Here is a 70232-nt window from a genome sequence, read left to right on the forward strand (position 1 = left end):
GCTTGTTCTCCTTTGATTTTGGTCCCTTCACAGCGACCAGTAAAGAAAGGCTGAAATGGAGCCTTTCCTCAGCGTTTCCCTCAGGGTTAATTGCGGGCTGAAGCTCTGTGCTGGCGCTGGCCCCAGCACCAACATCCCTGCAGCCGCCAGGCCTTTGCTGTCCCCCCGTGTCCGTCGCTGTCCCCGAGTCCCGCCTGGCTCTGGCAGCAGCAGCAGCCGCAGCGCAGCGGGCGCCGGCCCAGCCCAGCCGGGGCTCCCGGGCAGGAGCAGCAGCAGTGCCGGCCCCTTCCCGCCTGCTCCTGCCTCGGCTTCCAAGGGCTTTTTCCAGCTGAATCCTGGAGTAGAGCAACCAGCACCCACACACAGCCCTGACTCCTCAGGGCCCGCCTGTGCTGCCCTGAGCCAGCCCTCAGAGGAGGAAAGGATCGGGTTCCAGCGCTGTTTTCAGCGCTGTTTTACTCACTCTGAGCTGACAACAGGAGACTGCTGCTGCTGCCTTTGCCTTGAGAATTGGAGATCATGGCTGCTCTTGTCCCTCTTCTGCTTGCCACTTGACTTTGAGCTGTAAAACTGCAATTGCCTTTTTTGATCAGTATTTCCCAGAGTGCTTTTGAGATGGGGGACTCAGGCTTTTTGTCACAGGCATCATGATTAGCAGATCTTGAAATGCTCACAAGTACCTGAGCACTAAGTCAAGAAGAATTAAAGCCACACAGGCCACATTTGCAGTGCTCAAACACAGCCCTGTTGCTGCTGCTGCTGGAATAGAATCAACTGACCGAGGCCATCACAGAAATTGCCTCGGGAGTGTCAAATCAAATGAAAAAATCCACCAGGAGAAAACAAAACCAGAACTTCTTAACTCACTTCATTGTTTCTTCTGAGCAGCAGCAGAAAATGGAGATGTCCAGAGGTATTTCCAGCTGCTGCTGGTCCCAGCTGGAGCCCAGCCTGCTGCCCAGTCCCAGCGGGAACCTGAGCCCAGCCCGGGGAGCTCCCGCAGTGTCGGGAGCTCAGCGCACGCGGGGCCAGGCCCAGAGCCCCGGGCACGGCCGCCCATTGTGGGGCAGCCCATTGCGCAGACAGAATGTCCTGTGGCCCAAACCTCCTGCTCCTGCCACACAGCGCCCAGCCTTCTCTCCCTCCTCCTCCTCTCCCAGCATGGCACAAATTCCAGCTCGGAGGAGGCTTCCCCAGAGAGGGCTCAGGCTCCTGGTTCAGCCTCAGTGTCCCTGCAGAGGAACACGGCATCTTTCAGGCGCTTCCACAAGCTCAGGGTTCTCATTTCATGGGGAATTTGGGATGAAAATGGCTTTGTTAGGAAGGACAACAGCGAAGGGAATGGATTGGAAATCCTTAGGGAAAATGACCATTCTTACAGGCAAAGTTCACCAAGTAATTCCCTGCATTTCTCCTTATCAGATTCTTTCAGTCATCTTCTGAGAGGTCCAGCTTGTTCTGGTGCTTTCCATGAACTGATTGTACTTTGATTTATAGCAATGTATGAGATGTAGAAGCATCTGAACTGAACCCAGAAACAAACTCTGTCTGTCAGCCCATTTTCATCTTCTAGATCACTTTCAAGATGTCCATGGGGATGTTGGAATGATTATCACACAGCTCTCCATTTCTGGCTGCAGGCTCTGGAGATTCTTTCTCTGCATTCAGTCAAGCTTGCATTCTCTAACAATTCCTGGTAGCCCGTCATGTTTTCTTAGGGCAGAACAGTAACAATGCAAACATTACCAATGACACAACTGGCCAGCCCACAAGGGAAAGAAAGAAGAAGCTGTAAAGTTTTTAAATATTTGTCCTGCTTTGCTGCAAGAGTTGTGCTGCACGCACGGCGGGGAAAGCCAAGAGAAGCTGCAGTTGGTGGCACATCTTGTGACAGAAGCTGCTCCTCATTCTCCAGGAAAGGTTCTTGGAAAGAGCAAACAGGACTGTGGAGAAGATTCTGGGAAAAGTGAAACATCTTTTTAGAAATGAAATAAGAATGGAAAGAAACAATCTAAGATGCTTTATTTATTTTTATGCTCCCCTTTTCCTTCTTGCACTACTTCTCTTTCCCATTAATTCCAAATGGATCTTACCTCTAAGATCCATGACTTGGCAAGTTTTAGACACTCTAAAATACCATGACCTACACACTGTTTTCCTTCCCCTGTATTTTTTGGAAAGCAGTGCTGGAGAGATTAGTGCAGTGCTTGGGTCAGGTACAAATTCTGCATTCAGGGAATGTGCTCTGATAGTGTTTGACCCTCAGCAGGGACAATGCACAGCAGTGACCGAGGGGATTCCTGTGCCGCTGTGCAGGAGTCCAGACTCTGAGTCTTGGCTGAACACGGCAAAGTTCCCGTGTTTGGACAGGCTCAGGGGCTGCCCCTGGGATCGTGGGGCTTGGCGCGGGGGCAAACAGGCAATGGATGAACAGACATGGGTCCAAATGGCCACAGTGCTTCAGTTGCAGCAGCAGCTGTGGCAGGAGCGGCAGCACCAGTGAAATCAGTGAAAGAAGCGACTCTATCGACTCCCTCTTGCTTGTCCTCTCCCTCTCCTGCTGTCCCAGACCCTCTCCCGGTCTCCCTTTCCCGGTGTCCCCTCTCTCTCCCAGTCTCTCTCTCTCCCCGTGCCGGGCCGGGCTATACCCCCAGCTTGCCCCCAGCCCCGGGAGGGGCTGTCCCATCCCCCGCCCTGCCGAGTTGCTGTCCGAGGTTTTTTCTCTACTCCCCCGGGCGGGGGAGGAGGCTGCACCGGCCGAGCTGTGGCACAGCAACTGACAGCCGGGGGGCACTGCCCAGATGCGCCGGGGGCGTCCGGGCAGCGCCTCAGCAGGAGGCAGCAGTGATCAGCAAGAAGGCGAAGTAGAAAAGAGGGACCCGAGTCAGGGCAAAGTCCAGAGTGCTTTAATGTCTCCAGGGAACGCCAGCCGAGTCGGGACCACGAGGCAGGGGTACAGCCGATTATAAAGGGACGGAACATAGAACATTTCAACCAATGAGAGAGAACTTGGGACGGAACAAACTCGTGACAAACATGCCGGCTCGCCAATAGGGAATGCGACAGGGAGGGACCCTTGTTCCCGATCCAGTCACCCACCGAGGAGGGGAGAACTTTCTGGAAATAGGGAAGGGGACAGTGGCTGATGGACAGGAACTCAGGGAGGGATTGACAGAGGGTAACCAGGGGAACAGGGGTGGAGACAAAAAACTGATACTCTCAAAAGGAGGGGTTGCCAGGGGAGGTGGGGGGGGGGAACCCTAGGACCGAACCATTATAACTTTAGGGGGAAACGGAAGAAACCAAATGAACCCTGCACCACAACACCGCCCCATGTGTCCCGCCACAGTCTCGCCTCTGCCTGACTCTGGCCGTATAGGCGGTGGTGCTACTGCGTGGGCATCAGTGCCTGGAGTTGGGGCGGCATCACTGCCCTTTGCCTCCGCCTGGCCTGAGCCCAGTTCCAACCCCAACCCCGACCCCGGCCCCAGCCCCAGCCCTGGCTCCTCCTGGGGCCCACGGAGGACACAGGCAGCGCAGCCGCTCCCGTCTCCTCCACTGCGGCTTTCCCAGCCCGAGCTCCGCCGCTCGGCAGTGCGGCCGCCGGCCCCAAGGCTCCCGTGTCCTGTTCCACAGGGCAAACGCCTGGGGATGGCTGGCTTGGGGCAGGTAAGGGGAGCTCGGGGCCGTTGCTGGCTCCAGGCCAAGCGCTGACAGCTGCGTCCTGCCCGCAGGGAAGGCGCAGCAGGGCCTGAAGGAGCAGTACCGGCTGGGCTCACTGCTGGGGCGCGGTGTCTTTGGCAGCATCTTTGTGGCCATGTCGCTCTCGGACAGCGCCCCAGTGAACGGTGGGGCCAGCGGCGGGCGGAGGAGGAGGAGGAGGTGGATAGGGCTCAGCAGGCGATCTCAGCCCGCTGCTGCCCTTGGCTTGCAGGTGGCCACCAAAAGGGTGCCACGGAACTGCATCCGGCACTGGGGCCAGCCGGTGAGTGAGCGGGGCCAGCGGCAGAAGCCGGGCCGTGCTGGGTGGGGATGAGCCGAGGCCCGGCAGGGTGGAAGCCGCCAGGACGCCTCGAGGGGGAGCGGGCGTGGGACCAGCTCAGGGCACAGAGCATCCTGGGCTGGGTGAGGGGCTCCCCAGCCCTGGCACAGCATCGGCCCCCACTGATGACATCATGCTCCTCCCACAGCCCGATGGCACCAGCGCACCCCTGGAGATCTTGCTGCTGGACAAGGTGTCCACTAGCTTCCCTGGCATCGTCCAGCTGCTGGAGTGGCTTGAGCTCCCCAAAGACATCTTGATGGTGCTGGAGTGGCCAGAGCGGTCTCAGGACCTGCAGCATTTCATTCGGGCACGGGGGTTCCTGTCCGAGGAGGTGGCGCGGCAGCTGTTCTGCCAGGTGCTGGAGGCCATGCGGCACTGCACCAGCTGCGGGGTCCTGCCCAGGGACATCAAACCAGGGAACATCCTGGTGGACCTGGCCACCGGGCAGGCCAAATTGATTGACTTTGGCTGTGGCACCTACCTGCAAGACACAGCCTACACTCACTTTGCAGGTGAGCCCACGCAGGGGTGTGCTTCTAGTCACAGCATCTCAGGGCCCAACATCTCACAGCCCAAAATGGGTGTGGCAGCAGGAATTCTGCCTTTTGCTGTCCTTCATGGCACTGAGATTTTAGCCAAGTTGCATTTGAGCAGGGCTGGGTGGGGAGCCAGCTTCCAGCCCTGCTGGCAGCCTTTGCCCACCACTCTGCCCAGGACTGGGGCTGGGACTGGGGCAGCCAGCCTGACAAAAACACCTGTGCGTGGGGGTAGCAGAGAGAGGGGACCAGAACCAGTGCCCCAGCCAGTTTGGTGTGCAGGTGAGAACTGCTGTGGTCTGCTCCACTCACCTGGTTTGCTTTGGGTTCATAATGTTTTTTGGGGCAATGCAGGCAGGGACGATGAAGACATGGCTTTTCCCCAGCACTGAGTAGGTTTTTCCTTGTCATGGTTGGGCCTTGCCAGGGCTTCCGCTGCCCTCTTCTGACACCAGTGACTTCTTTTCCAACCCTAAGTCTGTACACCAGTCCCAGGTGCTGGTCAGAGAGCAGTGGGTCACCCCGTGTGCCACTGGTGCAGCCCCCACACGCCCAGGGATGCTGGGGCCAGGCTCTGGGAGCAGCAGCATTCCCCTGCTGAACTCCATCTGTATTCCATCGGAACATGGTCCTACAGCCCCCCAGAATGGACCCAGTTGGGCTGGTACTATGGCGAGCCAGCTACCATCTGGTCCCTGGGCATTGTGCTGCACCAGATGGTCTGTGGGGAGCACCCATTCAGGAGGGGCCAGAACATCAGCTGGGACCATCAGCTCTCGCTGCCACAACGGCTCTCTCCAGGTGGATCCTCATCTCTGGGCACGGGGGGAATACCAGTGCTGGGAGAGAGCAGCGGGCTGGTGAGCATCCCGCTCTGGCCGCTGCTGAGGAGGTGGCACGTGTCCTGCTCTCCTCCAAAACAGGGAATTGATGGGAAAGTTTAGGCTCAGCTCTGAGCACATCCAGCATGGCCTGGACATGTGAATAGTGGGGCAAAGCCAACAGGAGCCTTCTCCAGCTGATGGGCAGTTTCTGGTTTCTCTGCCCAAAGTGCCAAGATCTGATCAGGCGGTGTTTATCCATGCTGGACTTAGAAAAGCCCTGTGATCCTTGGGTGCAGGATATTCATCTGCCATAGAAGAAGGGAGAGAGCCACAGGCCCACTTTGATCCTGGGCCTGGGTAAGTTAGAGCTCCACACATGCCTTGGCAATGAGAAGCAAAGGAACCCAGACTTTTTTTTCCTGCCTGTGTCACTGTACAGACTTTTTTGTCCTGCCTGTGTCACTGCCCAGGGGTCATTAAATGGGAACACACAGCCCTTGTGCTAGAGCTGAGCTGCTCTGCCCAGCACTGGTGGCTGCCATCCAAGCAGGTTTTGCTTGTCCTGGTTCCCTGACAGCTGGGGCCCTGGGCAGAGCCCTGACAGCCTGGTCTCACCCCAGGGAAGGAGAAGGAGCCCCTGGAGAAGCTGTACTGGGTGGGAATGCTGCTGCTGCTGGAGACAGCGAGGATGACATCAAGGATGACAACTCCTTCCTCCACCTGGCCACTGGCCAGCTGAAGATGATGGACTTCAATTGTGGCACCTTCTTCAAAGCCAGGCTCCACAGCAAATTTGCAGCTGAGTCCACACCCAGGGAAATGCTCCCAGATTTGGGCATTGCCCAGCCTGGCTGGGAACCAAAGGTTCCCCCTTGGCAGGGGTGGATGCAGCTGATCCTTCAGTCGGCTGCCCAGCTGCTTTTGGCAAGGCTGGGGGATGGGCTGGGTACGAAATGGGAGTGGGCTCCTGGCCCTGCCAACAGCCCCCAGCACCCATCGTGGCCTGGGCTGGGGCTGGGGCTGGGGCAGCCAGCCCGACACAAACAAACCTCCATGGTGGGAGCAGAGGTGGGACTCCAGAACCTGTGCTGGGGCTGCTTTGCTGTGCAGTCAAGGAAGGGCTTGGGCTGCTCCACTGCCTTTGTTTACTTTGGGATCACGGTTATTGAGGGGGGCAGTGCAGGAGAGAAGAGAGAAAGTGTGGGCTTCCCTCACCCATGGCTGGGTTTTTCCCTAGCATGTAGGGGTTGGGCCTTCCTCAAGGCCCTGACAGAGATACAATTTTTTACCTTTTTTCTTGTTTTCCCCTTTTGTCTGTAATCTCTTTTCAATAATTTATTGTTTGTTTTTCTAGATGAAGCGTTCTAGGTGGGGTCCAATCTGGATCGGGAAGTGCTTGGGAGCAGCTGTGGCGTGGAAGGGCCGTGCCCTTGGAGAAGGCTGAGGACATTGTTTGGGACCAGCTTTTCTTCCAGCCATGGATGGCGTGAGGTGGGTCCCTGTCTGCTTGGCAGGGTGGGATCAGAGCTTTTGGGAGATGGCAGCGAGCACAGGAGCATCCCACTCTGGGCAGGTGCTGAGGGCTGGATGTGCCATGGCTGGCTGCAGGCTGGGCATGTGTCCTGCCCTCCTGCTTTGCTCCCCGAGGCAGCAGTGATGGGCATCTCTGGGCACAGCTCTGGACACAGCTCTGGGCACAGCCAGCATGGCCTGGGCACTGCAGGCATTGGGACAAGGGGACAGGAGCCCTCAGCTGACGGGCAGCTTCTGGTTTCTCTCCTTGCAGCCAGGCTCTGCGGGTGCTGAGGCTGCTCTGGGCTCTGCCAGGGTTCTGCTGGAGCTCAGCACCAGGCCAGAATCAGCCAAAGAAGAAATGGTGTCACCTGCGGCACAGACTTGCTTGAGCATTTTGGCAACACAGCTCAAGTTTGCAGAGTGTACATCTCCAAGGGAAAACATGACACCCCCAAAAAATAAACTTGTTCAATAGCTTCAGAAATTAAATCAATCTGGGATGACCCCAAATGACATTTTTCAGCTTGCTCAAGTTGTAGCTCGGCCTTTCTGTGAACAGTTCTCTCCCCCACCTGCCTTTTACTTCCCAACTGCTCCCTCTTTTCCCCCAGTGAGTTCCCAGCCCGTGCCAGTCTCCATCACACTGTTGCCTTCCTTGGTGCTCCTCACTACGAGGAAGGCTGAGCCCCAGGCTTAGGGACTCATCCTGTCACTGGCTGAGGAGCAGCAATGTCTCAGAGGTCCAGTGGGATTTTAGTGTCATTCAGAGCCACTGACCAGCCCTCAGCTCTCCTCACTGCTGAGCTCCCACTCCCTTTTCCTCGTCCTTGCAGCAGGATGAGCTCTGTGAATCCCCTTGAGCCGGCCCACTCTTCCCAGCCCACACACCCACCTCAGTGAGGCTGAAGCTGAAGCTTCTCTGTCTCCTCTGGCACACCAGTCCAGTCCCCTGTGCGGGGAGCCCCAGCCCCAGAGCACAGCACACAGCAGTGCAGTCCGGGCTGGAGCAGCTGCCCTGCAGCCCTGGCTTGGCTGTTTGTGGCAGCTGAATGCTCCCTGTTTCAGCTGTCCCTGCAGGATGGCTCCTGGGCAGAGCCCAGCCGGGCTCCCACTGCAGCCCCTGGAGCTTTGGGCAGACAGTGCTCCCAGAGCTGAGGTTCACGCCCCTGGAGCTTGGGGCAGACAGTGCTCCCAGAGCTGAGGTTCACGGGGAGCACCCGGAGCTGTGCCTTGCACTCTGCTGCCGTGTGTCACAGCACAGGCTGGCTTGTACTGTGTGACTGTACCAGCCCCTGGTGTGACTGACAGGGCCTCGCCCACTCACATCTCTCCCAAGGCTGCAGCATTTCACTGGCCAGAACCTGAAGGGGCGTAGAGATCAGACCAATGACATTTTCCATACTGGGTTTTTCAAAGGCCCTTTCTAAGGAAGGGCTGGAGAATAAACGCTGTTTGCCACATGGACATTGGGGTGAGTGGTCCCTTTGTCTCCAACCCACACCCCTGGGCCAACGTTACAGCCACCCAGTCCCTCACACATCTCTTTCGTGCCTTCCCACTGCCTGTCCTGTCAGGGCTCCTGCAGCCCCTCATCCCTTGGTGGCCCAGTCCCCTCAGGGTCTCCCCCAGCCCGGCCAAGCTGCTCAGCAGCAGCACTGCAGCCCCACAGGAGCTCCAGAGGAGCCCCATCAAGAGGCACCTGGGAGCCCTCAGCAATCCAGCCAGCAACACACGGGCAGGAGGACACGGATGGCGGTTCCTGCCTGCCACAGGGCTTGTGGCCATCTCCAGGCACTGGTCTCACAGGGGTCCAGCAGCTCCGGCCCCTGCCCATCCACTCTGTTGGCAGCACAGAGGCTTCAGCAGAACCACCAAAGGCCAAGGGGCTTCTGGCCACTTTCCCTGCAACACTGCACAACTGGGCAGCTTGCTGAGCCCAAGCACCCTTTTCCCCCTCTTCCCCCATGCCCTGCAGACCCTGGGCAGCAAAAGAAAGATCCTGGGAGTCTGTCTATTACAGCACATCTATATTCATTTGCTACAGGAAAAAAAAAAAAAAAGAAGAAAAGAACAATACTAAAGAAACAGAAAATCCCCGCTGGCTCGGGTGGCCCCAGCAGCCAGAGCCGCTGCGATCAGCTCTCTGCAGGGCTCCAGCAGCGCAGGCAGCCCAGCCCAGACAGACGAGGCCGTGTCCTCCATGCCCTGCAGAGCTGATCCTGCAGCCTCTGGAAGACAGAGTATCGCTTACTCTGTAGTGCCCGGAGGACATCCAATGTTTGAAGTGCTGCGTCTGACACGGCACTGCTGATGTCCTCTGCCAGGTGTTCAAGGGCTGAAAGAGAGAGGAACAGAGCCATGGTCAGATCCCAGAGCTGAGGGGACCCGAGGAGAGCCCCCTGCCAGGGCCATCCCAGCCCGCTCTAGCCATGGCCAGGAGGGAGCAGGGACCAAGGGGCTCAGCCCGAAGCTGCTGGCCACGAATGCCCCAGGTGGCCCTGAAATCTCTGTGTGCTCTGCCCACGCCGGCCCTGGTCCGCACAGGGAGCAGAGCCCTCCGCAGCCGGGGCAGGGCTCGCAGCTGCCCCCGCCAGCCCCCGCTGCCAGCCCGCTGCCCTCACTCACCACTGCAGATGAGCTGGAGCTCTTCCCTCTTCCCCCTCAGGTGCTGCCCGGCCATGCCTGGGAACACAGAGCCTGTCACGGCGCCAGCGGCACAGCTCCCTGCCAGCGGCGCTGCCGGCGCCGCGGCCACACGCCCTGCTGGCCCGGCAGGGCTCAGCCCGGGCCATGCCGCACGCTGCCGCCCGAGGGCACGGCTGCCAGAGGCCGGCAGCAGCGCCCAGCCCAGGCGGGGCTCCGTGGCGCCGGGCCCGGACGGCGCTGCCGGGGCAGCGGGCGGGGCTGGGGCCAAGCTGCGGCGGGCCGGGGAGGGAGCCCGGGCTCGTGGCTCACCCGTGAACCTGATGGCCGCCGCTCGCAGGGACTCCTGTGGGTTCCGCAGGTACGGCAGGGCCCGGCGCAGGTGCTCGGCCGCTCGGCTCCTGTCCTCTGCCAGCTGCAGAGAGCGGCAGCAGGGAAGGCTCGGCGCGGGCTCAGCCCCTGTGGCGGGCGCTCCCTGCGCCCAGCCCCGGCCTCCCCTGCCCGCACAGCCCTGAGGCGCGGCCAGCAGCCGCTGGCGCCGGGCTCTGGAGGGGGCAGAGGGCCGGCTGCTGCCCGGAGAGCCGCGGTGCTGCCCCGGCCCACAGCCCCGCCGGGCCGCGGCTCCATCGGCCCCCGGCTCGGGCCCACAGGAGCCTGGAGAAGAGCCCGTGCGGCCTCGGGGTGCAGCAGTGGGCAGGGGCACAGCTGCCGGTGCCGCACACTGAGCACAGTGCTCAGGGGGCTTCTCCAGGCTGAGGCTGGGGCTTCCAGGCCCTCCTTACCAGGCACTCGGTGAACTTCCACAGCTTCTTGTTCTTCACCAGTTTTTCAAGATCCCTCCTCTTCAGGAGCTCGGCCACACAAAGCAGCGTTTCCTGAGAAACCTGGAGAGCAGCAGAGACGCGGAGATGGCCCCACAGCCCAGGGTGCAGGACCCGCGTCCCTGTGCCAAGGCCTGGAGGAGGCTGCAGCCCGGCAGGCGCCAGGGCAGGAGGCAGCCGAGCCTCCTGCCAGGGAACAGCAGCAGCCCATGAATCCTCACCTGTGCCAAAAGCCGATTCTCATCATGGCAGTGGAAGAAGAGTGGCAGCAGGCTCTGGCGCAGGGGTGTCTTCAGGGCCTTTTTTCCCTTTTTCTGTGGAAGCGTCACCAAAGTTCTGAAGAGCAGTATGGACAACAACTGCACCTGGTTATTGTCCTGTATGAAAGGAAGGGAAAAAGACCTCAGCATTGGCTGCACGGGGCTCAGCTTGGCGCAGGCCTGCAAATCCACAGGGCACAAAGTTTCTAGGCAGCACCCAGTGGTCATGGCTGAGGGCAGCGAGCCTTACGTGGTCAAAGAGTGGCAGGAGCGCCTCAACCAGCTGCAGTGTGATGGGGCCGGCTATCAGCGTGTTGTTGTCCAAAATAATAAAGCTGAGTAGCATGACCGTCATGCAAACTATCTCTCCATCTGTGTCCTGCAGGAGCTCCACAAGGCTTTCAGTCAGGCTCCACATTTTTTTGGTCTGTTCGGAACACAAGTTGGTGAAATGCCATCCTGCTGTGGCAGGGCCCAGAGGCCAAAGGCCTATCCTGAAGCACTCGGGCAGCTGAAGCGGGAGGCAGGAGAGCTGGGAGCAGCTGCCCCAGCACCCAAAGCCCAGCCGAGCCCAAAGGACTGCATTGCCCAGCTTAGCCCCTGCCCCCTTCTCACCATGGAGGGCTCGTCAGTGAACTCGAGAAGGGCCCTGAGTGCCAGGCGACGCCTCTCCCTGCACTCGCTCCGCAGGTGCCTTGACAAGATTTGCAGGACTCTCTTAGCACCGCGTTCACTCAAGTCCAGGAACTCGAGGACCTGAAAGGCACAGGGCAGTGACAGGGGAGCCGGCCAGCAGGAGCCAGAACCGCACAGGGCTGGGCCCAGGCAGCAGCACAGGCACGGGCGCCGTCCCAGGCAGCTGTGGCTACGAGAGGGCAGAGAGCTGGGAGGCAGCGCTGGCCATCAGGCTCACCTCCGCAAGGAAGGCCAGGGCGGGCAGCTCCCAGCGTGGCTCCTGTGTGCTGAGCAGCCGGAGCAGGTAGCGAGCGATGCGGGAGCACAAGGAGATGGAGACACAGGACATCTCCCTGGCAGGAGAGAAAGTCACCAAGACTGTGGGCCATGGGGACGAAGCTCTGCCAGGACCGACTCACAGAGGTCTGGTCTTTCCCCAGCATCCTGCAAGGGACCCTGGGCTATTGGGGAGGTGGCTCCTTGTGGGCACCCTCCTCTCCCAGCCTTTTCCAGTCTGCTTGGCTGTCCCTCGGTGACAAGGCCCTCTGGCCCGCGACCATGGGGACTGTGTGGGGCACCCTGGGCACAGAGCACAAATGTCAGAGGCAGCGGGGAGAAGGGGGTCTCACATGGCCAGCAGAGCCACGGCATAGTGGTGGGTGTCAGCACACAGCAGCGTGTCCCAGCCACATGCTGGTGCTTCCATCGCCACCACCACATCCTCGTGCTGCATTCGGCAGAGCAGGGACTTCAGGGTCCGCACTGCAAACCTGCGTGCAGAGCAAAGCCCCGGTCACGCTGGGAGCACTGGCTCCTGCCCAGGGACGTGGCAGGGACAGGAGGAGGGGGATGGAGCACCTGTTGGGGCTGGCGGCAAGGTCATATTGCTCTTGGCACCCCTTCCAGAAGGTATCCACCTCCTCTGGCATATCCAGAGTGGTGAAGAACACTTGGAAGAGCAGATGCACAAAGAGGCGGGGGAAATACACTGTCACCACGTGTGGGACACAGGGCACCTGGAGGATCTTCCACATCACCACAGTGGCCTGCAAAGGACAAAGCCCCCCGAGACAGCGCTCAGTGCCGAGGTGTCCGTGTGGCAAGGCCTGAGCAGGGGAGGGAGAGGCCCAAAGAGGTGCAGGGGGAGCAGGACCTGGTGCCCCTGAAGCTGCCCCGAGGCCAGGTTTCAGCCCAGCGCCTGAGGCAGGGAGATGCAGTGGGGGAAGGAGGATGGAGAGCTGCTGGAGAGGCGGCTTTGGGGCCAGCAAAGGCCAGTTGCAGAAACTCACAGCCAGGACCAAGACACCCGTTTTGTCCCCATCGGAGGTGCACATGCTGTGCTCGGGCCAGCTCCCCAGCACATCCAGGAGTATCAGCAGCGCAGGCTCCGCAGTCCTGGGCGAGCACATGATGCTCTTCCACATGGTCAGAGCAGCTCTGTGGGGTTAGAGCTCTGTCTCAGGGGGGTCTGGGACACAGCACTGTGGCCTGGGCAGCAGCGGGGACCTGAGCTGGCTGCCAGCTCTGCCCCTGCCCACTGCCACTGGCCAGCATCTCCCAGCAGCCCAGCCCTGTGGGGACAGGCCCCTGAGGGGCCGTGAGGGAGCATGGCAGCAGGCTCGGGACTGACGTGCCAGGGCTGGCAAAGGGAGCAGCCAGAGGGCCCTGGAGCTCTCTGTTGCTCAGACAGCTGGGACAGGCTGTACAGGCTGATGGGCTGGGGAGCCCTGAGCGCTCTGGGCAGGTGGGCCCCATACCTGTCACAGGATGGGGCCACACGCAGGAGCGTCACCAGTACGTCAGCGGGCTGTGCTTCGGTGAGATCCAGCAGGGTCCTGTTCAGCCTGTGCTCAGCAAACTGATTGGCTGTGAGCCACTGGTGGATGTACCTGACCATGGCGGGCACCTGGAGAAGGCACAGGGAGACTTGGAAAGCTGCCAGAGGGAGGAATGTCCCCAGCTTCCCCAGAGAAGTGCTTCCCTTCCCACCACACTGCCATGGCCTCAAAGGCTTCCAGTGACCAGCGGGTGTTGCTTGGGAGGCCGAGCAATTCCTGGGAGGATCAAACCCTGGCCACGGGCTGCTTACTTGCTTTGGATTGCAAAAGCCCTCCTCTACCAGCATATCCAGCAGGGCAGCACTGGTCTTGGTTTTAAAGATGTGCGAGTATGCTCTGAGCCCAGTGCCCACGGTGCTGGTCTCTTCCTCCCGAATTCTCTTGATTAATTTGCAAACCAGCTGTAGGAGAAGGGCAAGAAACCAGGGATGTTCCACGGAATGCTCCAAGTATGGTGACAGCAGGCCCAGCCCAGGTGGGGATGGCTGCAGGTACCTGTGCTGTTCTGTGGAAGAGGCCACGGCTGGATTGCTGCTCTTGTGTGCGCTCCACAGCTGCATCTGGCAAAGAGCGAGCGCAGCCAGAGCTGAGGGGCTGCGGGAGAGGCCGGAGAACACAGCCCAGCCCTGCACTGCCCAGGCAGGGACAGCCCCAGGATGCCCCAGGGGATGGAGCACGGCCACTGCGGGGTGTCTGCCTGGCCCCTCTTCCGTCCTGTCCATAGGCATGGCCCAGGAGATGGGATGGGATGGGATGGGATGGGATGGGATGGGATGGGATGGGATGGGATGGGATGGGATGGGATGGGATGGGATGGGATGCCATGGGATGCCATGGGATGCCATGGGATGCCATGGGATGCCATGGGATGCCATGGGATGCCATGCCACGGGATGGGATGAGTTGCAATGGGATGCACTGGGATGCCGTGGGATGCTATCACACCAAGCTGGCTGCAGGCACCAACCCTGTAGCCCAGCTCTGCCACTCACCCTCCTGCAGTGGCTTGAACAGCACCACCTCTTCCATCTCCTGTGCTGGGGCAGCTCCAGGGCCTTCTTCCTCTTCCTCCACCCAGGCCAGCTTGGGTCTCTGCTCCATGTCACTGACTGGATTTTTGGCTGCTTGCAGGAGGGTGCCTCGGAAGAGCTCCGAGTCAGCAAGTCCTGCAGTCGTGCCTGGAAGGCACCTTCAAGAGCGAAGCCTCAGGAGGGCTACAGGACAGCACGTCCTGCACTCTGCTCTGGAGAGCTCCTGCCACAAGGGCAGGAGAGTCCTGTCAAGGATGGTGGTCTGGCCTCGAGGGCACTGGCAGCAGGATGGGAGATGCCTCCGGGGCACCAAGGCCCACGGTCTGCCCTCAAGGGCACCTGCAGGAGAGAAGCCTCGGGAAGGCCACGGGTCAGCAAGTCCTGTGGTCTGGCCTCGAGGTCAGCTGCAGGAATAACACCTCGGAAAGGCTCCGGGTCAGACACGAACGAGTGTGCTGTGTGGGGCTCCTCACAGCACTGCTCTGTCTCGTCCTGTCCCGTTGCGAGCTCCGAGCACTCTGGAGCGTTCCTGTCACCACCAGCTCCTATGTCACCACGTGTCACAAAGGGCTCTAGGACACCCGTTCCATGGCGTGGTGACCATGGTACGCCATGTCACAAAGGGCCCCTGCACACACTGCCCCTGCCCTGGAGCCACCCCCAGCCCACCCAAAGTGGCCCAGGTTAGGAGGAATCTCTGGCCCCGGGTGTCTGAGACAGCCTGACAGGGTCTTTAGGAACGGCTCAAACCATCAGCAAATGCTGCCCTGCTCTGCAGGCTCAGGGCAGCAGAAGGAGCCCCCAGGGCTGCCGACACAGCCCCCCTGGGAAGGGCACGGGGCCTTCCACAGAAGCTGGCATGGCCTCCTAGGGACACGTCCTGGCTGGTGGCCATCCTAAACCTGCGGGTGTGACATGGACAAGGAACATGTGGGCCAGGGCACGAACGCTGCCCTGAGCCCTGGGGCCCGGGCAGCGCTGACATCAGCAGGTGTGGCAGAGTCCCTGCCCAAGCAGACCTGCCACCCCTCAGCCCTGGCAGCGCTGGTGCCCGTCTCCTGCCCCAGAGACCTGTGCCCCGGGGGGCTTCTGTGCCACAGGGAGCCAAAGCCCACGTGCATTGGGGACTGTGCTCCTTCCTGCAGGGGCTGCTGGCAGGAGCACCTGGAGCAACTGCTGGCAACACTTGGTCTCTGTCAGAAGCTCTTACTCCGTGCTGAAATTATTTTCTCATTGAAGTCATTTCCTTCTGCAGGAAAACACCTTAACGGCAAAGGCACAGAAGAATGTGGCATTTAAGAATCCTCAGTTCAGGAAAGCTTCACTTCCCATTGCTCAATTCAAGTAGTTCCAAAAAGTTGCAAACTTCCCAAATCAATTGGGATGGCTTGAGAAGGTGAAGAGTTGGAATTCTGCTTCCCATCTCAAAGCAGTGACTCATTTGTCTTAATGTCATCCACTGAGAGTCACTTTACAGAACATAACACTACACAGAGGGAAAAAAAAGGGCCATTCTTTGGTTTGCAAATGGTTTTCTATGAAGGGATGATAATATCCTAATTCTCTTAAGGAATAAAAACTCTCAAGAAATGAAAGTTTACTCAGTGTTACAAAAGCAGCCCAACCAAAAAAGTAGATGGCAAAAGGGCTAATGATCCCCCTGGTACAGATATCTAAGTGGCCAGTAAAGTACAGCTCTGCCCTCTGGTTCCCTGCAGGAGAATCAGGACCATGAACAGGAAAAGTCACAGATATTCTTTCTGCCCTCCGTAACTAAAGCTGTGCCAAACCACAGATGCTGCCTTCAACCTGGCTCAGATTCCAGCCTAGACCTCTCACCTTCCAGACAATGCCTTCTCCAACACCCCCCCAACACCAACCCCCCCAGCCTCCCTCACAGAAGCCCTCAGCACCTCGCCAGGACCCCGAGCTGTCCCTGTCCCTCCGCAGAGCTTTCCCACCCTCCAGCAGATGCCCTGGTTCCCTGCACGTGCCCTGGGATGGCCCTCAGGAGGGTCTGCTCCAAGGCCTTCCCTGGTGGCAGCTCAGGCTGCCAGGCCTGTGGTTCCTGGATCACCCTTCCCACCGAGCCTTCCTGTGCACGGCTGTTCCATTGGCACCTTTGCTCAGCTCGGACTTCTCCACTTAACCAGGACTGCTGGTCAAGGATCCAGAGCAGCCTGGCCAGCTCTTTCTCCAGCTCCCTCTTTACTCTCGGGGGAGCTAGAGCATTGCACAGGAAAGCAACTGGTGCCACAAGGAGCCTCAGGCACCTTTGGCAGTGAAACAAGGCCTTTGTTTGACCTAAGTAAGCACAAGCCATTCACATTAGTGAACAAGTGCTTAGCACAGACAGACCTGAGTACTTGCACCAGTTAGAATAAGAAAAACCTGGGGACCTCATTGACAGGAGAGTGACTTGACAAAAAGTTTTAGACATAGTCTGCCAGAAGAACTAAGGGCAAGTACAGAATCAGCCCTGTGCAGGGATGCCATGAGGAAGATTTTGTGCTGCTTTAGGGCATCGAGACCACTCCTGGCCAGCACCTGGACATTAGCTTCGAGGATAGGAATGTGACACAGTGTATTTCTAACCCCCTGCCTATGGAATCACCTCAGCAGTGTAAAGATGGATGGTATTTTTGATACAATTCCTACACCAACACACTGAAATTTATCCCTGGTGGAGAAGCATTTCAGTGGGGGCAGACTCCTGCCCTCCCACCAGGTCAATAAAAGGGCTTTTTGGCAGACAATGCATTTCTCTGCCGATTTCTTTGAGTGAGGGAGACCCCTCAGGACTGCTGTATCCTGAGGGAACACCGTTGGCTTTGACCTGTAGGCACCTGCACAAGCTTAGAATCAGCTGCCTCAGCTTCCAGGACCTCTCTTGGCCAGGATCCTGACATGGATGCAGGATTGCTGTGAGGCACTTCTGGGACACAGCAGGACAGGACCGGCTGTCTCGTGTCCACGTAGCACCCCCTGACACAGCCTGGGTCATCCCAAAACCAGACAAACGCTCACGTGTCAGCAGAGGGGAGCAAGGAGCACTGGGCTCCTCTCAGGGTATCTCAGCTGGCCTTGCTCCACAACACGCCCCCATTTTCACATGAGGGATTTTCCGTGGGGGACCACCAAAGTTACTAAAGTTACCAAAGTTACCCCAGAAAGTTCATTTGGCCAAGGGGTGGGGAAATTCATGGGCTATTGTCATGAAGCAGGTGTGAGCATATAGGGCAAGTTGCTCCTTGGCAGGCCCTGCTCGAAGCAGTGTACCATGGCTGTAAGCACTCCTGCAAACAATCACTTGTGAGCATCCACCTCAACCAGGCCAGAACTCCAGTCAGGGTCTTCAGGGTCTTGGTCTCTGCTCTTGTGACAGTTGTGAGGCAGATGAGGGAAACCTTGGACAATCTCTTGCAGTCATCTCTTCAGAGTGACGAATGAGCTTTGTCATCTGGTATTGTTCATTTTTTGTGCTGGGGAATGCTTTGCCTGTTCAAGAAACAGGTTTTTCCCACCTCTCTCTGAGGAAATTCTTTTCCAAACCGGTTGTGGGGAGGGGCCGTTTGGGTTGGCTTTCTGGGGGGGCCCCTTTTGGAGGTTTCCTCCCAAATTTGCCCTAAACCAGGACATTCCTACATTCCCTATGCCACACTCCCGTTCTCATTGCCCCATTCCCTATCTCATTGCCAGTCCTGGACCCGTTCCCATTCCCTATCCTACATTCCCATTCTCATGACCCCATTCCCGGTCCTGTCCCCGGCTCCTTCTGTCTGGGGGAGTGGCTCTCCAGGGTCTGGTCTCCCCTGGGCACAGCGCAGCTGATTTTGGGGTGTTGCTACCTGCCCAGCAAGGGCCATGGGGGGTGTTGCTGAAGCTGGCGCTCGGCCGGTGCCGGCGGGCGGGACACGGGTTTGGGGATCCCCGGGAGAGGCGGGGATGAAAGGCGGGAGCCCCGGCATGGGGAGAGGGGCGATAGCAGAGCTGGGGGAGCTCCGGCAGGCTGGAGGGGCGGTGGAGCCGGGAGATGAGTGGGGCCCGGGCCCCGAGCCTGAAAGTATTGTCGGGGAGCGGGGGAAGCGCTGAGTGCCTGGGGTGGGGGGATGCTGGAGAAGGGGACCCTGGGACACCTGGGAGCCGCGTTTGAATGAGGGGAGGATGAGCCCTGGGAGCCCCAAAAGCTCCTCAGCATGCCTGAGTAGGACCCGGGAGAGGGGGAATGCCCAGGACCCATGGGCCCCTCAGCAGCTCTGAGAAGAGGGACCCCCATAACCCCAAAGTAAGGACCCTGGAAACAGGGAACCCCTGGGAGAGATTTTTGACTCCTCCTTGATTTTTGGAGGTATTTCTAGCCACCAGACACCCGGTGACTTCTAGAGATGGACTTGGTTAGCAGGACCTTCAAAGGCAATACACTCACATCTTGTTTTTCTCTCAAATCAGGATTTCCCATTCCCAACAATTTTTTGACTAGAGAAGGCTGCGAGGAAGCGAAAGATCCCTCAGGACACTGAAGCAGGTGAGGAGGAAGTCACTGCCCCTTTCTCCCTCTCTCCTGCTCCATCTCCCAGCCCAGCATGGCCCCTGGCTGCAGGACAACCCTGCTGTCTCAGGGAGATAAAGAACTAGGAAAGACCTCTGGCTCGGAGTCGGCAGCTGCCGGGGAGACCCGCAGAGCACAGCGCCTTTCCCAATTCCAGACAGAGGATGCACTGACCAATTTCCTGGGAAAAACACATCCACTCTCCTGTGAAACTTTAAAAGTTTAATAAAGGAAGATAGGGGAGAAAGACCACAGAGCAAAGATGTTATGGCCAGAAGCATCTTGGCACTCAGCCCAGAGCACCCCTGCTATTTTGGAAACACCCTTTAGATACCATTTCCAATGCATCAGCTTGTTCCATATTCATAAACAATTATGTTTAGTAAATTTCTCTGAAATCTAGTTTACATATTCCAAGAACTCTTTAGCATGGCTCCTCCTCGGGTCCGCCTTTTTAGAGCATGCAGATTCCTTGGCTGTGATTTTAGTCCATTTTTATCACAACCTTCACTATTGCACCTTGGTCCACACTGTCTTCAGACGGTGAGTGCTGATGGTTGGCATATCCGTAGCAGGTGTGCTCATCCTGTGTTCATTGGGTTTTATCCCATCCAAGCAGGCATTTTACCATAAGCATACTTATATCAGCTATTTCTAAGTTTTAGATAAAAGAAATAAAAACTATATAACGAAGATACTTTAATACCAGACATATGGAATCCATTTTTAATATTGGTGAAAAGCCAATATTATAATATGTATCTCTACCATTCCTCAGCGGTGGCTCCGCAGTTCCCGGGCAGAGCCCAGCGCCCAGCGCTCCCCACTTCCACCCCACCTGCGCCACCCGCTCGCATCCAGCGAGCCCCGGGAGCGGAATTTTGGCTCGGGGGGAAGGGGACGGCACGGACGGATCTGCACTGGGGGCCCCGAGCCCCCTGCCCATGGCTGGGGGCTGCTGGGGGTTTCTCCCCCTGCCCCAGAGCCGGTGCTGCTGCGGCCGTGGGGCAGAGCGGGTGCGGAAGGCGGATCCGGGGCAGGAGCGGAGGAGGAGCGGGAGGAAGGGCAGGGAGAGGGGAAGGGGAGGAGCAGGAAGGCGAGGAGCACGAAGAGGAGCGGCCCGAGGAGGAGCAGCAGTGGCAGGAGCACTGCGGGGCTCCACGGCGAGCCCGCTGAGCCCGCAGCTCGGCTGGCCCCGGCAGCATCGCATTGCCCTGCGTGCCGCGGGTGAGCGCGGAGGGGAAGCTCGCCCCGAGCCGATCGCGGCAGCTCCGGGAGGGATTTTTGGGGGGCGAAAGGAGGGAGGTTGGAGGGGTTTGGGTCTGGCGGAATCCGGAGTCGCGTCCCAAATATATTTCGGTTTTGCTGGGAGCGGTATTTTTTCTTCCTATGACGAGGGGACATTTTTGGATGTGGCCGGAGTGCAGAGCTGAGCCGTGAATGGCCCGGGGGGATTTTGCGGGGCCCACGTGGCGCTCGGCCGGTGCCGGCGGGTGGGCCACGGGTTTGGGGATCCCCGGGAGAGGCGGGGATGAAAGGCGGGAGCCCCGGCGTGGGGAGAGGGGCGATAGCAGAGCTGGGGGAGCTCCGGCAGGCTGGAGGGGCGGTGGAGCCGGGAGATGAGTGGGGCCCGGGCCCCGAGGCTGAAAGTATTGTCGGGGAGCGGGGGAAGCGCTGAGTGCCTGGGGTGGGGGATGCTGGAGAAGGGGACCCTGGGACACCTGGGAGCCGCGCTCGAACTGATATAAAATTTCAATAGTCAATCCGGATTTTATTTTTTATGTCTTTTATTTTAAAGCAAGCAGCGCTGGGTGGTCGGGGAGTCACCGCTCCACTCACGGCACACACCACTTACAAGTTCGGTAAAGTATATATACTGTTTTTAAGCCTACAACGCATTTTCCAATGTGCTCAGTTAGTCCAAACCAGCAAATATCAATAAGCTGGGATCCGCAGTTTCATAATCTTTCCAGGTGGTCCTTGGCTTCCTGTCCTTCCTGTGGTCATCTGGAGGGAGGCCTTACACTGGTGTCTGCTACCTGATTTTATCACGTTGTTGTAGGTAAAAAATTGATGCAGCCAATTTAATAAAAATAAAAACAGAATTTATTCACAACCAATATACAGTCCTGACAGCCAACAATCAAGGAACAGCACCGACCCCGGGATCTGAGCTGGGTGAACACAGAGTCCGAGCTGGCTAGCAGGGAATCCCCACTGTTCACAAAGAGAGCCTGGTAGAGCCGGCTTAAATACAGTTTTTCTAGCCCCAGGCAGAGTCTCTTGTCTTCCATGTAGGACTCTCGTCTTTTTTCAGGTTTTCTCATATTCATGTCGTTTTATTTCTCCGTGCAAAAGTCTAACAAAGCTCGTCCAGGAATCCATGTATTTTTGCTGCCGAGTTCCTGGAATATGTATTTCAGATGTAAGTTTGTGATGGCTCAGGTTATGTAGGTCAGACATCTTCATGGGCCATCATGGCTGGGTGGCTCCTGGTTCATTCTAGAGAGAACACCCATCTCCTTTCTCAGCCAGTCTTTTTCATGTGTTAATTTGGATTCCTTTCCTCTGCTGCCAGCTGTGGTTTCCTCACTCTCTGTAGCAATCCCTTGTCTCTGGCTAGTGTGCCCTCATGACTTGTTTGATTAGAAATCATACTATATCCTATATAACACTCATACCACATCTAACAGAATACTCATAATGTACGAATTATCAATATACACATACACATATAGTCTCAATCAGCACGAATTGCCAAAATACACTTAACAATCCCTCCCCTTCTTCATAAACACATTAAGTTGTGCTGTTTTTCTAAAAATGTTCATGCGTACATCTTTCTAGCCTTTAAAAAATTTTCCCTTAGAACCCATGTGATTACCTTTAGCTACTTGGTGCTTATGTGAGTTTACTGTTAGGATGGAAATACATGGAGTATACTCTTCTACTTCATGATATTCTTTTCCTTCCCTGCTGATGCAAATTGTTGTAATCACCCTTTTGTTTTTGAAATCTTTGCATTATCGCATTTGAGAAGCTGCTCTGGAGCTAAACTCTCACTTTTCTAGGGCTATTTTTCTGCTGATATGAGCCTTCCACAAATCCAGCAGTTGGATTGTTCCACCCTCTTCTTCTTTATTTCTGACTCCTGTCGTCTTAACTCTTGAGCTACCTGCTTTATTTTGCTCTCTGGATCCACCCCATCTTTATTCTTCAAAGACAAAAAGTCCTATCATATTGCAGACAAGCCCTGTCATCATGATCTTCAAGAAGGTCAAGAATAACTGGCTCATTCTTGAGGGATAGCCTATTTTCATATTTCAAATTCTTTCTTACCCAGTATGTTTTCTTCTTATCACACACCTTTTCAGGCGATTATGATCATAACATAGTTTGTTAACTTGGAAATAAGCTACAAACTCCATTATTCCCCCAGTCTACATGGTGTGATTACACGTATCACAAATAGGGATGGGTATCTGTTCAATATTCCGCTTATAAATTTTATGCATGGGTGTTTCTAACTTTTTGCTTTTTGCATATAACATATTATTTTTCCATTCTAGTCACATATACTGAGTAATATTTAAGGTACTGTACCCACTTTTCTTACCTTTGCTGCAGTCTGCTGGGGCTGGGTGTGCTGAAGTCTCTGTCTCTGCTTGTCCTCTCAGGACAATCTGCAAACATTGCCTGCACTCATTACCAGGACTCTGCCTCTCCATGCTGGGCAAATTTTCCAGGTGTGAACCAGCTGTGCTGCACATGGTTAGACTCAGGCCCATCAGGATCCCCATATTTGTATTCTTCTGCTTCTGCTTACGCCCACTGGGTTGCAGCCAGCAGCAAGGTCAGACCATCTTCTCAGCAGCAAGAATATTCTTCTGGGGTCCCATACCCGGACCAAGCCACATACTTTTTTAAAGATGCCCCATCTTGAGAGTTGAACTGTATCAGTTCTGCAGGGCACTGTGTTCAATCTCTGGTACTCGATTGTTAGAATTTGAGCTTGCGAATTTACTTTTTCCCTCTGTCCTGTTCTGAAACAAGTGATGTCACTCCAGGGAATCCAATTCTATTATGCCTAATTCAGTAGTGATTTCTAAGATACAGCTAGTCAGATACTGTTCTTCCTCTGTATCCCTTGTACATAAACCTCTTGGTCTATATCCCCTCCTACAGTGTGTGACCTAGACTTAGTGACAGCATTCGCATTTAAAATAGATGGATGTGCAACCAGTCACTGTGCAACTTACCTGATCTTTTTCAGTCATTTACTTGGCTTTTCTCTTTTAATTTGGTGCTTACTAAATATCCAACAGTTTTTGTCGTACTTTAACTTATTTTAATTTTACTTTCAATGTTTCTTATAACTTCAATCTAGTTTGTATCTTATATACCCAGTCTTTCCAGATTTTTCACTAATCACGTTACTTGTTTTATTATATTCTTTACAGTATCTTCTAACTATTCAATATACTTAAAACAACTTCATGAATAATACTCATAGTTCCAAAGAAAAGATTTTACTTCTCGTAACAATCTGTTTTTACAACTTACAACCTTAGGTATTAACATGCATAAACACAGACTCATTTACTTATAAAACAAGAGGTGTTTTCCACACTTCAAAATTACTAGATGGACATTAATTATGATGGGATTCTTTTGATTTTTTGTGTAACCTTGTGGCAAATAATTTATCAAAGAATATTTTAAAAATTGAAAACATAGGAAAAGATTGGGAAGATTTCATCTCACTTGTGCAAGAGAAGTTAGTTTAAGAGCAGTTTAGTTGCTTAGCTTACAGTTTGGCAATTTACTAGGCCTACAGTGTCTATTGAACTTGTAAATTGAGTTGTTTAGGAGATAAAGGCCTGGATGTCTCTTTTGTGGTTCAAACAAAGGGCTCAGCTCTGCCTTTGGGAGTCTTTAATAGGGAGCTTATCTAGCTCCCAGAAGAAGTTTTAAGTTTTACAACATTTAATAAAAACATAGTAACTTGATGCAACTATAACTTTTCTCAGAGGATGACAGTATTGTTTCAGATCACACTACAGTTCTTAAACTTATAATTGCTTTGTCTTAAAAACACATCTAAACTTTTAAAACTTCCACCCAATGTAGCTTTTCTTAATTTCACACATTGAATGCGATGTTTTAAATCTTTCTCTTCTGTTTAAGCACAAATATATATATATATTTTTTTTTAACCAATATACTACTAGTTTACTTTAAAGCACTGTAATCATAATAAATACAGCACAAATTTAACACTTAGAGACAGAGACTGGTTAAACACATATTTTATGCACATATCAATTATAAGCTACAAGACTCCTTTGGACTTCAAACATATAAATCTGGCTGATTTACTTTAGAGCTGCTAGTTCTGTTAAACTTTTGTCCAAACTTTTAAAACTGCATATAATTCACAGACTTGAGCAGACACTTAAGGATCTTGATCCTTACAATATTCTAAACGTCTTCTTAGCCTAGCCTTTTTGTGGTAACACAATAATTTACTTTCAACACTTCTGAAAACTTCTAAAACTTCTAAAATTTTTTTTAAAAACTTCTCAAGACTTTCAAAACTCCAAGCAAATTTCCAACAATTTTTTAATCTGCAAAAGTGTATCAATCTTTCTCAACTAGTCTCTCTTAAAAACTTTTTTTCAAAGCTGTACACCATCTCTATAGGTATGCACATAATTAAGGAGATACACTTCAATACTACTTTCTTCTAGGAAAGACATTTTGCTATTTTTCTCTAATAACACCTCTAGATCTTTTCTTAACACATTGAAACTTAGTTTAGAAATTGATAAGGTATTTATTCTTTTATATTTTGGTGTCTCTCTTAATTGCAACACTTTTAATAATAGGAACTTCAAATTCTTTTCCTTTTTCTATTTCTGTAGGGACTTTTCATGTTTCACATCTTCCTGGTATTTCTATAATACATGTTTTCTTTGCACTAAGATCAAAAGCTTTGCTAATGTGAGCCTCTTGAGATATGAGCTGTATCTACTGGCACTTCTTCCTTCTCTCTTTTTCTTGAATTCAACTTATTAGGAGGAGCAGATGGTCTTACAGCCTCCTCCACAGGCTGGGCAAGGGAGGTAAATTGTCACAGGACTCCCAAGTCTTATTTTTGATTTTCAGCTTTAACCCTTGATTCTGACTCATCTTGTCCATTTTAACCTATTAGTAGTAAGTTTCTCATAAAGGAATTTTACCTTCTCACTATACCCTTCAATCCAGTGTCTGCAATACCTTAGAAGTTTCAGCAGCTGTCTGATCTCTCTTTTTGTCTGTGGGAGGGTAAAGCAACAATTCTTGCTACTCTTTCAGGGTCTAATTTATTTTTCCTTTTTATTAACCAATGTCCCAGATACTTAACTTCAGGTTCAGTAAACTGTAACTTAGATTTTGAAATTTTTAGGCCCTTATCTTTTAAGAAGTTTAATGATGTTATGGTACTTGCTTTTACATCTTTCTCTTTAGGATTAGCCACTAAGAGGTTATCTACATATTGTAATAATTTTGTCCCTTCTATTTGCACAAATTGATTTAATAATTGTTCAAGAGCCTGACCAAACAGATTTGGTGAATCTACAAACTCTTGAGGCAAAGATGCCTACTTGAATTGCTGCTTTTTATTTGTCTTTGGGTCGCAGCATTTCTGTAAATTTTGATTGGGAATAATCTTGTACTAGCATAGTCCCATAATCTGGCATAGTCCCCTTCCTCTTTATTTTGCAAATTCTTACCACCCACGTGATGATGTAAAGCTTGGCAAGTCCATCTTTTTGAAGGTGCTAAACACAGGCTAGATTAGATGTTTTCTAATTTCCTCATCTCCCCCTATTTCTACGCAATAATGTATCATTAGTTCTTTGGATCTTATTTGTCTCTTGGGGCAGTTCTCTTAGTGTTCTAGCATCCACCTCAACGCACTATTTCTCGGAATTTCAGGTAGACTGTTCTCCTGTTCTTTTTCAGGTTTGCTCTGAGTATTTCCCTGAATCTTGCTCTTTTTTGCTCCATTTCACAAGCTCTTCCTAAAGTTCCCTTAACGTACGTACCTTTTTCTGAGCTGAAAGGAATTCCTAGAAAAACTTTTTTACTGGTACTGTGTCTAAGTTCTGATCCCCTTTTGAAAAAATATTACCAGTCTACTAGACACACGGCAAACCGGTCTGTGGATTTTCGGCTGGTAATGAGCTCTTGTTCTTTTCTTTTACCTGGATTTCTTTTTCCCCCATGCTGGAGAACTTACCTTCCCCTTTCTGATCCTGCCCGTAATTGATCCCCCTAGCTCCCCGACTTTCAGGTTTTTTTGTCTGAAAATGATTTTTTGTCTGCTTCCCCCTCGACCGACCACTTTCCTCTCGGAAGAGTGGAACTGTGATCCTGGGGTCCACACTCGCTTCGTGACAGTGCCACGTCTCATGACTTCATGACTTGTTTGATTAGAAATCATACTATATCCTATATAACACTCATACCACATCTGACAGAATACTCAAAATGTACGAATTATCAATATAGACATACACATATAGTCTCAATCAGCACAAATTACCAAAATATACGTAACAAAATGCATCAGGCTTTTTATTATACATAAGCATTTAGTTGCTTTGTTGTAATATCTCTTAGCTTTAGCACAAGTTCCTCTATTTTATTCTAAGCATCAGTTGTCTTGCTACTTCCTGTCTTTTACTCTACTATACTTCTTTTATTTTGATGCTTTATTTGGCCATTTGGTCAGAAAGTTTCAGAACCTTTCTTTGTGTCTATTTTGGGCACAGCAGATAGAAACATTTGCTGATTCCATTGCCAATTGACACAAATCACAAAAACATTTTTCATAATCCTCCCCTTTATCTTATTGATTCATGTCTTTGCTTCAAATTGAGCTAATACTGTTTGAGTTTCAGTTTTATTTGGTTCTGCTTTGCCCTTGACTGTCATAAGGGAGTGAGTTTTTTCTCCTGTGGTTGTTATTTTAGGGTTTATGGGCATTGCTGAAATCTGCATTCCCTGGATCACTGAATGCATTAACCTAATAAAGCATGGAATCAAACATGGTATAAACAATAGGCCTAATGCAGAAGAAAGCAACATAAACCCCAATGTTTTCCACCAGGCACCTTCAAACAAATTATTCCGTGAATTGTCAGTTAATGTGGAATTCCATTTTTGCACTGGAACATGTGCAACTTGTTTAATTTTGTCTACCAAATGTGTAACAGCCTCTCCATTATCATCAGTCTCTAAACAGCACTCAGATGTACTAAATTTTCCACAAAACTCCCTTTTTTCAGCTCATAAGTAATCTGGGGCTAGCCTATTCTGATATACTGCTGCTCTGGTCTGGCTTAGTTGTCTAGCTACAAGCTTCAATGCCTCTGATGTTTGGTTAAAAGTAATTTCTACACTGGCCTGTAATCTAATAATTTGGTTAAGCCTATAAATAGGGGTTCTATAACCCCAGCTGCCGTGCTGAGCCCAGGAGGCAGGATCACAGTAATCTGTGATCCATTGGGAAGTCCATTCTTCATTTTTCCAGGTCTGTTTTCCTCCTATTTCAGTTTGTTTTCTTCTGCGCAGAGTTTCCTAAAGAGATTGTCCTAAATAATCACCTTTGCTCTTTGGTAGCAAAAAGAATGCAGGTTGTATAATTGCAATTGTACAGGTACCTCTCCACCTCTTTGATAATTCATCATATGCCCTTTTTACCACATATCCAAAATAATCCTTTTGAAGCTTTCCAATTTTCAGCCTTCTGCCCCTGATTTTCCCAATATCCCTTAAGATCTTTTGCCTCCTCTAAAGGATTGGCATGTGTTGCACTTTCCCAGCAAACAGTTCCATTGGTACAATTGATGGAGCAATAACCTGTTGGTGGTTTTGGCCACCAGGTTGTAAAAGTGGAGTTGGTGGTATATATCATCTTGCAGGGGGTGTGTCCTACATACGTAGTATAATTGTTTCCTTTCCTAGAAATACAAATTTGGCCTACTGCTTCATGACTCAATATTTACCCCTGAGGTTGAATTTCATTAAATCTTTGTGTCGTGTTCCATAATATCAACTGATCCGGTCCAACCCCTTCTCCCCTCCATGGCCATTGCTCGGTTATTTGGGATCCCCACCAACCCAACAGTTAATCACATTTAATTCCTTAACTACTTTTTGCACCAGATCAATAAACAAATTTTTTTCCTAACATGGGGAGGTCCCAATCCCTCAGTCTTTTCTTAATATTTCATACAGGTCACTTCCTGCTCTTGTTCTTTTTGGTTTGAATTTCCCCTAAATGCTTTGTGATGTTTTTCACTAACTCTTCCTTGAATTTATCTTGTACTCCCCCTTTATTTGAGTATCCCCACGTTCCGCCTTTGGGAAAAGAGAAGAATGGTTCTCCCTGGTGACAAAATTGATAGTTTCCAGGTGCCCATCCTCCCACTCCTGAATCTGTTGCTACCCAGTAACTCTTTTCTCCTGTTGTACAAGTTTCAAGTTGTCCTGGCCCGTAACGTCCTGCATTAATATGAGTGTGTGCTTGGGCCATGGTCCAGCCATACTTTACATTTTGGTAGCACTTCAAGCAGGGATTGGTTTCCCATTCCCTGGAAGGCCCAACAGTACCAGAAGGCCCCAAGGTTTTATTGTCCCTCTTCCTCCTTGGCCTCCCGGGGTGCTCCCAGCAGTGAGGGGTGCCATCTTCTCTGCAGCAAGGATACTCTTCAGGGGTTCCATGTGAGCTTTCCTGCATTTCGTGCCATTTCTTAAATACTTCCCAGTTCTTTGCTTTGGCTGGCTTGGATCTGCAAGGGACTCGATTACGTTTGCAACGTTCAATCTTTTTAATGTTTGCCTCACTTGATAGTCCCCCTCTCAATCCGTATTTCCACAACATCCACCACTCATAAGAATCTAGTTTTAATGTTCCTTCCTCTAGTTTCTTTTATAAAAAATATATTCAGATAAAATCTCTTCAATATGTTTACACTCTGGACACAACCCACTTGTAGGATCACCCCTGTGACAATGATAACACCACCTCTCCTTCCAATAGTTGCATTCAGTGCTTACAAAGGGATAGCAATTACAGTCCTTTTCAATAGAGGTTATTTTATCTCCCGACATCTCTTGAGAATATGACATCCCATATAACATCTTGCGTGGGGAGATCCCATGCTCTGAGTTTGGCATTGTTCGAATATTTAACCACAGCAATGGTAAATACTCGGTAAATATTGGATTAATGCTTAATCCAAGATAGTTTTTTTTAATCATTAGTTTTGCTAGGCGATGCTTTAGGGTCTGGTTCATTCTTTCAACTCTCCCCAAAATCTGAGGGTGCCAAGGGGTATAATATTCCCAAGAGATCCCTAGAGCTTTCATTACTTTAACACTTTTGAGGTAAAGTGGGAACCCTGATCCAAATCAATCACTCTAATCATCCCAAATCGTGGAATTATTTCTTCTAAAATAATCTTTGTAACAAAATGTGCTGTTGTTTGTGTCACAGGGTAGATCTCCACACAATGAATTAATTGGTCCACTATTACTAACAACTACTTTTATCTTCCCATTTTCTGTAGTTTGGTAAAATCCACTTGTATCTTTTCAAAAGGCCTATAGGCAGTTTTTCTCCCTCCCCGCGAGGTCTGTCTAGATGTCTTCTTGTTAATTTTCTGGCAAATAATGCATCCTTGTGTCTTCTGTTTTGCTATATCAAATATTCTTATACACTCAAAAACCTTTAAAAATTGGGCACTTAGTGCTCATGTTCCCCAATGAGTTCATAAATGTAACTTGGGAATTATTCTTTTAACATTACTTTTAGATAGCGTTTCTCTACCATCTGGTAAAAGCCACTTATGCCCTTCTAGCTTAGCCCCTAGTTTCTGCATCTCTTGTATTTCCTTTGAGATAGAGCATTTTTGATACTTTGTATCATCCTCACTGTTATTCCAGTTATTTTAAAAACACAGGTAAGCATACTGCTGCCCTTTGTGCTTCTGCATCAGCCAAATTATTGCCATGAGTCCGATAATCCATTCCCCTCTGATGTCCTCTTACATGGACAGCAGCTATCACTGATGGACCTCTCAAAGCTTCTAATACTCTCACTCTTATTGGAATGATTGGCTTACTTATTTCTATCTTAATGGGTCCATTAATGCTTATTATACATAAGCATTTACTTGATTTGTTTTAATATCTCTTAGTTTCACAACAACTTTGTCTATTTTATTTCAAGCATTGGTTTTCTTGCTACCTCATCTCTTTCACTCTACTGTACTTCTTTTATTTCGCTGCTTTATTTGGCCATTTGGTCCGAAAGTTTCAAAACCTTTCTTAGTGTCTATTTTGGACACAGCAAATTGAAGCATTTGCTGATTCCATTGCCAATTGACACGAATGACAAAAACATTTGTCACAGAATCAGGGGAGGATGAGCCCTGGGACCCCCAAAAGCCCCTCAGCATGGCTGAGCAGAACCCGAGAGCGGGGGGGATGCCCAGGACCCACGGGGCCCCAGCAGCTCTGAGAAGAGGGACCCCCATAACCTCAAATAAGGACACTGGAAGCAGGGAACTCCTAGGAAGTGGTTTTGGACTTAGTCAGTTTTGGAGGTATTTCTGGCCACCAGCCACCCAGTGACTTCTAGAGATGGACTTGGAGAGGAGGACCTTCAAAGCTAATGTCCTGGTTTAGGACAATTTTGGGGGAAAACCTCTAAAGGTCTTTCCTCTAGAAGACCAAATTCAAGTGGCTCCTCCCCCAACTGGTTCTGGAAAAATATTTCCTTTGAGAAAAGTGGAAAACACTGTTTATTTAACAGGCAAAGCACTCACCAGCCCAAGTGTCATGGTTTGACCCTGGCACAATGCCAGGGCCCCCATGAAGGGTATATTTCCAAAATGGTTGCTGTGAGATGTGACCCGGGAACAGAACAAAGCAGGCTCCCATTCGGGGATGGAGGGAAAAACACAACACTTTATTCATTACAACATCTAGAAAGGAACACATACAAAGCTAAGAATGAAAACCCTCCAAATACATTCCTCCTCCCCCCTCCCTTTTCTCCACAGATTCACCACCCCTCAAATAATCAACTCTCAAATCCATCAGGGAGAGAGAGGAGTCCCCCCTTGCACCATAGGCTTCCCCCAGAAGCACAATTAAAACCTCCTGTGCTTCCGTGTCACCCATGGCCCCACCCAGAGAACATCGGCCCTCGTGACTTCTCCCCCCCCACGTCCAGCACTCTCACCACTGGACATGGGCCAGGACTGCTTTTAGGGTTCCCCGTTTAAAGATGCTCCACCCAGTTCCAGAAGCAGCAGTCTCTCAACTTTGGGACACCAGTCCCCCCCAAATTTCACCCCCTGGGGCCGAGGGGCCTCATGAACAGTGTCAACATTGGGACACCAGTCCCCCCCACATTTCACCCCCTGGGGCCGAGGGGCCTCATGAGCAGAGATCTTCCTCTCCGTGGAGACAGAGGGCATCTCACACCCTCCTCAGCTGTTTCTGTTCACGCCGCTGCTTCACTCTTGACTCCTGGGTGTTGCCTCCCCCTAAATACAGTCTCTGGGTCACAGGAAAAAAACACGGGGCTGTCCATGGCTATACAAGAAAGAGTCCAGCCCAAGGCCACTCCATCATCTCTTCCACTCAGGATTCTTCTCTCCTCTTCCAGCTTTCCTCACGCTTGCCCATTTCATCTCTCATCTCTCCCTCTCACCTCATCCTGATTCAGGAGGATTCAGTATTTGTAAGGTTTCTATTAGTCTACAAAGGGGTTAAAATCTTCACTTCTGCCTGTCCAGGACTCCCACAGCTGCCAGGCACCTCTCTGCCGCATCCCCCGCTTCTGGCCGGCTGAGTTGCTAGCACAATTTCTGTCTCTCTCTCCGGGGGGGGCTGCCCAGACATCTCAATTCTCATCAACCCCTGCATGTTCTCCTCCACCTCTGCACCTTTTGGGGCTCCCGGCCTCCTCCCTGTCATGGCCTCCCCCTCCCCCACCCACACGCAGCTGGGCAGGGGAGAGGCCAGACCTACTCACCAACGCCGGATTCCCAAAGAGGAAGTTCTCTGGGAATCTCCTGCTTTTAACCCCCGTGTGTTCTCAGAGGCGTATCCAGATCCTCAGTGGCCACATCACATGCCAATTTTGAATTTGGCCACTGATTGGCCCGACTTAGACCTTTCCAGAAACACATTTCCAGGCCAAACCACGACACCAAGAAACGAGCAGTATTAAGCAATAAAACCTCTTGCTGCTCCAGAAGAGATGACAAACTCACAAAGCCCCTCCATGGGCTGTAGCTCAGCTCACTCAGTCTCTTATCAGTCCCTCTGGTGCTGGAAATGCCGCGGCCCAGCCCCGGTGGGGCACAGGTGTGAGCTCCTGGTGCTCTTGTGAGTGCTCAGTCCAGAGCAGGTTTAGACAGGTCCAAAGACAAGGAAAGCCAAAAACCACAGTCCAGGGGGAACTTCTCTGCCTCAGCAAGCTCGAACTAACTAAAAGCAAAAGGAGAGCTCTGTCCTGCTGTCTGTCCATCCGCAGACAACAGAGGAGCAGGAATGTGGAGGTTCTGAAATGAGAGAGGTTCTGAAAACAAACTCCATGTTTCTTCTTCCTCTTTGCTCTCAGAACCAGCCTTAATGATACAAAACTTACTTCAGAGGAATGGGGATGCGAGCATCATGAAGTCACTCCTGAGACCCCTAAACCCCACTCAGCCTGTCTAAGCAGGAGCTGGGAGAGGGAGGATGTCCAGGACCCATGGGCCCCTCAGCAGCTCTGAGAATAGGGACCCCCATAACCCCAAAGTAAGGACCCTGGAAACAGGGAACTCCTGGGAGAGGTTTTCGACTCCTTCTTGATTTTTGGAGGTATTTCTGGCCACCAGACACCCGGTGACTTCTAGAGATGGAACTGGCCAGCGGGACCTTCAAAACCAATGCACTCACATCTTGTTTTTCTCCCAAATTAGGATTTCCCATTCCCAGACCTTATCTGGATAGAGGAGAAGGCTGCGAGGAAGCAGAATATGCTCCAGGACACTGAGGCAGGTGAGGAGGAAGTCAGCGCCCCTTTTCCCCTCTCTCCTGCTCCATCTCCCAGCCCAGCACTGCCCCTGGCTGCAGGACAACCCTGCTGCCAACGCTGTCCTGCTGGGGATGGACTGGGGGGATCTCTTTCTCCTTCCCTCTGGCACAGAGGCAAATCCCTTCCTCTCCTTGTCCTTCCTCCCGCAGACAAGGAGCTGAAGATGGAGAGCAGGGAGGACAAATTCCCACGGCAGAACCTTATGGACGAGGCCGTTTTGAGCGGCTCCACAGCACGGGAACCTAATGGGGCTGAAAAGCCTCGGAGATCCCTCAGGAGGAGGGGCTCCAAACCCAGCCCAGGATATGCTGAGGGAGAAAGACCCAGCCTGTGCCAGGAAGGCAGCCAGAGATCTGGCCAGAGCTCTGAGGTGCTGGTCAATGAGCAGCTTAATGATGGCAAGAAGACCCACCAGTGCTTGGAATGTGGGAAGAGTTTTCCGGCGAGCTCCTGCCTGATCATCCACCAGAGGATCCACACCGGGGAACGGCCCTACGAGTGTGGGGAATGTGGGAAGAGCTTCAGGATCAGCCACCACCTGATGAACCACCAGAGGATCCACACGGGGGAACGGCCCTACGAGTGTGGGGAATGTGGGAAGAGGTTCCAGACCAGCTCCCACCTGATCACCCACCGAAGGATCCACACTGGGGAATGGCCCCACGAGTGTGGGGAATGTGGACAGAGGTTCAGGATCAGCTCCCACCTGATCGCCCACCAGAGGATCCACACCGGGGAACGGCCCCACAAGTGTGAGGAATGTGGGAAGAGGTTCAGGATCAGCTCCCACCTGATCGTCCACCAGACGACCCACACCAATGAACGGCCCTATAAATGTGGAGAATGTGGGAAAGGCTTCAGGAGGAGCTCCAGCCTGAAACTCCACCAGATGACCCACACTGGGATACGCCCCTATGTGTGTGGGGAGTGTGGGAAGGGCTTCCGTGACAGCTCTCGCCTGATCATCCACCAGACAATGCACACTGGGGAATGCCCCTACACGTGCTTTGAATGTGGGAAGACCTTCATTGAGAACTCCAGGCTGATTATGCACCAGAGGATCCACACTGGGGAGAGGCCCTACAAGTGCGGGGAATGTGGGAAAAGCTTCAGCCAGAGCTCCACCCTAAATGCCCACCAGAGGATCCACACTGGGGAGAGGCCCTACAAGTGCGGGGAATGTGGGAAAAGCTTCAGCCAGAGCTCCACCCTAAATGCCCACCAGAGGATCCACACTGGGGAGAAGCACTATGAGTGTCCTGAGTGTGGGGAGAGGTTTCAGAGCAGATACCGTCTCCTCAAGCATCAGCAGATTCACACAGAATAGAGGCCCTTCCGCTGCCCCGACTGCGGGAGAGGCTTTAAGAGAAACTCCACTCTCATCACCCACCATCAGATCCACGCTGGGGAGAGGCCCTAACAGAGTCCCAAGTGTGGGAAGCGCTTCTCCCAGAACTCTACTGTGACCCAGCACCAAGGGAGGCAGCAGTAAGGGAAGCCCTACAAGTGCCCCGTGTGCGGGAAGAGCTTTGAGCGCTGCTCCAACTCCATCCCCCACTGGAGGACCCCCATTGGATGGTCCACGATGACCCTCGTTGGGCTGAGACTTGGTGATCCATGGTCCTGGTGATCCATGTTGGGAAGAAACCTGGCTGGTGGTCTGCACATCTTCCTGGCTCCCCTTGGGCACTTGGGATACAGCCAGAGAAAAATCCATTGGGATGCAAACCGAATTCAGAATTTCATAGGGGACAGCACAGTTTTTTACTTTCAACCCCAAAAAAATCTCACCTTTTGCATCCAATCATTTCTTCAGGTGGCATCAAGGAATACTGGATGGTGTTGGAGGTCTTTTCCAATCAAAATCATTCTATGATTCTAATTCTCTCTGGCCCATAGGCATTTTTCACAGCCAAATGGTGATTGACTGGAGCAAAAACAAGATTTTGGAGACAGTGGAGTGGAAATTCCTCTGGAAAAGGTTCTACTCACCCAGACACATGGATACTCAGCCAGCATGGACACGTAAATTCTTTTATTTTGGCTTTCATTTTCCTTCATTTTTCTTCATCCCTTCACTCAAACATTGGGGTAAAAATAAAAACATTTAACTAAGATATGGATGGTGACATTGGGGAATATGGTGGGGATGGGGCTGGGGACATGGACAAGGACGTGGGTGTGGACATGGCTGTGGATGGCGATATTGGGCATGGGGGGGTGTCACAGATATAGATGGGGACATGGGGCTGTATGGCCATGGATGAGGACAAGGGGACAAGTCCATGGGTTGACATGTCCATGCCATGAGATGTCCCATGACCAAGGACACCACATCCCCACCACCACCACGATACTGTCCCCTTCATGCTCCTGTTTATTCCCTGCTCTTTCCCTGGCTGTGACACCTCCCTTGCAGGATGTCCCCATGTCCTGGTGACCCGTGTCCATCAGCTACTCCCACCAGTGGTTCCAGCAGCAGCCAGAGCCCGTCCTCAGCACGCAGGATCAGCTCGGGCTTGCGGCGTGGGGGTGGCCTCGCCGTGTCCCTCCACAGCACAAACTGGGACAGTGTCAGTGCCACTGCCACCTTCATCTCAGCCATGGCAAAGCTCTGCCCGATGCAGTTCCTGCCACCACATCCCCACTGTCAGTGTCACCCCACTGTGAACCCAGCCAGGGATGGGGGTGGCACCTGGGGACACTCCTGTCCCCACTCCACCACATACCTGGGGCCAGCAGAGAAGGGGATGATGGACAACAGGCACTGTCCCTTGGTGTTCTCTGGGCTGAACCTCAGGGGGTTGAACACCTGGGGTGACACCAGCACAGTCTCACTGAGGGGACACAGCTGTCACCACCATGGTGACAGGGACCCATCATACGGTGGCCCTACCTCAGGCTCAGGCCAGAGTTCTGGGTTGTGGTGGGTCCCGTAGACGCTCATCGGGCAGATGACCCCTGGTGGGATGGGAATGGCCACTTTAGGGACAGCAGATGAGGGTGGCTGGTGACACTGGGGACACCTTGGCCATGCCATACCCTTGGGGTGACACGGCCATCACGCAGGGGGATGTCCTCAGTGCAGCACTGGGACACAGCAGTGACAGGAGGGTGCAGCCGCAGGCTGTTCTTGATGCACATGGTGGTGAAGGGCAGCTGGGACAGGTCCTCCCTGGGGACAAAGTGGGGGTGGCATCGTGTCCCCAAGCCACATGACCTGGGGTGGCCCTGGGGACATCTCACCATTCAATGTCCGCAGTGTCCCGGCCAGCCAGGAGCTCCTGGACCTCCTGGCGGCATCGCTCCTGGTGCTCAGGGTGGCCAGCCAGGTTGTAGAAGAGCCATGCCAGGCCACTGGCCGTGGTGTCATGACCTGTGGGGACATTGGGTGAGTGAGGGGACACTGGAGTGGCTCCTCCCCAGTGGCGCCTGGGAGCTCGTGCTCACCCTCAAACATGAAGGTGTCAGCCTCAGCCGCGATGTCCTCGTCTGACAGGGTGTGGCCGTTCTCGTCCTGCGGGGGTGAGATAAGCCAGGGGCCACCTGGGGCCACCGGTCTACGGCCAAATCCCATCCATGGCCACCACTCTTCCCTAATGGCCACCACCCTACAGGCACCACCATCCCACTGGCCATCAGCTCTATGGTCAATGCTGCCCATGGCCACCACTGTTCCCCTGTGGCCACCAGTCTATGCCCCAGCCCACCATGGCCACCAGCATCCTCCTTGCCTCTATGGCCAACCCTTCCATGGCACCACCATCCCCTAGACCACCATCCCCCCATGGCCACCACCCTATGGTCACCATCATCTCCCCATGGCCACAGCCACCCTCTTGAGCACTTCCATGTCTCCATGGCCACCATCATCCCCCATCCCCTCATGGCCACCAAAGGACGAGGGTTGGGGGACAACCAGAGGCTGGACATGGTGACACTTTGGGTGGCCTTGGGGAACCTCAAGGACAGGTTGGTGGCCACTGTGGGGTGGCATTTGGCCTGGCCATGCTGACACCTCTGGGACCTGTGGACTTGGGTTGGTGGCCACTGCCTGGGCACTGCCAGGTCTCTGTGCCAGGTGCAGTGACACCCATGGGTGGCCCTGGGGATCTGTCTGATGTCCCATGTCCTACCTGAGGCACTGAGGAGTGGCTGGAGGGTGCTGGGGTGGAAGAGGCACAGGACAGGCAGCCAGGGAAGTCCCCCCCAGAGGCAGCCATGACGCTACTGGGCCACCAAGGTGTCCACCTGCTGTAGGGCTTCCTCCGTGCTCTGGCCCTGGGGAGAACAGGACATGTGTGTCACTGGGGGCACAGATAGGCTTGGGGACGTGTGTCCTCAGCATACTGCCAGCCTTGGGGACATGTGTGATTGTCCCCACTGTCCCCCTGGCAGTTGCCACCACTCTGTCCTCACCATCCCAAGTGCCACCACCCCATTCCTTCTGTCCCCTCACAGGTGCCACCACCCAATTGTTCCTTTGCTGGTGCCTCCACCCCTGTCCCCGCTGTCCCCGCAGGTGCCACCCACTGTGCCCTCACCATGCCGGTGTGTCCCAGCAACCAATTGCAGCAGGATGGGATGGGGAACTTGTTCAGCTGGCGACAAGTGGCCCGGAATCGGGTGACAGCCACCAGCACATCCCGGAGCCACCGCAGCCGCAGGGCCACCACAAAGGTGCCCAGGGCCACCGTGCCCAGGGAACCTAGTGCTGTGGCCACCGCCATGAAACAGCTCCTGGGGACAGGGCAAGGGGCGGGCATGGGCGGTGTCACCGCGGGGTCACGTGGCGCCGCGCTGGGTGTCACCGGATCCGCCTTGTGTCGTAATGCACGTTCTGGTGGCAGCATCCTCTGACACGTCCTGATGGCATCTTGTGCTGACATGTCCTAGTGCAGCGTCCCCACATGTGTATCCTGGTGGCATCGTGTTCCCCGCTCCATGTGTCCCTGTCTCTCCTTCCCTCTGTGTGTCACCATCCCCCACCTGTGTGTCCCTATCTCTCTGCACATGTCCCTGTCCACTTTCTCCGTCGTCGTGTGTTCCTGTCCCGTCCTAGTGTCCCCGTTCCAATCTCCCCCATGTGACCCCGTTCCCTTCCATGTGTCCCTGTCCCCTCTGAGTGTCCTCATCCCCATCTCCCCCCTGTGACCCTGTTCCTTTCCGTGTGTCCCTGTCCCTCTCTGTATGTCCCCTGCCCCTCGCCCCTGAAGGACCAAAGTCCCCAAGGTCCCGGGGCTGTATCCTGTGGGATATTCACGTGTCCCACAGCATGTCCCCGTGTCCCATAGGATGTTCCCGTGGCTGTTCCTTGCACTGAGCTTCTGCCCTGTGCCAGCACACCCCATGACACCCCACAGCACCCCACGGCACTTTGACCTCTGGTTTTGTCTTTTCTCCTTGGTTTGGTGGGCACCTCTGGCACAATCCTCTGGTACAAGTGGAGGTCGTGATGGTTCATTAACTGATCTCAGAGTGCCAAAATCAACACAGAGGGGATTTCAGTATTGATCAAAACAAATGCACCTTTTATTGACTGCCCACAGCAAATGCCATAGAAGGGTTAGAAAAGAGATAAAAGATTAAGACAGAGAGAGAGAGACAAACAGAGGGTATAGCTACCAAACATAGAGACAAAATCTTCGTGGTCCAGGTCAATGGAAATTCACCTTGTGACATCAGGGAGAATCTCAATGTCCTGGTTAACTCAGGTATTGTATTTGTGTTTCCCCCAGACAAGGAAGGAATGATGAATCTGACTCCATGTTCTCAGAAGGCAATTGATTATTTTATGATACTATATTATATTAAAAGAATGCTATACTAAACTATACTAAAGAATATAGAAAGGATACTTACAGAAGGCTAAAAAGATAATAATGAAACTTGTGACTCCCTCCAGAGTCTGACACAGCTTGGCCCTGATTGGCCAATAAGTCAAAACAATCAGAGCAAAAACCAATGAAACAATCCCCTGTTGGTAAATGATCTCCAACCACATTCCACATGAGCAAAACAGAGGAGAAGCAAATCAGATAATCATTGCTTTCATTTTTCTCTGAGATTTCTCAGCTTCCCTGGAGAAAATTCCCGGGCAAAGGGATTTTTCAGAAAATGTGAATGTGACACTCAGGGGTCTATTATAGTCCTTTGCCAAGGGGGGGAACAGGTAATTCTCTTGAAATTGCTGAGGGGGAACAGGTACAATGAAGAGTAAGTCTGTTGAAACCGTCAAGGGGGAACGGGTCATGTTCTCAGCAGTGAGTGAGAGTCATTGTTTTCTTGATCCAACGACCACACCTGGCACATCTCCCTTCAGTTTGGTCAGCCCCTCCCCATTATAGAATCATAGGGGTCTCAGTCACAGCCCTTGGGAGGGGGGGCTGCAATCTCTTTGTGTCATGGTGGTAGAGAAGCAGATGAAGGGTTTTCCGTGAGGGACCACCAACGTTACTCCTGAAAGTTCATTTGGCCAAGAGGTGGGGAAATTCATGGGCTAGTGCCAAGAAGCAGGTGCAAGCATATAGGGCAAGTCGCTCCTTTGCCAGCCCCCTGCTAGAAGCAGTCACTGCAAACACAGCTGTGCACAATCACTTGGCCAGCATCCACCTCAGCCAGGCCAGAACTCCAGTCAGGGTCCTCGGGGACCCAGTCTCTGTCCTTGCGATGGTCATGAGGCAAATGAGGGAAAGTTCAGACCATCACTTACAAGGGCCCATGGCCCCAAAGGGGCCTCTGGATTCTCCAAGACCCCAGAGTGTCACAGGGTCCCTGTGATCCCATCAGTCCCTGCAGTGTCACCATGTTCCTAGGAAACACTGCAGTGTCAAAAAGTCCTCATGAATCCCCGCAGTGTCACCATGTCCCCAGGAGGCCCTGCAGTGTCACAGCACTGGAGTGGGCACAGCACCAGGGGAGGTTTGGCAGTGTTCCACTCTCTGTGAGACCACAGCAGTGGAAGCCACAATGTTCCCCTCTCTCTGACACTACAGGTGTGGCAGTACCATCTCCCCCTCTCTGTGAGACCACAGCAGTGGCAATTCCAACATTCCCTTCTTTGACACCACAAGGGTGGCAGCCCCAAAACTCCACTCTTTATGACACCACAGCAATGGCTGCCCCAGTGTTCCATTCTCTGTCACACCAGAGCAGTAGCAGTGCCAACATTCCTCTCTCTGTGACACCACAATGGTGGCAATCCTGACCTTCCCCTCTCTCTGACACCACAGCAGTTACAGCCCCAGCGTTCCGCTCTCTGTGACAACATAACTGTGGCACTCCCCCTAGTCCCCCTCTCTGTGACACCAGAGGTGGCACCCCCAGCGCTCCCCTCTGTCTGACACCAGCACAGTGGCAAAACAAAGATTCCCCTCTCTATGAGAAAACAGTGGTGGCAGCCCCCAGGTTCCAATCTCTCTGACACCACATCTGTGGCAGTCCCAGTGTTCCACTCTCTGTGACACCACAGTGGTCACAACCTCAACTTTCCCCTCCTCGTGACACTGCAGCTGTGGAAGCCCCAAGTCCCCGTCTCTGTGGAACTGCAGCAGGGGCAGCTCCTGTGTCTCTCCCTCTCTGTCACCACAGTGGTGGCAGCCCCAAAGTTCCCCTCTCTGTGACACTGCAGGGGTGGCCATCCAAAGTTCTACTCCCTATGACAGCACCACAGTGGCAGTTCCAACATTCCCCTCTCTGTGACACCTCAACATCTGCAGCCCCAGTGTTTCTCTGTCAGTGACATGACAGCAGTGGCAATACCAATGTCCCCTTGTCTATGATACCAAAGAGGTTGTAACCCCAACCTTGCTCTCTCTGTGACACCACAGGGGTGGCAGTCCCATTGTCCTGGTCTCTGTGACACCACAGCTGTGGCAGTCCCCTTGTCCTGGTCTCTGTGACACCACAGTGGTTTGTGCCCAAACGTTCCCCTCTCTGTGACACTGCAGCTGTGGCAGCAGCACTGGAACAGAAGCAGCAGCCGTGGAACAACAGGGGAGCAGGGGAGGAGCAGAGACAGAGCTCTGGAACAGTGGGAGATAAGCAGTGCTGGAGCAGTGCTGGAGCTGTGATGGAGCAGTGCTGGAGCAGTGTTGGACAAGCAGAGGAACTGTGCTGGAACATCCCCAGAGCAGCACTGGAGCAGCTTTGGAGTAGCAGTGGAGTAAGCACGGAAAAGGTGAAACAGTGGTGGAACCAGAACCACAGCCATGAACAGTGGTGGCATGCTGGTGGCACATTGGTTACACATAGGTGGCACACTGGTGGCACACTGGTGGCACATTGGTGGCACATAGGTGGCACATTGGTGGCACACTGGTGGCACAGGCCCCACAGCCGTGGAGCGGCACAGGAGATGCCGACGCTGTGGGACACAGAGCGGCTCCGAGCGCTTTGTCCTGCAGGGGCTGGCTCTGCACACCACAGCGATCCCAGCAGGCTGACCCAGAGCGGGTACAGAAGCAGGAATTGCTGCTGGGCTCTGGAAGGCAGGGATGGAGAACATTTAATGGTGACCTGGAGGTTTGATACCGCTCATTTTGGCCGCTTTTGGGGTGCCAGGACCGTTCCAGTCCATTTGAAGTCATGAACTCAGGAGATACTCAGGACAAAAGCAATCAAACTGCCTTCTTTACTGCAGGGAAGCACAGCTTGGGAGAAGTTCCATGATTTCTGATTTAGGAACCAAAGTGGGTCAATTATTAGCCTGTGCTTTGCTCTAGTCAAAGACCAATTCCCAAAGTACTGGGATTTGGCGTTAAAAAGGAGCAATGTGCCTCATCACCTGGATATTGCACACGGAGTACCAAGCTATTTGTGGTCATTATGATCCATAAAACAAATGGATTTCTTTTCCTGATTTCACTCTTCCTTCCTCTCTCTCTGGGATGAGGCCTCCAAGACTCCCTGCAGGTCTGCTTTCCTGAAGCTGCTCCTCTGGAGTTGGGATGGGACAAATGTGCAGTGGAAAGAGGGAGGAAAATGGAGCATTCAAACTGCAAACTCTGTTCTTTAAGTTTCTGCATTTCCAGTGTTTAGAAACTGTCATGTGTTCAACTCTCAGACCAACTCCCACACTTCTCTCTTTTGCCCTGGCAGAAAACCTTCCTTTGGCCCTATTTAGGAAGTGACCCTCAGAAACACCTCAGTGCAAATGATTTTTGGTTGGTTTTGCTAACAGATGACGAGAAAATCAGCGGAAGGGGAGAGATGAGGGAGAGGGCAGAAACAATTCCTTTCTTTTCTCTTCCAGGTGCAAAGTCTCCTGTGCAGGTTGTGCTGCAGCCAGAGACTTCCCAGGCCAAGGGCTGAGGGAAGCGATTCAGCTGAGGCAGCTGAGACATCTCCTCCCTGCTTTGCAGCCCTGGGGCTGGCAGGGGACACAGCTGCCCCCCGTGCACCCCACACAGTCCCTGGAATGGGGGATTCTTCCTCCCTCTGCCAGATGCTCCTTCTCCATCCCTGGCCTGGCTGCTCCTGCTCTGAGCTCCCTGCCATGGTCATTGCTGGGGCTGGGGAGCAGGAGGGAGGAGCTCAGCGCCAACCTGGGAGGTGCCAGCAGGGTCAGAGATGTGTGGAGGCGACTGTGACAGAGTGATGGGATGTGCAGATGGACACAGAGACAAGAGAACACCTCTGGAGAAAACCTCTTCAAAATCTGGGGCATTTTTGTTTGTAAAATACATATAGACATGGATTTACAGACTCACGGTGTGACTTTGCTGAAAGGGTTTATTGGTTATTGATTATTGAAGGGAAATGGCCCAGGGCTCCCAGGGGATCAGAGGGTTCCTCCAGGGATGATCATCTCCTCATGCCACCAGAGGGGATCGGGACACGGGTGTCCCCACAGCTTCCAATCCTAAAAGACAAACGCCAGAACGTGACTCTGGAGCACACTGGGCAATGGATGGGCTTTGTCTCCACCCCTGTCCCTGCAGGCACGGCTCACCTAGGCATCCAGAGAGGCAGCCAGGCGCTTCAAACGCAGAAGATCCCGCACGTTTTCATACAGAGGGGGCTGGGGACAAAGGCAGCATGAGAGACCCACTGGGGGCACTGGGCTGGACTGGGAGGCAGGGGAGAGCAGGGGGCCCTTGGGGAAGGGGCTGCAGGAGCAATGGGGTGCAGGAGCTGCTGTGCTCCTGCCCAGAAGCACTGGGCTCCTGGCCAAGAGGCACAGTTGGGGCAGGGGCTGCGTCCTGGCTCATCCAGGGGGTCCTGGGGTGACAGGGACGGGAATGCAGCAGGGGCCCTGGGCAAAGGCTTCCCTGGCGAGGAGCCGTGGGGCAGGGCATTGTCTGTGCTGTCAGTAGGGGTGCACTGGGCTGTGCTGGGACAGACTGGGATGGGCTGGGCTGTAGTGGCCATGCAAGGGGAGGGTCTGACACCGGCAGAACTCGTGGTACCCACCAGAGGCGTTTCCAGGTTCACGACGTTGTCTAAATCCAACTGCAGAGAGAGCAGGAGACCTGTCTGGTCACTGGGATGTCCCCAGTGCCAGCGAGGGATGGGGGGAATGAACTGCCACCCAATTCCCTGAGGGGATGCCCTCCAATGCCAGCAGCCCACTCACCTCCCGGAGATCATCTTGGGTTCCTTCCAGGAGTGCCTGGAAAGGAGAACAAAGGCTTGGTCTGGACTGGACCTTGTGGGGCTGTGGGGGGACACGGGTGCAGGGAGCAGGGCCCAGGCAGAGGGATGAGAATTCAGGGCCTCCAAGGAGATCTGCTGGAGGTGGGGGAGACCCAAAGACACTGATCTGGGGTCAGCTGAGGGCCCATGAGACAGGGCTGGGGGCGTGGAAGGAGCAGGGTGTGAGGTACAGGGGAGGAGAAAGGAATTGCAGTGTAGGGACATGGGAGTGCAAGGGACGGGCTAAGTGGGGACAGAATGATGAGGATGGTTGGGGACAAAACCAACAGGAATGAGAGATGGTGTGGGAGTGGGGGTTGAGTCAGGGAATTGTACAGGGAGACCCTTCTGCCATGGCCAGGAAGAAAGGCAAAGAATGGAGGGGAGACGTGGAAGGAAAGGCCTTGGGAATGGTCAGTGGGAGGGAGTTTGGGGACCCTGAATGGGATACAGAGGAGGGACCAAAAGGGTGGGTTGGGAGGCCAGAAAGGGCAGGATGTGGGGACAGCGTTTGGCTGGTGCCTCACCTTGGCCTGTGCCGGGGGGCACAGCAGGATACAGAAGAGCAGGGCCACGCTGAGCACAGCCACCTTCATCTTCCTCTGGCTCTGGGCAGCGCTGCCTGAGGCTGCAGCAGGTGAGGAGCACCTTTATCCCTGCTGGGACTCCTCCCTGCACCCTCCCTGCTAGCCCCCAGGCCAAAGCCCGGCTTGGCACAGCCCCCAGCCCTGGCCACAAGCCCAGCCCTGGCACAGAGTCCACCGCACCTGTGGCACGGATCCAGCCCCCTTGCCCGGCATCCCTCCAGCTTCCTGCATGGGGCAGCTGCCCCTGGAAGGGTCCAGGCACCTGGGGGGCCAAGGGGGGCAGGCAGGGAGCCAAAGGCATCTGGGGACCCTGTGGGGACAACCCCCAGTCCAACACAATCCATCCTCCAACACCCCCAGTGCCAGATCCCCCATCTCCTGCTGCCCATCTCCTCCCCGAGCTTTCCCTGTGGGACAGCCCAGAGCTGAGCCTGGCCCCAAACCCAACATGTGGGAGAACAAGGGGAACAAGGGACGTGTGATCAGGTGGGTGATTGGCATCTCCAGTCACTGCAGACACTGGGAGCACTGGGCAATGCGGAACACCTGCAGACAAGGCTGAGGGTTGGGGAATGGCTCAGGCGTGGCAATTCCCACATGCACACAATCTGATATCCCATTCCCTGCAGATGCCAATCCCATCCAGTCTCCATGCCCAGAGGGGAATATGCCCTGCCCTGCCCCTCATCCTCTCACACCTGCAGCCACTGAGCCCTCCCAGAGCACCGGGGGCATGGCCCTGGCTCTGGGCCCAGGCCAGCAGTGGCCCTGAGCAGGATGTGCCCATCCCAGGGACATGGGGAAGGGGGCACCTGTCCCCAGGCAGCCACTCGGACCTCATTGGGGTAACAGAGGTGCCCTGTGAGGAGCAGGGGTGTTGGTCCCTTATCAGCATCTCAGACAAGCCCTGTTTACCCAGGCCCTGAGGCAGCAGGAAGTCATTCAGACATCTTGGGCTTTCTGGGACAGCCTGGTGCAGGGGGGTCTGTGCATGGGGGAGCTGAGACCAGATGGATCCCTGGTGGAGACAACCCCCACTCCAACATAATCCATCCTCCAACAGCCCCCAGAGCCACATACCCCCATCTCCTGCTGCCCCTTCCCTCCCAGAGCTTTCCCTGTGGGACAGCCCAGAGCTGAGCCCATCCCAAAATCTGTTGGGCCCCAGCAGAATTGTCCCTCTTCCTGCTCTGGCACTTTGAGGAAACAGTGGTGAGCACTGACCGTTCTTCCAGGGGCATCAGGACCCCAGACTCAGGGAAAGCAGGAATGTGGCAGGACTTTGAGTCAAGGGCAGGCAGGTGATTGGGATCTGCAGCCCCTGGAGACACTGGGAGCACTGGGCAGTGTTGATCACCTGTTGATCACCTTGCAGACAAGGCTGAGCCTTGGGCAATGCCTCAGGTGTGCTTGTTCTCTCAGCCAGACCACTCCATTTCCCTTTCCCTGCTGGCCCCAAACCAGTCCCATCTCCAGCCCCAGAGCAGAGTGCAGAGGCCAATGTCCCCTGCCCTGCCCCTCAGCCTGTCCCACCCACGGCCACCGTGCCCACCCAGAGCACCCGTGTCCCGCTCTGCACAGCTGCCACATGCAGGGTGCCAGGGACCCCATCCCCAGCGAGGCTCAAACTCCAGCCCTGGCCCTGGCTGCCATGGGCTGCAGCTCCCCAGGGCCCTTGGCCCCACACAGGGTCTCTGCAATGCCCTGGCCCTGAACTGAGGCCAGTGCTGGCCCTGAGCAGGATGTGCCCATCCCAGCGACATGGGGAAGGGGGCACCTGTCCCCAGGCAGCCACTCGGACCTCATTGGGGTAACAGAGGTGCCCTGTGAGGAGCAGGGGTGTTGGTCCCTTATCAGCATCTCTGACAAGCCCTGTTTACCCAGGCCCTTAAGCTTCAGGAAGACATTCATATATCTTGGGTTTCCAGGAAGGAAAATCCATGGTGAAGTGATTCCCAAGAGCTGTCCTTGGCAGTGACTCCTGTTTGACATTCCTGGCCATTAGTGAAGGGTTGTGCACCTCTCTTTCCCCAGGGACAATGTGGATCCATCCCAGACGTGTTGTAGCCCAGCTATGAAAACATTTCAGGCCACTGCCTTAACTGTTTGCTCTGGAACTTGCCCAAGGAGCTGCAGGGTCCAGGAAGATTTTCCTGTGGAGTGCCCCAGGACTCAGAGACCAGAGTGTCCCCATGGGGGATCCTTGACCAGAGGCACAAGTGCTGTGACATCACTGCTGTGCTGACATGCTCTTGGGATGGAATTGATGAAGTGTCCACAGGGTTCCAATTGCAGAATAATGGCCAAGGAGAGATGCAGACCTCCTTGGAGATCAGCGCCAGTCACGGGGGTGGCAGTGGACAGCCACTGACCACGTGCTAACAGCCCGGGCAGAAGGAAGTGGACATGGCCAGAGGCTCCCAGTGTGGGCAGATTGGCCCTGCAGCTTCAGGAACCCCATGGGAATGTCCCTGCCCCCCTCGGGGCTGTGGATGAGCTGTGCAGAAACTGTCCCTCCAGCTCTCAGCAGCATTTCAGAAATGAGGTTATTTCCCCTCCATTGTATTCACTGTGATCCCCATGGCAGGAGAAATGATGAAGAGGACTCCTTGGCTATCAAAGGGCAATTAATTACTATATTATACTACGATATTATATACTATATTACACTAAATTACACTACATCTAAACTGAATCTGCCAAGCACTCAACTCTGCTCTCAACTGCCGACAGTCCCGACACACACACACGCTTGGCCCTGATAGGCCAGGGAAACAAAACACCATCACTTTGGGTAGACAGTCTGCATATTGCATTCAACTTCTGCACAAACACAGGCACAGCAAATGAGATAAGAATTGTTTTTCCTTTTTCTGGGGTTCAAAGAATGTGGATCTCAGAAATATTCTTGGGAAGTTGTGCCTTGCTTTTCTCTGTGAAGAGACATGTCTGCTGCTTTTGCATCAACCTTTTACAGTGGGGTCCTCAGCACAGGAAAGGCTCAGAATTCGTGGGGCAGTTCCAGAGGAGGCTGAGATGCTCCAAATGCTTGCAGCACCTCTATGACAGAGACAGGCTGTGGGAGTTGGGGCAGTTCAGCCTAGATCAGAAAAGGCCATGGGAAGACCCCACAGTGACCTTGCAGGACTTCAAGGAAACTCACAGGAAACGTGGGGAGAAATGTTTTAGTAGGATCTGTCTCAGCTGGAGAAGACGAAATGGTTTTAAAGCAGAAGAGGATAAATTCAGACTAGCGATAAGGAAGAAATCTTTGATGCTGTGGTTGGTGAAACACTGGCACAGGTTTCCCAGACACCTGGTGCATGCCCCATCCTTGGAAATATTCCTGGTTGGATGAGCTCTGAGCAACATGATGGAGGAAAAGATGTCTCTGCTCCCACCCCACAGGAGGCCCTGTGGTGTCAGCTACAGGAGTGGTCGGTGTCTCTTGTAGGATTCAATTCCCCCCGGGGAGCGGAGGGAACACACAGCAGCACAGATGGCAGGAACGTCCTCCCATGGAGAAGGGAATATTCTGGATCAACAGGCTCAGGCTGCCCAGTTTTGTGTCTCTGGAGATGGACTCAAGTGTCAGAAGAGACTGAGAACCAGGAGGCCCTGCGGTGTCTCTGAGTCTCCTTGGTTCCAGGAGGCCCCACAGAATCCCGGGGTGTAGTAGTAAGTTCCTTTGTTATGAAACAGTTGTGTTATAAGTGAAAGTAGTTTGTTCTGGTTGTTCCCCATGCATACTGGTTTGCACCGGAGATGTACCTTCCCATCCCCTGGTCCATCTACCTCAAGACCTACCCCTTATTCCAGACCCTTCCCTGCCACTCAGGAAACCCTGTCCACCTCCCTTGTCCATTACAGAAACCACACCTTGAGCTCTAGAATCTTCTGTGTCCATCTTGTATCCCTCGAATACCTATTGGTATGCTCAGTCTGCTCTCCTGCCCTGTTGTTCCCCATTGGTTGTCATAATGTGGACGCTGCCCTGTGCTCCTGCCCAGGTTTCCTGCCATTGGTCCTGGTTTGTATCCACCCCATGTTCACTCCCCCGTACTGCAGCTGTTGTAAGCCTGGACTTGCTGTCAGTTGTCCCTGGACCCTGTCAGATATTAAAGCCTCTAGGGAACCTACACAAGCGATCCCTCTCTTTCCTTCGCTCTGGATTTCTCGGCTCGGGACATCAGTAGCTGCACAGAGCAGCCTGCTGCTTCTGGGAGACAAGCAGCCCTGCTTGTACCAGCAGCCAAACGGGCCCAAAGGGCAGATAGGGAGTGGCCACTCTTGGCACGGGCCAGGAGACAGGGCTAGCCACAGACATCTCCGAGCAGCCACCGTGTCACCAGGGCCCCTTTGGTTCCATGAGGCCCCACAGAATCCCAGGGCCCATTTGGCTCTATGAGGCCCCACAGAATCCCAGGGCCCCTTTGGTCTCATGACGTCCCACAGTGTCGCAAGAACCCCTGGACTCCACAAGGCCCTGAGGTATCCCAATGGATCATTGCTTCCAACTGGCCTGGCTGTGTCACGAGGGCCCCTAGATTCCCTGAGACACCACAGTGTCGCAGTGTCCCCTTGGTTCCATTCAGTCCTACAGAGTCACAATGGTTCCTGGGAACCATGAGGCCCTGAGTGATCACAGTGGATGGTTTCATGAAGCCCCACAGGTTGGCAGACTCCTCTTGACTCCATGAGGGCCCATGGCCTTAAAGTGGCCTCTGGATTCTACAAGGGCCTGGAGTGTCACAGGGCCCCTGTGATCTCATCAGTCTCAGCAGTGTCACCATGTCCCCAGGAGGCCCTGTGGTGTCACCATGTCTCCATGAATCTCTGCAGTTTCACAGTGTCCCCAGGAGGCCCTGTAGTGTCACAATGTCCCCAGGTGGCCCTGCAGTGTCACAGAGGAGCAGCACTGGAGTGGGCACAGCACCAGGGGAGGTTTGGCAGTGTTCTCTGCTCTGTGAGACCACAGCAGTGGCAATTCCAACATTTCCCTCTCTGTGACACCACAAGGGTGACAGTTCCAAAATTCCAATCTTTATGACCCCACATCAACGGCTGCCCCAACATTTCCTTCTCTGTTACACCAGAGCAGTAGCAGCACCAGCATTCCCCTCTCTGTGACGCCACAGTGGTGGCAATCCCAACATTCCTCTCTCTATGACACCACAGCAGTTACAGCCCCCACGTTCCCCTCTCTGTGACAACACAGCTGTGGCCCTCCCCCTAGTCCCCCTCTCTCTGACACCATAGGTGGCACCCCCAGCGTTCCCCTCTGTCTGACACCAGCACAGTGGCAAACCAAAGATTCCCCTCTCTATGAGAAAACAGTGGTGACAGACCCAAGGTTCCAATTTCTCTGACACCACATGGGTGGCAGACCGAACGTTCCCTAGTCTATGAAAACACAGAAGTAGCAGCTCCAGCCTTCACCTCTCTGTGACACTGCAGCACTGGCAGTCCCAGTGTTCCCCTGTCAGTGACACTATAGTGTTGTCAAGCTCGGTGTTCCCCCTTTGTGACACGACAGCAGTGGCAATACCAGTGTCACCTTGTCTGTGACACTGAAGCAGTTGTAAGCCCAGTGTTCCCTTCTCTGTGAAACCCCAGTGGTGGCAGCCCCAAAGTTCCCCTCTCTGTGACACTGCAGGGGTGGCCATCCAAAGTTCTACTCCCTATGACAGCACCGCAGTGGCAGTTCCAACATTCCCCTCTCTGTGACACCTCAACATCTGCAGTCCCAGTGTTCCCCTGTCAGTGACATGACAGCAGCGGCAATACCCTGTCTATGACACCAAAGCAGTTGCACCCCCAGCGTTCCCCTCTCTGAGACACCACAGAGGTGGCACTCCCAGCGTTCTCCTCTCTATGACAGCATTGCAGTGGCAGCCCCAACACTCCCCTCTCTATGACACCGCAGGGGAGGCAGCCCCAAATGTTCCCCTGTTTGTGACAGCACAGCAGTGGCAGCCCCAGCGTTCCCTTCTATGACACCACAGCAGCAGCCGCCCCAACCTTCCTCTCTCTGTGACACCACAGCTGTGGCAGTTCCCTTGTCCTGGTCTCTGTGACACCACAGTGGGTGATGCCTGAACGTTCCCCTCTCCGTGACACTGCAGCTGTGGCAGCAGCACTGGAACAGAAGCAGCAGCCGTGGAACAACAGGGGAGCAGGGGAGGAGCAGAGACAGAGCTCTGGAACAGCAGGAGATGAGCAGTGCTGGAGCAGTGGTGGAACTGTGGTGGACAAGCAGAGGAACTGTGCTCAGAGTTCAGAGGAAGATCCCCAGAGCAGCACTGGAGCAGCTTTGGAGCAGCAGTGGAGTAACCATGGAAAAGGTGGAACAGTGGTGGAACAGGAACCATAGCCATGAACTGTTGCTACGTTTCCTTTCATAGAGAAAAGCAAGGCACAATTCTTTCCAAGGATTTCTGAGATTAACATTCTCTGAAGCTCAGAGAAAGGGAAGACACAATTCTTATCTCATTTGCTGTGTGTGTGTTGTGCCAAAGTAGAATGCAATATGGAGATTGTTTACCCAAAGTGAGGATGTTTTGTTTCCTGGGCCTATTAGGGCCAAGAGAGTGTGTGTGTCGGACTGTCGGCTGCCAGTCAGGGGAGAGTCACGAGATGAGTGCAGTTCTGTGCAGTTGTGTGAAGAGATGAGTGCTTGGCAGATTCAGTTTAGATGTAATGCATACAGTATAGTATAATAAAGTAATAAATTAGCTTTCTGATATTAATGGAGTCCACCTCTTCATTCCCTCACCAACATCAGAGACACCTTTGATTTACAGTAATGAACATTGGTAGCTCAGCCATGGACAGTGGTGGCAGATAGGTGGCACACTGGTGGCACAATGGTGGAACATTGGTGGCACATTGCAGGCTCATTGGTGTCACATTGGTGGCACATTGGTGGCACAGGCCCCACGGCCGTGGAGCGGCACAGGAGATGCCGACGCTGCGGGACACAGAGCGGCTCCGAGCGCTTTGTCCTGCAGGGACTGGCTCTGCACACCAGAGCGATCCCAGCAGGCTGACCCAGAGCGGGGGAAGCAGCAGGAATTGCTGCTGGACTCTGGAAGGCAGGGATGGAGAGCATTGAATGGTGACCTGGAGGTTTGATCCTGCTCATTGTGGCCGCTTTTGGGGTGCCGGGACCGTTCCAGTCGATCTGAAGTCATGAACTCAGGAGATACTCAGGACAAAGGCAATCACACTGCCCTCTTTACTGCAGGGAAACACAGCTTGGGAGAAGTTTCATGATTCTGATTTAGGAACCAAAGTGGGTCAATTATTGGCCTGTGGTTTGTTCTAGTCCTGGAACTATTCCCAAAGTGCTGCGATTTGGCGTTAAAAAGGAGCACTGGGCCTCATCACCTGGATACTGCACAAGGAGTACAGAGCTATTTGTGGTTGTTATGACTGAGAAAACAACTGGAATTTTTTCCCGATTTCACTCTTCCTTCCTCTCTCTCTCTCTCTGGGATGAGGACTCCAAGACTCCCTGCAGGTCTGCTTTCCAGAATCTGCTTCTCTGGAGTTGGAATGGGACAAATGAGCAGTGGGAAGAGGAAGGAAAATGGACCATTCAAACTGCAAACTCTGTTGTTGTAGCCTCTGCATTTCCAGTGTTTAGAAACTGTCATGTGTTCAACTCTCAGATCAACTTCCACATTTCTCCCTTTTGCCCTGGCAGAAAACCTTCCTTTGGCCCTATTTAGGATCTGACCCTCAGAAACACCTCAGTGCAGATGCTTTTTGGTTGGTTTTGCTAACAGATGACAAGAAAATCAGCGGAAGGGGAGAGATGAGGGAGAGGGCAGAAACAATTCCTTTCTTTTCTCTTCCAGGTGCAAAGTCTCCTGTGCAGGTTGTGCTGCAGCCAGAGACTTCCCAGGCCAAGGGCTGTGGGAAGCGATTCAGCTGAGGCAGCTGAGACAACTCCTCCCTGCTTTGCAGCCCTGGGGCTGGCAGGGGACACAGCTGCCCCCTGTGCACCCCACACAGCCCCTGGAATGGGGGATTCTTCCTCCCTCTGCCAGATGCTCCTTCTCCATCCCTGGCCTGACTGCTCCTGCTCTGAGCTCCCTGCCATGGTCATTGCTGGGGCTGGGGAGCAGGAGGGAGGAGCTCAGCGCCAACCTGGGAGGTGCCAGCGGGGTCAGAGATGTGTGGAGGTGACAGTGACACTATGATGGGATGAGCACATGGACACAGAGACAAGAGAACATCTCTGGAGAAAACCTCTTCAAAATCTGGGGCATTTTTGTTTGTAAAATACCTATAGATATGGATACACACACACACAGTGTGACTTTGCTGAAAGGGTTTATTGATTATTGATTATTGAAGGGAAATGGCCCAGGGCTCCCAGGGGATCAGAGGGTTCCTCCAGGGATGATCATCTCCTCATGCCACCAGAGGGGATCGGGACACCGGTGACCCCACAGCTTCCAATCCTAAAAGACAAACGCCAGAACGTGACTCTGGAGCACACTGGGCCATGGATGGGCTTTGTCTCCACCCCTGTCCCTGCAGGCACGGCTCACCTAGGCATCCAGAGAGGCAGCCAGGCGCTTCAAACGCAGAAGATCCCGCACGTTTTCATACAGAGGGGGCTGGGGACAAAGGCAGCATGAGAGACCCACTGGGGGCACTGGGCTGGACTGGGAGGCAGGGGAGAGCAGGGGGGGCCTTGGGGAAGGGGCTGCAGGAGCAATGGGCTGCAGGAGCTGCTGTGCTCCTGCCCAGAAGCACTGGGCTCCTGGCCAAGAGGCACAGTTGGGGCAGGGGCTGCGTCCTGGCTGATCCAGGGGGTCCTGGGGTGACAGGGACAGGAATGCAGCAGGGGCCCTGGGCAAAGGCTTCCCTGGCGAGGAGCCGTGGGGCACGCTGCTGTCTGGGCTGTCAGTAGGGGTGCACTGGGCTGTGCTGGGACAGACTGGGATGGGCTGGGCTGTAGTGGCCATGCAAGGGGAGGGTCTGACACCGGCAGAACTCGTGGTACCCACCAGAGGCGTTTCCAGGTTCACGACGTTGTCTAAATCCAACTGCAGAGAGAGCAGGAGACCTGGCTGGTCACTGGGATGTCCCCAGTGCCAGCGAGGGATGGGGGGAATGAACTGCCACCCAATTCCCTGAGGGGATGCCCTCCAATGCCAGCAGCCCACTCACCTCCCGGAGATCATCTTGGGTTCCTTCCAGGAGTGCCTGGAAAGGAGAACAAAGGCTTGGTCTGGACTGGACCTTGTGGGGCTGTGGGGGGACACGGGTGCAGGGAGCAGGGCCCAGGCAGAGGGATGAGAATTCAGGGCCTCCAAGGAGATCTGCTGGAGGTGGGGGAGACCCAAAGACACTGATCTGGGGTCAACTGAGGGCCCATGAGACAGGGCTGGGGGCGTGGAAGGAGCAGAGTGTGAGGTACAGGGGAGGAGAAAGGAATTGCAGTGTAGGGACATGGGAGTGCAAGGGACGGGCTAAGTGGGGACAGAATGATGAGGATGGTTGGGGACAAAACCAACAGGAATGAGAGATGGTGTGGGAGTGGGGGTTGAGTCAGGGAATTGTACAGGGAGACCCTCCTGCATTGGAGAGGAAGAAAGGCAAAGAATGGAGGGGAGACGTGGAAGGAAAGGCCTTGGGAATGGTCAGTGGGAGGGAGTTTGGGGACCCTGAATGGGATACAGAGGAGGGACCAAAAGGGTGGGTTGGGAGGGTAGAAAGGGCAGGATGTGGGGACAGCGTTTGGCTGGTGCCTCACCTTGGCCTGTGCCGGGGGGCACAGCAGGATGCAGAAGAGCAGGGCCACGCTGAGCACAGCCACCTTCATCTTCCTCTGGCTCTGGGCAGCAATGCCTGAGGCTGCAGCAGGTGAGGAGCACCTTTATCCCTGCTGGGACTCCTCCCTGCACCCTCCCTGCTAGCCCCCAGGCCAAAGCCCAGCTTGGCACAGCCCCCAGCCCTGGCCACAAGCCCAGCCCTGGCACAGAGTCCACCCCACCTGTGGCACGGATCCAGCCCCTTTGCCCGGCATCCCTCCAGCTTCCTGCACAGGGCAGCTGCCCCTGGAAGGGTCCAGGCACCTGGGGGGCCAAGGGGGGCAGGCAGGGAGCCAAAGGCATCTGGGGACCCTGTGGGGACAACCCCCAGTCCAACACAATCCATCCTCCAACACCCCCAGTGCCAGATCCCCCATCTCCTGCTGCCCATCTCCTCCCCGAGCTTTCCCTGTGGGACAGCCCAGAGCTGAGCCTGGCCCCAAACCCAACATGTGGGAGAACAAGGGGAACAAGGGACGTGTGATCAGGTGGGTGATTGGCATCTCCAGTCACTGCAGACACTGGGAGCACTGGGCAATGTTGATCACCTGCAGACAAGGCTGAGGGTTGGGGAACGGCTCAGGCGTGGCAATTCCCACATGCACACAATCTGATATCCCATTCCCTGCAGATGCCAATCCCATCCAGTCTCCATGCCCAGAGGGGAATGTGCCCTGCCCTGCCCCTCATCCTGTCACACCTGCAGCCACTGAGCCCTCCCAGAGCACCGGGGGCATGGCCCTGGCTCTGGGCCCAGGCCAGCACTGGCCCTGAGCAGGATGTGCCCATCCCAGGGACATGGGGAAGGGGGCACCTGTCCCCAGGCAGCCACTCAGACCTCATTGGGGTAACAGAGGTGCCCTGTGAGGAGCAGGGTTGTTGGTCCCTTAGCAGCATCTCGGACAAGCCCTGTTTACCCAGGCCCTGAGGCAGCAGGAAGTCATTCAGACATCTTGGGCTTTCTGGGACTGCCTGGTGCAGGGTGGTCTGTGCATGGGGGAGCTGAGACCAGATGGATCCCTGGTGGGGACAACCCCCACTCCAACACAATCCATCCTCCAACAGCCCCCAGAGCCACATACCCCCATCTCCTGCTGCCCCTTCACTACCAGAGCTTTCCCTGTGGGACACCCCAGCGCTGAGCCCATCCCAAAATCTGTTGGGCCCCAGCAGAATTGTCCCTCTTCCTGCTCTGGCACTTTGAGGAAACAGTGGTGAGCACTGACCGTTCTTCCAGGGGCATCAGGACCCCAGACTCAGGGAAAGCAGGAATGTGGCAGGACTTTGAGTCAAGGGCAGGCAGGTGATTGGGATCTGCAGCCCCTGGAGACACTGGGAGCACTGGGCAGTGTTGATCACCTGTTGATCACCTTGCAGACAAGGCTGAGCCTTGGGCAATGCTTCAGGTGTGCTTGTTCTCTCAGCCAGACCACTCCATTTCCCTTTCCCTGCTGGCCCCAAACCAGTCCCATCTCCAGCCCCAGAGCAGAGTGCAGAGGCCAATGTCCCCTGCCCTGCCCCTCAGCCTGTCCCACCCACGGCCACCGTGCCCACCCAGAGCACCCGTGTCCCGCTCTGCACAGCTGCCACATGCAGGGTGCCAGGGACCCCATCCCCAGCGAGGCTCAAACTCCAGCCCTGGCCCTGGCTGCCATGGGCTGCAGCTCCCCAGGGCCCTTGGCCCCACACAGGGTCTCTGCAATGGCCTGGCCCTGAACTAAGGCCAGTGCTGGCCCTGAGCAGGATGTGCCCATCCCAGGGACATGGGGAAGGGGGCACCTGTCCCCAGGCAGCCACTCGGACCTCATTGGGGTAACAGAGGTGCCCTGTGAGGAGCAGGGGTGTTGGTCCCTTATCAGCATCTCTGACAAGCCCTGTTTACCCAGGCCCTTAAGCTTCAGGAAGACATTCATATATCTTGGGTTTCCAGGAAGGAAAATCCATGGTGAAGTGATTCCCAAGAGCTGTCCTTGGCAGTGACTCCTGTTTGACATTCCAGGGCATTAGTGAAGGGTTGTGCACCTCTCTTTCCCCAGGGACAATGTGGATCCATCCCAGACGTGTTGTAGCCCAGCTATGAAAACATTTCAGGCCACTGCCTTAACTGTTTGCTCTGGAACTTGCCCAAGGAGCTGCAGGGTCCAGGAAGATTTTCCTGTGGAGTGCCCCAGGACTCAGAGACCAGAGTGTCCCCGTGGGGGATCCTTGACAAGAGGCACAAGTGCTGTGATGCCGGGGTCGGCTGTTGCTTGTCTCTGCCCCAGCACGGGAAAAAGTGGTTCTGGGTAGGCCGCGCTCTCGAAGAAGGAGTCTGGACTCTTGCTTTCGGTCTTCAGTCGAGTTTATTATTTCTTATCTACAAAGATTTTCTGTCTGTCCAGCCGAGGTCTGATCAGCAGGACAGCCAAAGGCACTCTCCCCCGCCCACGAGGCGGTTGTCTCTTTTATAATGAAAATTACGTATTCGATATTTACCTTTACTTCCCAATACTTTCTGCCCTTGTTGGCAAGTGTACTCTTTCTATGAACCAATCCACACATGCCAACATCATCCTGAACATGGATGCCAAGGAGAAGAAAGAAGAAGGACAGGGCACGCCCAAATTCCTCCATCTTGGGACTCCTGATCCATGCACAGAATTCTAGACCCCCCTGTACAATACATAAAACCCCCCTGTACAGTGCATTCTAACTTAAGTTCTAACAAGTGAATAACATCCCCTCACCATTCAGACCTGAAATTCTCTCATCTCTTCACCTTCAGGTGTCATTTCTTTAAAAGGATCAAAGTCAAGCCACCAGGTACTTTTGGCAACATTCCAGGGCCTCCGAGCCCCCCAAGGGTTGTCTCGGTAGCTCTGGACATCCGGAGTGATGTACTGAGCTCCCACATCTCCCCCTTCTGTTTGCACCAAAAGCACCCTCTTTACAACTCGACTCATGACACCCCGCACACACAAAAGAATGCATGGGATTACAATCAAGAGAACTATGAGAATCACCAAAATTTGAAACCCTATCTTTAAAATTTCTTTTCCCAAAGGTGAAAGATCAAAAAACTTTGCCATGTCCTCAATCCAAGATCCTGTGATCTCGCCAAGTTTCTTCATACTCTCCTCTATTTTTTCAATATTTTCATGAATTGACCTGGAATGGTCGGAGAGATTCATACAGCACATTCCTTCAAATTCTTTGCACCCATGGCCGTGAGCAAGCAAAAGATAATCGATTGCTGCTCTGTTTTGCAGAGTTGCCTGTCTTACACTGTTCATGTCTTGTAACATGTCACTCAGTGCAAGAGAGACTGATTGAGCATGCTTGCTCAGCCAACAACCCATACGATCCAATTGAGTCAACGCAATTCCTGATGCTGCCTGAGGTGAGAAAATTGCTATCGCAATTCTCCTTGCCTTGCTCCAAGTGTAAACCCTGTCATCACAATTCTCATAGAAATATTGTAAAGATCTTTTTTCTTTATGTTTTTGTTCTTTCTGCATCTTTAAATCTGGCGTCAGCATTGAAATTCTTCCAATGCTGCATGGACCTCCCTTGGCATTCGCAGGAATACCATGCCAAATCCTGTCTCCACAAATCAAAAAAAATCCCCTTGGCAGTTGCACTGGGACTTGGAGTGACCCTTTGTCTGTCACCATGGTGTTGTTGCACCAGGCTGACGCATTTCTGTAGAATTCATGACTGGGAGTAACATCAATAGTTTTGTTTGGCTTTGCTGTACCTGAAATTTCAAATTTCATGCATACATTCATTGTCATGGACCCGAAAATCTCCAATTCCTGAGGTTCAGAAGAAGCCACAGGAAGAGAATGTATCCAAGTATACCATTCATTCACAGGATCTTTAACGACCTGTGAGATCTCGATTGCAGTGTGTCCTGGAATTGGCCATTCACTCACTGGCAATCCAATCATGCATGCTGAAAATGGCCTCCCTGGTCTGGAGTGCGTCAGGCAAATGCTATCTAAATCTGCTGCCTGGGCTAAAGCTTCCCAAACATTTTTCTCTGGCTGATTGACTGGTAAATTTGCTTTGTTGTTCAAAACCATTGGCAATGAGACAAAACACATGAACATTGCAAAGTTCATCACCCCACCTTTCTGACTAAATATCACCATTTTCCACCCAAAGTTTTTCAGAAAACCCCCCAAAGTCTTTTATTCTTCTGTTTCTTCTAGATTATTGCTTGTAGTTTGAGTCTCCTCCTCTGTCTGAGTACTTGTCTCTCTGTTTCCGGGATCTGTGTTCTTTTGTTCTTGCGTTCGAAACGGCTTCACGTGTCGTGCCGACACCCACTTCGGACCTTGCTCTGTGGAAACACAAGCGAAACCCTTGCCCCAAGTGATTAGTTTGAAAGGACCTTCTATCTGTCCTGATTCTGGGTTTCTGACCAAAACTAAAGGATTCTCCCTTAATCTTGCTTGTGAACTGTTTGAGAAGTGTCTCAAGATCGGAGGATTGGGTTCTGAGGATGAACTATTTAGGAAATTCAACACATACAATGCTTTATTTAGTTTCATGTGTGGCGTCGCCTCTGGCTCCCCCCTCCTCTGTCTATCTAGAAGGGATTTTAAGGTATGGTGTGTTCTTTCAATGATTGCTTGACCTGTGGGTGTATGTGGAATACCAAAGGTATGTCTGACACCCCATTTTTTCAAAAATTTGTCAAGCACCCTGCCTGTATAAGTTGGACCATTATCTGTTTTTATTTCCTGAGGCACGCCCAATGACGCAAATGCTTGTAGAAAGTGTCGACAAGCATGGTCTGCTGTTTCTCCTGCATGTGCTGAAGCAAAGACTGCTCCCGAAAATGTATCAACTGAAACATGAACATTTTTGAGCCTCCCAAATGAGGGATATTTTGTGACATCTGTTTGCCATAGTTGAAGACTTTCCAGTCCTCGCGGATTGACCGCTCCTGTTGAGGCTGGCGGCTGTACAAGTTGACAATCTGGACAAGCATTGATGATCTCTCTCGCCTGAGTTTTTGTGAGACGAAAGGATTCCATCAATGCATGTGCATTCTGATGAAAAAAACTATGACTTAATTTTGCCTGCTCAAAAATGTCTGGGAGTGTCTGTGAAATGGGCATTGTCAACCTGTCTGCTCGAGCATTCCCCTCTGCTAAAAATCCTGGAAGTGTTGTGTGAGCTCTGATGTGTGTGATAAAATATTCATGTTCTCTATTTTCCAACAAAGTTTTCATGCTCACCAAATATGAATACAATATTTCATTGTTGGCCTCTTTCAAGAGTGAACCTTCCAAGCGTCTGACTACCCCCGCGACATATGCGGAATCCGTAATCAAATTGAGAGGTTGTTCAAACAACTGAAATGCTCGAGTGACTGCTGCCAATTCCACAATTTGTGGAGAACCCTGAATCATCCTCACATCCGAGTCCCATTTCCCTGTCTCTGAGTTCACCCATGTGATCACTGACTTGTGTGTCTTCCCTGAGCCATCAGTGAATACTGTGATCCCGTCCAGAGGTTCTTCACTTATTCTTGGCTTTGCCCTGTAACATATTTGCGACTGCAGCACTCTGTGTTGTGGAAAATGAATTGTGCAAGTTCCTGGGAAAGCTAATAATGCAATTATTAAATCTTTTGATTTCTGCATCGCCCATTTAAAATAATCTTTTTTCAATGGTAAATGAATGATTGAAAATTCTCGTCCTGCCATTGTCAACAATCTTGTTCTCCCCTTGATGATGATTTGTGCCATCATTTCTAGATCTGTAAGAATTGTTTTTGAAGGCCTGTGTCACTGTCCTCTTGGTGGATTGTTTTTCTTTTTGATGATTGCAAGAATTTCATTCTGCTGTTGAAATATTTTGTCCAGCATCTCTCCTTCTGATCGCTTTCCCGAGTGTTCTCTCAGCTGGCTTTCCCACTCTCCTCTCAATTCATCTCTCACGATCGACGCAACATGCTGAGGTGTTCCCACCTTGCTGCATGCTTCCACCATCTCTGCCAAGGATGGTCTTCCTGGCATTGCAGTGATGACTCGTTGGCAATCCGGGTTGGCATTGCCGAATGCGAGACTTTCCAAGAGTGGTCGCTTCGCAGCTTCGATGGTCACCTGCCGATCCACCGCTTGCGTGAGTCGATCTATGAATGATGAATATGGTTCTGTGGGACCTTGCCTGATGGTTGAAAATGGGACATCTGGAACTCCTGCTGGAGCGATCTGCAAGATCGCTTTCCGCGCCGCTTCCTTGATGTCATTCAACACTCGCCTTGGAAGACGTACCGCTTGTTCTGCTGGATTGTCATCTGGAGGATCTCCTGCCAACTGTGCTTCAGTGAGGTTCGCGTTTGGCCCGCCTTGATAATTGTTCCTCAACTCTGTGAGATATCTTCGCCATCTTCTTTCCCAGATGAGATTCTGCGTGTCTGTGAGAATCATTGACACAAGGCTTCGAATATCAAATGGCGTCAGGTCATACATGTTAAATGTCCCCCTCAGGAGCTGTTTAAAGTATGGTGAATCCAGTCCATTGCGTTGAACAGCTCTCGCTAAGTCTTTGATCACATCGTGATTCAATCTCTCCCACCTTGGATTCTGCCCCTGCGCATCATATGTCACTGGCATTGTCAAATCTCCTGATCCTTGCAGCAAAGCTTCTTCTGTCAGTTCCTTTTTGATTTGTTTCCAATCCACCATTTTCATTGGTTGTTCCTCTTCTTCCTGTAGAAATTCTTTTGGCAATTGCATGCACAGTGGAGTCTTTGATGTCAGCAGTGATTGTTTTTCAAACAGTCTTTGACTCGAGGTCTTTGGCCTCGCTCCTGGACTTAAATAAGGAATTTGAAACTCTTGTGTCTGCATCCTTTTCATCGCATCAAATGATGGCATATATCCTTTCTTTGCTTCTGCTGCTGAAAACATCCATGCCGGAATTCCCTCTGATGCTGCGATTCGTATCACGTCTTCTTCTTGCCCTTGATCCTCGTATAATGTATCTTTAAGTTCTAACTGTGGTACTGTTTTCTTTAACGTTGCCTTCCCTTTATATGTTGCTGGAAAAAACTGCTGCATGGTTGCAGTCCTGCCACGAGATAACGTTGTGGCTCTGCCCTGCATTTCGGTCATCCCCCCACTGGGTTGCCTGGACAGGTGCGATGACGTCACGAGCTCGATCGGCTCCTCAGCCGTATCGATTGGCTGCAGCAGTTGTGTTTGTGGAACCTGAGCCTGCACGGATTTTGGCTGAGCCAGCAATGGAGGTTGAACACCTGAGCACCGCCCTGAGATGGGAGTGGTTTGAACCACAGGGGTTGGGATCGAGGAAACTGGAACCGGAGAAGGGGTGGAGCCCCGGGATACGGAGCCCCGAGATCGGCCCCTCCTCGCCTGGGACGTCACCGAGGATCAGACCCGCCCCCGACCGCGCTCCGTCCGCACTTTTCGCGTGTGCGCTTTTTCGGGAATGCTTTCCGTCTCCCCTGGACTGACGTCACTGTCTCCGCCCCGCTCCCCTTCTGATGTCTCCTCCCCAGTGTCTGTCCCCGACTCCTCCCTCTCTGATGCTGTGTCCATACCCCGTACCCGTGTGTACGATCCCTGCTTCGCCCGTGCCCGTGTTTGCTCCGCGATGCGAGCTGACCGCCGCGGTTCGACTTCCGGGTCCTGCGTCACCGCCGTGCGTCCCCTACGTCTACTTACGGGTGCTGCTCGGAATTCCGCGGCTGCTCTGAGCTTGTTCCCCGCGTCTGACGTGGACGCTGTGATTTGGGAGCCCTTCCCGGATGTCCCGCGTGTCTCGCCCCCCGCGTGCGTCTTTGGCACGGCGCCCGCCAAGGCCGCCACCCCCGGTGTGGGTCCCCCAAAACCCGTGCCAAAACTCGTGTTCCCCACTGCTTCCGCGCCCCCCCCGCCGGTCGCGACCGCCGCCGTCGCCGCCGCGCCGCCGCGAGAAAGCGTTTCCCCATCCCCCTTCAATCCCCCGCAGACCCCCCTTCCCGATTCTTCCGCCTCCCCCGCCCCTTCGTTCCCCGAGATCCGAAATTCAGGAACAATCGTCCCCGACCCCTCGATCTCGCTGGGTGAAGATCTCAGCTGTTCTGGGGTTGGGATTGTATTCGCATCTGAATCGGAGCCTGAACCCCCCTCAGTTTCTGGGGTCTCAGGGCGTTTTGGAGGTCTCTTGGGACTTTGGGATGACAGGGCTGAAAGCAGTGCCTTTTCCCCTTGCTCCTCTCCCTCGGGAGCTGTCCCCCCCGGGCCAATTGGAACCAGAGCCAATCTCTGCACCGAGCCATGCTCTGTTTTCCCCGCCCTTGTGGGAGTTGTGGAACCTAATTCCCTGGCTGATCTCCGACACCTTGCAGAGATAGCCTCTAACATAATTCTCGCTGGAGATAACAGCTTGAAAGCCGTCTCTTCCTTTCTGGTAGCTAAAAAATATAAATGTCTGTTAACTTCTTGCCAAAAGCCCACCTCAAACAACACATGTGTTTCTGCAAACGGATAATTAAATCTGACCCACAATAATAACTCTTTGAGCTCCTTTTTAGAAACCCCCTCTGCGTACGCTTCTGTCACGCCTTGTAAGGCTGACAATGTTTCTATTTGTTCCTGTGTGAGTGTGTTCCCCATGTTTCTTAATTTTTGACCTTCTCACCGAATTTATGTCGTCAGAGCAGTCTGGAGGCTCCCGGTTCCCGTCCAGCAGGTCACAGGAGATGGATTCAGGGGCCCTTCTGATTCCGCTCCGGGCTGTTCTGATACGAGGTCTCTTCGGGAGAAGTGGAGTGCGGTGTTCTCTCTTTGGCTGCTGCTTCTTCGGACTCTTCTGGCTGCCTTCCCAAGGAGTTATCAGTGCTCTCCTGGGAATGAGTCCAGCTCCGGGAACTGCCCGCCTGGGAGCTGCCCGCTCGGGTGCTGCCCGCCTGGGTGTTCTCTTTGCAGCTCACTCTTCGGCTCTCCGCTCGAGCTGTCGCTCTTCGTGCCCACCTTCGGGCCCCCCTTCGGGCCCACCCAGGGACGCCAGATGCCGGGGTCGGCTGTTGCTTGTCTCTGCCCCAGCACGGGAAAAAGTGGTTCTGGGTAGGCCGCGCTCTCGAAGAAGGAGTCTGGACTCTTGCTTTCGGTCTTCAGTCGAGTTTATTATTTCTTATCTACAAAGATTTTCTGTCTGTCCAGCCGAGGTCTGATCAGCAGGACAGCCAAAGGCACTCTCCCCCGCCCACGAGGCGGTTGTCTCTTTTATAATGAAAATTACGTATTCGATATTTACCTTTACTTCCCAATACTTTCTGCCCTTGTTGGCAAGTGTACTCTTTCTATGAACCAATCCACACATGCCAACATCATCCTGAACATGGATGCCAAGGAGAAGAAAGAAGAAGGACAGGGCACGCCCAAATTCCTCCATCTTGGGACTCCTGATCCATGCACAGAATTCTAGACCCCCCTGTACAATACATAAAACCCCCCTGTACAGTGCATTCTAACTTAAGTTCTAACAAGTGAATAACATCCCCTCACCATTCAGACCTGAAATTCTCTCATCTCTTCACCTTCAGGTGTCATTTCTTTAAAAGGATCAAAGTCAAGCCACCAGGTACTTTTGGCAACATTCCAGGGCCTCCGAGCCCCCCAAGGGTTGTCTCGGTAGCTCTGGACATCCGGAGTGATGTACTGAGCTCCCACACTGTGACATCACTGCTGTGCTGACATGCTCTTGGGATGGAATTGATGAAGTGTCCACAGGGTTCCAATTGCAGAATAATGGCCAAGGAGAGATGCAGACCTCCTTGGAGATCAGCGCCAGTCACGGGGGTGGCAGTGGACAGCCACTGACCACGTGCTAACAGCCCGGGCAGAAGGAAGTGGACATGGCCAGAGGCTCCCAGTGTGGGCAGATTGGCCCTGCAGATTCAGGGACACCATGGGAATGTCCCTGCCCCCCTCGGGGCTGTGGATGAGCTGTGCAGAAACTGTCCCTCCAGCTCTCAGCAGCATTTCAGAAATGAGGTTATTTCCCCTCCATTGTATTCACTGTGATCCCCATGGCAGGAGAAATGATGAAGAGGACTCCTTGGCTATCAGAAGGGTAATTAATTACTATATTATACTAGGATATTACATACTATATTACACTATATTACACTACATCTAAACTGAATCTGCCAAGCACTCAACTCTGCTCTCAACTGCCGACAGTCCCGACACACACACACACATACTTGGCCCTGATAGGCCAGGGAAACAAAACACCATCACTTTGGGTAGACAGTCTGCATATTGCATTCAACTTCTGCACAAACACAGGCACAGCAAATGAGATAAGAATTGTTTTTCCTTTTTCTGAGGTTCAAAGAATGGGGATCTCAGAAATATTCTTGGGAAGTTGTGCCTTGCTTTTCTCTGTGAAGAGACATGTCTGCTGCTTTTGCATCAACCTTTTACAGTGGGGTCCTCAGCACAGGAAAGGCTCAGACTTTGTGGAGCAGTTCCAGAGGAGGCTGAGATGCTCCAAATGCTTGGAGCACCTCTGTGACAGAGACAGGCTGTGGGAGTTGGGGCAGTTCAGCCTAGATCAGAAAAGGCCATGGGAAGACCCCACAGTGACCTTGCAGGACTTCAAGGAACCTCACAGGAAACGTGGGGAGAAATGTTTTAGTAGGGTCTGTCTCAGCTGGAGAAGAGGAAATGGTTTTAAAGCAGAAGAGGATAAATTCAGACTAGCGATAAGGAAGAAATCTTTGATGCTGTGGTTGGTGAAACACTGGCACAGGTTTCCCAGACACCTGGTGCATGCCCCATCCTTGGAAATATTCCTGGTTGGATGGGCTCTGAGCAACATGATGGAGGAAAAGATGTCTCTGCTCCCACCCCCCAGGAGGCCCTGTGGTGTCAGCTACAGGAGTGGTCGGTGTCTCTTGTAGGATTCAATTCCCCCCGGGGAGCGGAGGGAACACACAGCAGCACAGATGGCAGGAACGTCCTCCCATGGAGATGGGAATATTCTGGATCAACAGGCTCAGGCTGCCCAGTTTTGTGTCTCTGTAGATGGCCACACGTGTCAGAAGAGACTGAGAACCAGGAGGCCTTGCGGTGTCTCTGAGTCTCCTTGGTTCCAGGAGGCCCCACAGATTCCCGGGGTGTAGTAGTAAGTTCCTTTGTTATGAAACAGTTGTGTTATAAGTGAAAGTAGTTTGTTCTGGTTGTTCCCCATGCATACTGGTTTGCACCGGAGATGTACCTTCCCATCCCCTGGTCCATCTACCTCAAGACCTACCCCTTATTCCAGACCCTTCCCTGCCACTCAGGAAACCCTGTCCACCTCCCTTGTCCATTACAGAAACCACACCTTGAGCTCTAGAATCTTCTGTGTCCATCTTGTATCCCTCGAATACCTATTGGTATGCTCAGTCTGCTCTCCTGCCCTGTTGTTCCCCATTGGTTGTCATAATGTGGACGCTGCCCTGTGCTCCTGCCCAGGTTTCCTGCCATTGGTCCTGGTTTGTATCCACCCCATGTTCACTCCCCCGTACTGCAGCTGTTGTAAGCCTGGACTTGCTGTCAGTTGTCCCTGGACCCTGTCAGATATTAAAGCCTCTTGGGAACCTACACAAGCGATCCCTCTCTTTCCTTCGCTCTGGATTTCTCGGCTCGGGACATCAGTAGCTGCACAGAGCAGCCTGCTGCTTCTGGGAGACAAGCAGCCCTGCTTGTACCAGCAGCCAAACGGGCCCAAAGGGCAGATAGGGAGTGGCCACTCTTGGCACGGGCCAGGAGACAGGGCTAGCCACAGACATCTCCGAGCAGCCACCGTGTCACCAGGGCCCCTTTGGTTCCATGAGGCCCCACAGAATCCCAGGGCCCCTTTGGCTCTATGAGGCCCCACAGAATCCCAAGACCCCTTTGTTCTCATGACGTCCCACAGTGTCGCAAGGACCCCTGGACTCCACAAGGCCCTGAGGTATCCCAATGGATCATTGCTTCCAACTGGCCTGACTGTGTCACGAGGGTCCGTGGATTCCCTGAGACCCCACAGTGTCACAGTGTCCCCTTGTTTCCACAAGCCACAGGGTCACAATGGCCCCTGGTCATCTTTAGGCACCAGAGTGTCACAGCATCCCCTCAGTTCCACAGTGTCACAATGTCACCTTGGTTCCATTCAGTCCTGCAGTGTCACAATGGTTCCTGGGAACCATGAGGCCCTGAGTGATCACAGTGGATGGTTTCATGAAGCCCCACAGGTTGGCAGACTCCTCTTGACTCCATGAGGGCCCATGGCCTTAAAGTGGCCTCTGGATTCTACAAGGGCCTGGAGTGTCACAGGGCCCCTGTGATCTCATCAGTCTCAGCAGTGTCACCATGTCCCCAGGAGGCCCTGTGGTGTCACCATGTCTCCATGAATCCCTGCAGTTTCACAGTGTCCCCAGGAGGCCCTGCAGTGTCACAATGTCCCCAGGAGGCCCTGCAGTGTCACAGAGGAGCAGCACTGGAGTGGGCACAGCACCAGGGGAGGTTTGGCAGTGTTCTCTGCTCTGTGAGACCACAGCAGTGGCAATTCCAACATTCGCCTCTCTGGGACACCACAAGGGTGGCAGCTCCAAAATTCCACTCTTTATGACCCCACAGCAATGGCTGCACCAACATTTCCTTCTCTGTTACACCAGAGCAGTTACAGCCCCCACGTTCCCCTCTCTGTGACAACACAGCTGTGGCACTCCCCCTAGTCCCCCTCTCTCTGACACCATAGGTGGCACCCCCAGTGTTCCCCTCTGTCTGACGCCAACACAGTGGCAAACCAAAGATTCCCCTCTCTATGAGAAAACAGTGGTGACAGACCCAAGGTTCCAATTTCTCTGACACCACATCGGTGGCAGACCCAGCGTTTCCCTGGTCTATGAAAACACAAAAGTAGCAGGCCCAGCGTTCACCTCTCTGTGACACCACAGCAGTGTCAGCCCCAGTGTTCCCCTGTCAGTGACACTACAGAGTTGGCAAGCTCGGTGTTCCCCCATTGTGACACGACAGCAGTGGCAATACCAGTGTCACCTTGTCTATGACACTGAAGCAGTTGTAAGCCCAGTGTTCCCTTCTCTGTGAAACCCCAGTGGTGGCAGCCCCAAAGTTCCCCTCTCTGTGACACTGCAGGGGTGGCCATCCAAAGTGCTACTCTCTATGACAGCACAGCAGTGGCAGTTCCAACATTCCCCTCTCTGTGACACCTCAACATCTGCAGCCCCAGTGTTCCCCTGTCAGTGACATGACAGCAGTACCAATACCCTGTCTATGACACCAAAGCAGTTGCACCCCCAGCGTTCCCCTCTCTGAGACACCACAGAGGTGGCACTCCCAGCATTCTCCTCTCTATGACAGCATTGCAGTGGCAGCCCCAACACTCCCCTCTCTATGACACCGCAGGGGAGGCAGCCCCAAATGTTCCCCTGTTTGTGACAGCACAGCAGTGGCAACCCCAGTGTTCCCTTCTATGACACCACAGCAGCAGCCGCCCCAACCTTCCTCTCTCTGTGACACCACAGCTGTGGCAGTTCCCTTGTCCTGGTCTCTGTGACACCACAGTGGGTGATGCCTGAACGTTCCCCTCTCCGTGACACTGCAGCTGTGGCAGCTGCACTGGAACAGAAGCAGCAGCCGTGGAACAACAGGGGAGCAGGGGAGGAGCTGAGACGGAGCTCTGGAACAGCAGGAGATGAGCAGTGCTGGAGCAGTGGTGGAACTGTGGTGGAACTGTGGTGGAACTGTGGTGGACAAGCAGAGGAACTGTGCTCAGAGTTCAGAGGAAGATCCCCAGAGCAGCACTGGAGCAGCTTTGGAGCAGCAGTGGAGTAACCATGGAAAAGGTGGAACAGTGGTGGAACAGGAACCATAGCCATGAACTGTTACTACATTTCCTTTCATAGAGAAAAGCAAGGCACAATTCTTACCAAGGATTTCTGAGATTAACATTCTCTGAAGCTCAGAGAAAGGGAAGACACAATTCTTATCTCATTTGCTGTGCGTGTGATGTGCCAAAGTAGAATGCAATATGGAGATTGTTTACCCAAAGTGAGGATGTTTTGTTTCCTGGGCCTATTAGGGCCAAGAGAGTGTGTGTGTCGGACTGTCGGCTGCCAGTCAGGGGAGAGTCACGAGATGAGTGCAGTTCTGTGCAGTTGTGTGCAGAGATGAGTGCTTGGCAGATTCAGTTTAGATGTTATGCATACAGTATAGTTTAATAAAGTAATTAATTAGCTTTCTGATATTAATGGAGTCCACCTCTTCATTCCCTCACCAACATCAGAGACACCTTTGATTTACAGTAATGAACATTGGTAGCTCAGCCATGGACAGTGGTGGCAGATAGGTGGCACACTGGTGGCACATTGATGTCACATTGAAGGTTCATTGGTGGCACATTGGAGGCACATTGGTGGCACAGGCAGATGCCAACACTGCGGGGCACGGAGCGGCTCCGAGCGCTTTGTCCTGCAGGGACTGGCTCTGCACACCAGAGCAATCCCGTCAGGCTGATCCAGAGTGGGTGAAGTAGCAGGAATTGCTGCTGGCCTCTGGAAGGCATGGATAGAGAACATTTGATGGTGACCTGGGGCTTTGATCCTGATCATTGTTGCTGATTTTGGGTTGCTGGGACTGTTCCAGTCCATCTGAAGTCATGAACTCAGGAGATACTAAGGACAAAAGCAATCAAACTGCCTTCTTTACTGCAGGGAAGCACAGCTTGGGAGAATGTGGAAACCCAGAGCACTGGGAATATTTCTCTGTATGCGCTGGGTGCCCTGACACCCAGGTCCGCACTGACTTGAACCCTGCTTTCCAGAATCTGCTCCTCTGGAGTCAGGATGGGACAAATGAGCAGTGGGAAGTGGGAAGAAAATGGACCATTCAGACTGCAAACTTTCTTGTTGTAGCCTCTGCATTTCCAGTGTTTAGAAACTGTCCTGTTTTCAACAACCATGACCAACTTCCACATTTCTCCCTTTTGCCCTGGCAGAAAACCTTCCTATGGCCCTATTTAGGAACTGACCCTCAGATACACCTCAGTGCAGATGCTTTGTGGTTGGTTTTGCTAACAGATGAAAAAATCAGTGCAAAGGGAGTGATGAAGGAGAGAAGAAACAATTCCTTTCTTTTCTCTTCCTTGTGGAAAGTCTCCTGTGCAGGTTGTGCTGCAGCCAGAGACTTCCCAGGCCAAGGGCTGAGGGAAGCGATTCAGCTGAGGCAGCTGAGACATCTCCTCCCTGCTTTGCAGCCCTGGGGCTGGCAGGGGACACAGCTGCCCCCCTGTGCACCCCACACAGCCCCTGGAATGGGGGATTCTTCCTTGTTGAGGTTGGTGGAAGAAATGCGGCACACTCAATATGAGTGATCAGCAAATCTCGGAACTTTATTGAATAGGCACACATATTTATATTAGTGTTAATAAGGCTAATGCATATTGCAAAAGGTGAGCTCATTATTGGTTAGTTACTTATCACCTAACTACGCCTACCTTAGCATTCTTGTGGCTACTATGTTGCAGCTGTTCTCATCTTTTCTTCATATTTCTAACTAAGGATCCTCTCCCCCATCCTGATGTTGCACCAAGGGCACAGCGCCCTTGCCTGATTTAGACACTGACTGCTGGCTCCTATACCTATCTCCTTCTTCCTTAACTAACGGTATTATGTCAGTGTGACCTTTGCCAGCTGTTCACAAAATCCTCCACACTTCCCCTGTTTTTCTGTTTCACAAGCATGGTCTGCTTAGATGTAGCAAATATCATCCTGAACATGGATGCCAGGGCGAAGAAAGAAGAATGACAGGGCACGCCCAAATCCCTCCATCTTGAACTCTTGACCCCTATGTACAGTTCTCTAGAATTTTTCCCTTCACCTTGTGATTGCTACTACTATGCTACTTAAACTTTTGTGACCTGTAACTCTTCATATAAAGTTGGCAATTTGCTCCATGGGGTTGAGATTGAATTTTTAGGTGTCTTTGGCTTCCTACCAGGGTCTCCGAGCTCCTGCCAGGGCTTTGAGCCATCTAGGGCATCCAGAGAGATATCCTGGGTTCTGACATCTCCTCTTTCCCTTTGCCACAAAAACACCTCTTTGGCAGCCTTATTCAAGACCTGCTGGATGCACTGAAAAATGCATGGCCAAAAGGAGCAGAAGAACTACAAGTCCCATTAAAATGTAAAAAACTATCAACTAACAAAAACTGTACATCACTGATTCCCACACCCATGAAAAAGCTTAAAGTCCATAATCTCCTTTGGGTGAAGCTCGAGGGTTGGAATCTCTGCACAG

The 70232-nt window shown here is 53.1% G+C and overlaps 2 protein-coding genes and 1 long non-coding RNA gene across 3 annotated transcripts; 1 reads left to right on the forward strand and 2 right to left on the reverse strand.

Moving 5' to 3' along the window:
* Positions 1 to 19836: 19836 nt before the first annotated feature.
* On the forward strand, positions 19837 to 34979 carry LOC135287384 (zinc finger protein OZF-like). The gene is made up of 4 exons (XM_064400741.1): positions 19837 to 19964; positions 20536 to 20599; positions 32771 to 32849; positions 33036 to 34979. The coding sequence occupies exons 3-4, from the start codon at positions 32828 to 32830 to the stop codon at positions 34211 to 34213; spliced, it is 1200 nt and encodes a 399-aa protein (XP_064256811.1). The 5' UTR covers positions 19837 to 19964; positions 20536 to 20599; positions 32771 to 32827; the 3' UTR covers positions 34214 to 34979.
* LOC135287301 (leukotriene-B4 omega-hydroxylase 3-like) lies at positions 34793 to 37109 on the reverse strand. Its single transcript, XM_064400650.1, has 8 exons — positions 37023 to 37109; positions 36337 to 36403; positions 36133 to 36262; positions 35913 to 36061; positions 35783 to 35847; positions 35616 to 35698; positions 35345 to 35516; positions 34793 to 34813 (listed from the first exon to the last, which is right to left on the reverse strand). Exons 1-8 carry the CDS (start codon positions 37107 to 37109, stop codon positions 34793 to 34795), a joined length of 774 nt encoding a protein of 257 aa, XP_064256720.1.
* A 19152-nt stretch (positions 37110 to 56261) lies between these two features.
* On the reverse strand, positions 56262 to 63606 carry LOC135287426 (uncharacterized). Its single transcript, XR_010351104.1, has 2 exons — positions 62582 to 63606; positions 56262 to 58262 (listed from the first exon to the last, which is right to left on the reverse strand). It is a non-coding gene; the product is annotated as an uncharacterized LOC135287426 (long non-coding RNA).
* Between the last annotated feature and the right edge of the window lie 6626 nt (positions 63607 to 70232).

Source organism: Passer domesticus, chromosome 29 (assembly GCF_036417665.1).
Source record: "Passer domesticus isolate bPasDom1 chromosome 29, bPasDom1.hap1, whole genome shotgun sequence".
In the NCBI taxonomy this organism is placed as follows: domain Eukaryota; kingdom Metazoa; phylum Chordata; class Aves; order Passeriformes; family Passeridae; genus Passer; species Passer domesticus.

What these genes read in the sequence shown, in the direction of transcription:
- LOC135287384 (XM_064400741.1), top strand. Translation starts at nt 32,828, where the DNA reads ATGCTCCAGGACACTGAGGCAG. An exon ending in GCTCCAGGACACTGAGGCAG is followed by an intron (nt 32,850 to 33,035) that starts GTGAGGAGGAAG and finishes TTCCTCCCGCAG; the next exon opens with ACAAGGAGCTGAAGATGGAG.
- LOC135287301 (XM_064400650.1), bottom strand. Translation starts at nt 37,109, where the DNA reads ATGGCTGCCTCTGGGGGGGACTTCCCTGGCTGCCTGTCCTGTGCCTCT. An exon ending in AAGGGTATGGCATGGCCAAG is followed by an intron (nt 35,848 to 35,912) that starts GTGTCCCCAGTG and finishes CCATCCCACCAG; the next exon opens with GGGTCATCTGCCCGATGAGC. An exon ending in AACTCTGGCCTGAGCCTGAG is followed by an intron (nt 35,699 to 35,782) that starts GTAGGGCCACCG and finishes GTGTCACCCCAG; the next exon opens with GTGTTCAACCCCCTGAGGTT.